We start from the raw sequence: 68,374 nt of genomic DNA, 5'->3' as shown, positions 1-68,374 counted from the left end.
GGTGCCAGGTATATGTTGACTTTCATTGACGATTATTCCAGAAAAGTTTGGGTTTATTTTCTGAAGCATAAAAATGATGTTTTTCTAACATTTAAACAATGGAAGGCTTTGATTGAGAAGCAAACAGGTAAACAGATTAAGCGGCTTCGAACAGATAATGGCATGGAATTTTGTGAAGGTGATTTTGAAGAATTCTGCAAAACTGAAGGAATCGTTCGGCATCGCACTGTTAGGATGACGCCTCAGCAAAATGGTGTGGCCGAACGTATGAACAGAACACTCTTGGAGAGAGCAAGGTGTATGATCTCAAATGCAGGGTTGACAAAGGACTTTTTGGGCAGAGGCGATTAATATGGCCTGTTACGTTGTCAACCGCGCTCCTTCTGCAGCACTTAACTTTAAAACTCCAGAGGAAGTTTGGTCAGGTACTCCTGCTGATTATTCTGATTTAAAAATTTTTGGGTGTCCAGCATACATGCATGTAAATGAAGGAAAATTAGAGCCTCGGGCTAAAAAGTGCATTTTCCTTGGGTATGCTTCTGGGGTGAAAGGATACAGATTATGGTGTTCTGATCCCAAATCCCCAAAATTATGTTACTTTTGATGAATTGTTTATGTTATCTTCCAAAGAGGATTCTACTAGTTGTACAAATGATAATGCGCAGAAGCAGGTGGAGCTTGAGATTGGTAGTTCAGATTCTTTTAAGTCGAACTCTTCTACTCAAAGAATGTCAGTAGATGGTCTCGAGTCTACTGACGCAAATGATCCAGAGGAAGAGCAATATTCCATAGCCAAGGATAGACCACAGAGATATTCGACCACCACAAATATATGTAAATTTGGTTGCATATGCTTTGTCTCTTGCAAAAGAGACGAGTGAAGTTGGTGAGCCTACTTCCTACTCAGATGCAGTTTCTTGTGATAATTCCGCTAAGTGGTTGATTGCAATGAATGAAGAAATTAAGTCTCTCCATCGGAATAGAACTTTGGATCTTGTGAAGCCGCCTTCGGGTAAGAAAATTATTGGATGCAAATGAGATACCATTGCTGAGGGAAAAGTCCTTGTTCAGAAAATTCATACGAAGGACAATCCAGTTGATATGCTTACGAAGCCTGTTTCAGTTTACAAGTTCAAGAAGTGCTTGGACTTGGTTGGTGTTCATTGTTGGTGATTGCCCGTTGGGGCTTTTATGAAGAAAGTGGAGCAAGTTTTGTTGGGACATGCCAAGGTGGAGATTTGTTAGTTTGGCAAGTCCCATAGTCCCACATCGGAAAAATTAGACTTGTTGTCTCGTCTTGGAACTATAAATAAGGGCCTGGGCTTTGAAGTCAGATGTACCACAGGCAACACAAGAGGCACCACAAGAAAACCTGCTTACGGTTTGGGTTTTTTCTTGTTTAGTAAGCTGAATGTGTTTTATGGCCTAGGAACATCTTCCTAAGGCATTTGTAAGTGTCCCTTTTTTATAGTAGTAATTTGCTCCTTTCGTTTGTGGATGTAGGTCAATTGACCGAACCACGTATATCTGGTGTTTTGGTGTTCTTGTCGCTTTTATTCTTTCAGCTTTATTGTCTTTGTTGTGTTGCCAAAATTATCCTTTGGTAAATTTCCCGAGGCTAGCTCTAACACTTACATTCGATGATGTATGCTTCATAGGTTCAGCTTACTTTCTCTCCACCTACTTTGGCCGTAAAGTCAAAAGGGATCCAACATCCAACAAAGGCTCCATAAGTAGGTTCTTTTTTGTGTCTTCGAGGAATGAGTTATCAATTAACCTGAATTGATCCACCTAAAAGTTTTCCAATGCCTCTCTAAGGTTGCACAGGTCGAAGAAGGAGCAATTCCTCCAAATTGCTCACGTCTAATTCAAGTCCACCACCATCCTTCAAACTAGCAAGTAGTGGCTTGTCGAAGGTTGTCATTTTCTTTTTCATTTGCATGTCTTGGTATTAACCTTTCTTTTCTTCTTTACAAATATAGATCTTCATGATAACATCATACGAGTCAATGAGAGGCTTGGAATCCAAGTGAAGCATGTTTTGTCATGTCCTTCGACAAGCGCTCATCGGGACTAAGTCAACTGTTCATTAGGGTTCGAGATTCCTCTGGCCTTAGAATCAGGAATCTCAAGATGTCTAAAAAGGAGAGGAGGACTTTGACGAGCAAATATCAATTGGGCCCTTGGCATCACCTTCGCCTTCGAGTCAATGTTGGTAGGTTACTACCACTATTAGGGGATAGCTCTCTAGAATTGTCAAGTCCTCTTATTTTGAGAAAAATTAGCAGAAAGAACATTAGACATAGTAGCAACTACAACAATCCTCACCTCCGAAGGACTAAGGCCCTCGACGTCCTCGGCCAACCTAAGAGACTTGTCATCTGTCGGTATGTTTAGGGTCTTACCTCATTCAAGACAAAGAAAGGGATAAAAACATGATCGACACCTCAATGCCACATGCTTGACACCTCAGGACGAAACCAAATTCATTAAATGTTATCGTATCCCAGATTCAATGTACCCCAATTACAGTTAAGTCTAGATGATGCACGCCACTTTCTTAGTACGATATCTAATAGAAGCTTACTATAAAAGAGTTCCACACGTATGCTCAAATACATCTCGATCTCTCTCACTATGACACAAAAACATAAATTAAGTGACTAGAAATAATCTTGACGTAGTTTTACAGGCACACTATCAGAATTGGATAAATTTGTTGTCAAGTGAAATAAACTTAAGATTAATGAAAAAATAATTTAATTCTGAATCAGCATCGACAATCAAAAATTAATTTAACAACGACAATTGTTACATATACAGGGGAGGGAAAAATGAGAAAGATCGAGACAGGGGAACCCTTCTTCCACATGCCGCCCATCCCGCTCATGAGTGCAGGATTTGGAGAGAGCTTACTCTGCTGGTGATATTTCACTGTCATTGGGGATCTAAATGCGAGTACGGAGCAGGGGGCGGGGGGGCGTTTGTCCTCCGTGATGGAGATGTGGACAGTTGATGGGTAATTAGTTAGGTCACAGAGGGATCGGAGATGCAATGCAACAACGAGGCGAGGACTGTTGGAAAGGAGGAAAGCGCCAAAGCGAGCAGGTCGCGCCATGTCGCCAGAGATTATGTGCTCTGCAAACAGTGCCGGCCGTCACTCTGTCTGCGTTTGCATGTACCGAGGAGTGACAGCTAGCCGACACGACACCCTGTTCTACGCCGACGCTCAACGCTCTGTTTTGACCTCGTCATCTCGTCATGTCCTGCATATTTTGGTGGATGATTTGGTGGTGCTGCTTCTTCAGCTGCTTTGAAGCAGAGAATAAGAACAAAGATCCTTTGAAACAGAGGAGAGAGGAGACATAGATGAACAATTTGTGTTGAAGAAGATGGATGGGAGTATAATACAGAAGTACGTACACCAAAGCCATTTGGAGATGTAAATGAAACGAAGAAGAAGAAGGCCTGAGAAGGTGACGTATGAAGGTTATTTCCAGGCAAAGTTAGCGGTGATGGCGCTGGCGGTGACATGTTAGGCCCAAGCTCGCAAGGGCTGTGTGGTTAACCTGTATGATGCCGAGGGTGTGTGAAAATAATGCTTCTAACAGGAGGCGGGGTCGGTGTGGATGGCGGCGGACGGCTGCGGCAGCGGTCGGAAGAGGATGGGCGCGCCGTACTGGGGGTAGAGGAGCATCAGGACGGTAGGGGCATGGACGTAGGAAGGGGAGAGGCGGAAGGCGAAGCGCTGGAGGAGGATGGCGACAGTGAGCTTGCCCTCGAGGAGGGCCAGGTTCTGGCCGATGCACATCCGGGCGCCGAGGCCGAAGGGGATGAAGGCGGTGGAGTGGCGGGCGGCTCGTCCCGCCCCGTCGGCGAACCGGGCCGGATTGAACCGTGCGACGTCCGGGCCCCACAGCCCGGCGTCGTGGTGGACGGCCATGATCGGGATTAGCAGCTCGGTGCCGCAGGGGATGTGCAGCCCGCCCAGCGCCACGTCCGCCTTCGCCCGCCGTATCGTCGCCACCGCCGGCGGGTACAGCCGCAGCGTCTCGTTCAGGATCATCCCGAGCTGGAGAAGAGAAGGCAAAGAAAACCCTATAGAATCATGGACCGAGGGTGGCGGGAGAAGGTGGCGGCTAAGCCAGAAGCGTACCGTCTTGAGCTTGGCAAGGTGGTCGCGGGAGGGAACGTCGTGGGGGCCGCACACGCGGAGGACCTCCGCCCGCGCGCGCTCCTGCCACTCCGGGTGCATGGCCAGGAGTACTGTGGTCCATGTCAGCAGGTTGGAGGTGGTCTGCTTCCCCGCGAAGAAGAACGTCTTGCACTCCTCCACGATGTCCCTCACGGTGATCCTCGTCGTCGTGGACGACGACGGCGGAGGAGGAGGCTTCCGCAGCACCCCCTGGCGACCAGCCGCCGCAGACCCTATCCCCTGTTTCGACGCGCTCGCGTCGATCATCAGGCCCAGCAAGTCCTTGATGTCCCCGCCGGGCTTCTCCTCCTCACCCAGCCGCTCCTTTCGCCGTCCGATCAGCCTGACCAGGCTCCTCTTAATTTCCTTCTCCAATTTCCATGAGTTCGCATTCTTCTTCGTCGGCAGAAACCTACAAAATTACGCACTCGAATAGCTTATTAGATGGCAACTCAGCGTGCTCGGCGACAGATAGTAACGTGATACCTGTAGCCAGGGATGAAGACCTTGCGGAAGGCCTCGGCCGCGAAGACCATCTGCTGGGTCTGCAACTGGAAGACGGCCTTGCCGTCCTCGTAGCTTCTTCCGAAGGCGGTCTGGGTGATGGCCTCCTCCGTCACGGCCTGAAACCACTCGGACACATCGATCTCCACCTCCTCGCCGGAGGTGGGCAACCTCCCCACCATGTCCAGCACCGTGTTCCCGATGAAAGGTATCAACAACTGATCGACCCGTAGCAAGCTTAATCAGCCGGTGCTCTCCGATAGGAGAATTGCCATCAACTAGTACAGATTCAAAAGCCGAGGTAGGAGACAAGACTTACTTTGAGATTCTCCATGTGGAAGGTGGGCGTGAGGACCTTCCTGTGGTGAGCCCACTTCTCGCCTCTGAGGCTCACTAGCCCCTCGCCCTCGAGTTGCCGGACCAGCGGGTGGGATTCGTACCGCTCGAAGACATCGGACCGCGACAGGAGGATCTCGCGGATGAGGTTGGGGTCGGCGACGGCCAGGCGCGCGGTAGGCCCGAACCACAGCAGGAACGTGGAGCCTGCAAAAGGAGCACTAAATGAGCACCACCACCCTCTGGTTGGTATGAACCAAGAAGAACAGTCATCGAGCAGAGCAGCTTAGCAGGGCAACAGAAGTGGAGCAGAGAGAAAGATAGCAAACAACGACTACTACTACTACAAGAACGTTAACACTCGAGGATCTACAGGACCAGTAACTGTGGAGGAGCTGAAGTGGAATCAGAGTCTACCAAAGTGGATAAAGGCAACACCAGAAGGTGATCAAGAACCCCACCACCACAAGAACCAAAAAGCCTGAGAGCAGAAGAGGACATGCTAAACCATACATGAGATAGGAGCCTACTCGCCACCCTCAAGAACAGAAATGATGGACCACACCAGAGCCCAAAACTCGGAAGCACACCTCCACGAAGAAGAAGAAGAAGAAGAAGAAGAAATGGAAAGCAACCCCGAGAAGAAAACAAAACTACAAGGAAATCAAGCTTCCTAACCACCGCCAACCTCAAAAATCAAAGTACACCAAAAGTGGAGATTCAAGGGAAGCCAAGGCAAAAGGAGACAAAGGAAGGATGAGTGGGAGTGATGTGGATGGAGTCATGTACCATAGATCTTCTTCCAGTGGTGATAGAAGGAGAGGACTCTTGGGAGGATGTTGTGGGAGGTCTGAGGCATCATTGGCTTGGAGGAGGCCTCCAGCATCAGGCCAACCATCTCTTTGACACAGCCAACGAAGAAGCGGTAGGGGGGTCCCCTGATCCCCTGCTTCGCAAAGTGCTCCTCCACCCTCTTCGGCCTCCACCACAAGAAGTCCAACACCTTGAGTGCCATGAACATGCAAGCCCCAATGGCACTCAGGGACAAGCACCACTTCCATGACCACCCCACCGTCTCCCCCATTCTCTCTTTTTCTCCTCTTGACGACTCTGGTGGCCGCTGTAGCTAGCGGATACAACAACTGCAGCAGCAGAAACTGCTTCTGTCAACTGTGGCTGGGTCTTCTCTTATAGCAACATCTATGGGTAGGTTGAGTGCACAAAGAGTTAAGGGATGAGGAGGCGAACAGGTCTGGATTTGGTGGGTGAAAAGGAGAGAAAGGGAGAGAGATGGAGAGAGAGGGATAGGGGTGTGGGGTTATATAGGCATAGCAGGGCCGGCGCCGTTGAGGCCGCCTCGGGGTTTTAAGGGTCAACGAGGAAGAGCAAAGTCTTGATGGGTCCAATGACCAAAGTGGCCTTTGTTAACTGTCTATGAACCTAAGTGTTCTCTTCGTTCGGTTCCTTGTTGCTATCCAATATTACTCTGTACACAAGAAAGATAGAGATGGAGATAGAGATGGACAGAGCAAATGTGGGGGTAGAGAGAGAGAGAGAGAGAGAGAGAGAGAGAGATCCAATATATTTTGTTTCCGGTTCCTTCTTGCAGGAAAGGGAGAGGGAGGAGGAGAGGGCCATATCACCACAAGAGACAAGGCATTCAAAAGGCAAAATTACAAGTAGTGTAACAGAAGAAGAATAAGACTGCCACTTGTTATGATTGCCTTCAGAAGGCTCAGCTCCATTATGAGATGCGTCGCTCTCCAGCAAGAATGCTTGCATTCATTTGTTTGCTTCAGAGAAAATAAAGGTAAAAGAAGAAGAAGAAGAAGAAGAAGAAGAAGAGGTGCGTAGGCTCTGCAGATTAAGTGCAGCAGCATTAAAGGAGCTTTATACAAGGTGTTCGAAACTGGCATCTCTGTTCGCTGACTACTTTCTCCCAAGTACTTGTTCTTGGCCGCAGGCAGATGTGCCTATCTCCGTTGTACTCTCCTCTCTTTTACGATCCATGTAGAGCTTGTGAGGTTAGTGACTGATGTTTAGCAGTAAACATGAGATTGAAAGAAGTCTTCTCATGGAGACTTCACTCTGCTATAAAGCCAGAGTGAACAAGGATCATGAGTCCTAGAACTTGCTAGAATTGCTCACTGTTGAGGTGTGGTTTTGGGTAGTGCAGCAGCCTTTCTGACAACAGTAATCGATTTATGGGTCTTGAGAAGACCTCACCCTGGTGATTTCAGATGTACAAGTGCAGAAATGAGGACTTGATGTGTGTGCTAAGCTCTTTACAGGCTTGAATTCTCCTTTCTTTTTTCCTCAATATCCACCTAAAATTCAGGCCTTGGAAAAGTGTGTTGGCTTTTTGGGAGTTGATACTGCAAGTGGATACTGGACCTGCACAAAGCTGCCATGCATCGATCTTATCTGTAATTCTTCTGACACTAATAGTAGGTTTATGCTCGTCTAATCACCCTACATAATGTTGCTTACATTTACATTGCATGGGAAGCTTCTCAGGAATCAGGCACTTCATATCTTGGTGTGAGTCGAGATGAATCCGAATGAAGGAGAGAGTTTTAGAGGTCGAAGCAAACTGGAAGGATGCACTTAAATTGAGGCACATGGCAAGAAGTGAACAATGCCTACCTGGGAGGGGCGTCGTCCTCCGCCAGCAGCGCGTGTCCCAACACGGAGTGTGACCCCATCCTTGGAGGGAGGGGACGGGGAAGGGGAAGGGGTCACCCTGCACTCTTTAGCCTTTTTTCCCTTCGCCATGGTGTCCTAATGAGACCACGACATCTTTGGGGCTTTGTGGTCGGATGGGGCACAACCCCTATGCTCGGGTTTGGCGTCCGGACTCATGCACCCCACCCACCTTGGCCTCAGCCGATGCCCAACACCCTCTCTCTCTCTCTCTCTCTCTCTCTCTCTCTCTCTCTCTGCAAGACAAAGAATACCAGAAGAAGAACAGTTACTAACTCGTAAGTCTTTGTGATGAAAACTTGATGAATGAGATCAATGATCAACCAAGACGAAGAAGAACAGTAGCAGTGTGGATTGGTTGTCAGCCGTAAAGCTCTCGATCCTTTCTGGCTTACTGACGTTAATTGTCTTGGTTCTTCTCATACTCATAGAGTACTTGTAAGTTGGCTTACATCGTTGTCGAGACGGATCATAACTCGTTCTTTATATTAGAAATCAGATAGAAGTTGCTGACAATGGAAAGCCATGCATGCCCACAAGAAACCCTGGAATTAAAGACTTTGATCAGACCATAGAGCACGAAGGAGTCTCCAACCTCTGCATCACATCAGGACATGATATGAGATCTGTGTCTTTGTCAACAAGCCAAGCAACTCATCAAGAAAACCAGTCCAATCCATGAACACAAGTATGTATCAGTTGCAGGGCCATTGATATGGAGAAGAGAGCTAAATTGGATTGTCCACACACATCCAGAGCGTGTAATAGCGGTAGCTCAACGCACTCTGTTGGGTATCACATACCCTGATGTGCAAAATGTGCGATCATACATAAAGCAGAGGGCAGTATTGGGCACCTTCCTGCTGCTCGCTGGTCCATAAATAGTTGGTCTCCATGTACATCCAATGCAGAGCAGAGCAGCCTCATCTAATGCAGTAATGATTGTACCGTTTGATCTCTTGTGTTAATCAAAAGAATTGATTCAGTGAAACTGATGAGAAGAAGACAAAGATGAACTCTACTGAATGCAAGGTTGTAAAGCTACTATCATAATAATCCTGCAATCTGCAGCATTGGGTGGTTCGTACTCCAAAGGATGGCAGCTGTACCGTTTGAGGTATATGTGAGCTTTAAGGGTTATCTTTTTATTTCGTGATGACGCCATGGCTCACATCACGCAGCCATTCACGGAACTTTGCGTTCCAAGTAAATGCTTGTAGTTGCTGCTGAGGATAAAAGACACAGAATTGGCAGCATCTTCCTCTGAGGTTGAGGTCGCTATCACAAGGCAGGGGAGTAAGAAACAAGTTTGTAGAAGAAGGAGATGGGTGGGTTTCGGAAGAGGAGATTCTAATGGGTGGTGACAAGGAGGGAGGGGAAGACGAATGCTTCCTTTTTGGCTGCGAGAGGACAAGCGGTGATCGAGGCGCAGTCGGGCTGTGCTCGCATTGGAGGAAGAACTCCAAGAGAATGAGCACAACAAGTCTCCAACCGGGAAGGTTGGCCGAGACTGCGCTCGTCGTTGTCGTTGTGATGTCAGTAAAGCTGCCGAGAAAGCAGCGGCAGCTGTGGCGGGGAGCGAAGGAGTTGCTTTCAAGAAGATGGAGGTGGGATGGGGAGATACGATGCTTGTGTGCACTCTGCAGCTCACACAACTCGACAGGAAGCTGCTGCACTTTGTGATAGACAAAAAAATATAAAAATGTCTTTCCTTATATATATATATATATATATATATATATATATAATTTACAGTGACATAATACATACTTTAGAAAGAAACTATTTATAATAAATGGATGTAATAAAGTGAATTATTCTAATAATTAATAATTATCCAATCATTTTTAACATAATAATTTGGATAAATTCCTTTATAATTTATAACTATACGATTCTACTTTTATAAGAATTGAATTCTCTTATTATATATAATATATATATTAAAAATATTGTATACATATATATATATATATGAGCACCTGAATACAAACTTATATTGCTCACTTGGATTATATATGCCCCATCTCACAGTGAGTTCTTTTCCATTGTTCCACTTGGATATGGTTTCAATTGCCACAACGAGTGAAAAGGAGAGACACATTCCGGTCCCCCATGTCAAATCTCTCGAACACATCCATCGTTCCGTTCCCTTTCCCTATATTAGGTTGTCCCGTCCATCACTAGCCCTTTTGTCCTCTTTTCTTCGCACCCCATCATAGTCCGCAAAGATTGATCATCTTCTTAGTACATTTTCTTAGATAATTTACAACCTTTTGTGTCGTCTTTTGTCCATAAAAATGATAAAAATGTGCCAATTACATTTGAATTGAATCGATCTTGTGAGCTAATGGAACAGTGATGGCTCTCATTTTGTGAGCTAATGGAAGAGTGACAACATCATCGAGTCGATAATAAAAGAATGATCTAAGTGAAGTTGGAAGTTGCACCACCAAACATTTCCTTCACATTCCCCAACTTCTCTCTCTCTCTCTCTCTCTCTGCGGAAGAGCTAACTCGAAGGTTAGCATACCAACACTGTTATCTTCTGCATGCTGGCGTGAAGACATGACATTGAACCTCTCACTCTCTTTCCTGGTTCTATTCAAGTGTTCCACACCAATCGAGAGAAGATGTTGTTCTTAATGGCAGATCAAACTCTTCTACCTAGAGAAAGAACAAGTGAAAGTAGAAGAAGAGTAGCAGTAATATGGAGGGAAGGGACACATCTCATGGTGATGTCTTCGGGGTGTCCCTCTTGGAACATACCGCTGTGTCTTGTAAACTGCAACAATAAAAGATGTAACCTTGCATGTGCTCCATCTTTTCACAACAGGGAGACTACTGGATTCTTGTGCCCTAAACATAGGGCTCCGGAGCTTGTTCACTAGCCTTCGCATAACAAGATGCAAGTTGAGCTTCGATAGGGTTTGTCATGATCATGCTTGCACCGACGATTGAGAGCTTGCGTTACGTGTTTCAAACCGATGCGCGTGAATGGTCTACGATCATGGTGACATCGACCATACCCATTGTTTGGGATGTCATTGTGGGCTTTTTCATGGGAGAGAATATTAAAGTGTATATATATATAAGGAGATTTCCTAATAATTTAATCTTTTATTATCACTCATCACCCAATTAAATCTTTAAGGAAATCAATCAAATTACTTCCTATCGAATGATTATTTACTTTTCAAAGTGAAGAACAATGTCTATCCATCCATCCATCCTCACCATCCCCTTCTTCCAGTTGCATCCCTCTCATCTTTCCGAAGCTTCGTATCAAGAAGATGTTGGACCAGGTAATTTTTGAGTCATGAACAGTCATTAATGTCAAGATCATATGCGTTGTTGTGAGGAGATAGATATGGCCTACTATTTTAGAGAGAGAGGCGACTCATATAGTAATCGAAGAAGCGATGTCTCACATCAAATATGACACACACTTATTCATCTACCATCGCTAGGGTTCTCAAGCACCATGTTAGCTTGTTTGCTATGATGGGAGATGAGCCAACTGAGTGCCATTTCGAGAGGTTCTGCGAGTGAATACCAGAAGAGGCAGTCCCCCACCATCATCTCCGGTCCCCGTCCTTGTAGCTTTGTTGTCCCTTCTCGTAGATTCTGTGGTCTACACCAACACTACCGTGGGGGAGAGCCTCTCCTTGTGCATGTCCATGTCGTCCTCTCATGGATGGGAGGGGAGAGGAGGGACATGCACGCTGGCCTCGTCTGCTCCAACATCATGTCTTCACAGCATGCATGTTGTGACTCGGATTCGACTACGCTGTTCTGCTCACATGCCGGTGATTACCAACACCCACAGCTTGCTAGCAATCATGCAGAAGAAGTGCTTGGGAGCATGAAGAACAAATACTTGAACCGATGTGAGAGAACGAAGACGAGAGACGACAAGGTTTACTTGGATGATGTGATAACAAAAACCCTAGTGTTCGATGAACGATTTCGTAGCGTGCATATGAAAAACCCTGATGTTTTGGATGAATCACATCGAGCTCAGGCAATCGAATCTACCAACTCAACATGAACCGAAGTAAAGAATATTGAATATTTCTTTCACTACTCTATGAATGGAGCCTCCCATGTATAGTTCAAGATCCATAAATTTTACTTCCAACTCTTATGTTGAACCTATCATTGACTTCATAGTGTCATACTTAAGCATTTTAATAGTAATTTCTGATAATCGATTAGAGTAAGTGATTGTTTAAATTGTACGATAACTATATAATCATCGAACGTCGAATCATCGAGAGTCATTGTTACGCGTCCCATTAATATCGTAAAACATTATGTGTTGGATCGACGATGCGTCAAAGTTAGTGTTGTACTAAAGATGATATGAAACTCAATAGTAAGAATAATCTTCCACTAATCAAAATTTGTAAGAATAATATTCTCTTGATGACTAGAAACTATATGAAAACATCAAGAACAGGTCTAAACTTATAAAAATTATTTTGTTTATCGCTAAGATGAACATTAACAATAAAAATATTAACACCAACATCATTCGCATCATAAAACTTGTTATCTCGAAGACTTGTGAACACTAAATTCGAATCGATCATCAACTTTCATGACACAACATTTTATTATTATTCTTAAACCCTCTCTAGGCTTTGATGATTCTTTTTTTGTCACTCATTTATTCTTTTCTTGCACGACAAATTGCCAACTTATTTATTGATATCGATCACCCAACATAAGTCCTTCAGCCTAAGCTTGATGGAGACATGCATTACTTGTACTTCATGTCACATGATATAGAAATTAACTTGGTTGCATTTAGTACGTTTCGGATTCCAAGTACGAGTTGTAGGGCACTGTGACAAGCATAGGAATTGTCCACCATGAACACGTCGCGGAAGAGAGAGATTAAAAGGTGAAAATTGATGATGAACTGCCAAAGCCAATTGAATGAACTCCTCGACGTGGAAAAGTGGAGAGAAATTTGGATATTGTCTAAGGGTTTATATTTATAGCTTGAGATTCTTAATTCCTTGTCAACATGTTAAATCCCTATTGCGGGTGGAATTGGTGTCTTGAGTTATACTGATGCAGAAATAGGAGATGTTATTGTGTTGGGATTGTAGAATGCCTCGAACACTTGAACGTTTCTACGGTTGTGTGGAAATTGCTATTTAGGTTCTTTGAATTCCGTCGGCAAAATGCTATTTCGATGCCTCAATTAATACAATATATTTACACTCGACAATGCACCAAATGACATACAACAAATGTTGGAAAGTTACAAATAAGATTGAGCGGTTTCCATAGAAAATACTTATATTTTATATTTTTTCAAATAATATCCTTAATTAAAAAATATCTAAAATACTCTCTTAAAAATTTTCTCATCAAAATATTTTTGTTCGGTTTTTTTCTAGTTTAAACTGTTATGTTAATTTCATTTGACTCATTTATAGTATTTCTAATAAAATTTCTAATATTTTTATTAAATTATCATAAATATTATAAAAAATATTAAAAAAAATACTATAAGTGAGATCATATTGTGCCTCTTTGATTGTCATTACCCATATACTATTATGATATAATATTTTAAGCTTGTAGTTGGTTTAGTTAAGTTTAAATGTCTATTTAAATTGTTTATAATATTTTCGATTACGTCTTACCATGTTTTTATTGTGGTGACAAAAAAAAACCATAACAAGCCCATTTTTTATTTTTATTTGGGTGATATTGTTCTTAAACTATTATAAATAATTATTTAAATCATAGCATGATTAAAATATTTTTTAGTGTATTTTGATTTCATTTGGCTTATTTATAGTATTTGTGTTATGGTATGCAACATATTGTAAAAAGCTAAAAATACTATAAAATAATAAAAATATAAAAAAATATTTTAATGAATAACTTAGATATTTTTTAAAATTAGTTATCTTGTTTGAAAAAATATAAAATTGGGTAATGATAGAAAAATACCCAAGATGGAAAAATTTTCTAAAAAGATTACAACATATATATATATATATATATATATATATATATATTGAATTCTTGAAAAAAAAATTACTTTTCAAAATTTTGAAATAGTACCCTTGTCTGTTGAAAAAACTATTTTGCTTTTTTCTTTTCATTGAATCTACAATTGCTCATAGGTCTTGCATAAGGGTTTGTTGTCACCGGCACTTTTCCTTTATCTTATAAAATATCTCCCTTTTGTCTAATGTGAGATTCTCTCTCCACCTATAGCTCTCATGTAAGGGTTAACCCCCCTTAGCCACGCATGGGGCCACCCCCTTCTATTACGCATGGGGTTGCTTACCATTAGCTCTAAACAAATATCATTATCATACGCTATTAGATTTTGATGAGGGCTCCAATAAAGAGGATGGCCGATGGGTTGGGTTAGTCGGAAGAGGTAACGAACGAAAAGATAAAATGATCATTTTAAAAAAAATTATTTTAAATGTAAATTTAAAATATTACCATTAAACACATGTTCTGTTTTACTTTGATTTATCACTAATAATATATAATATTATCATAGTATATATTTTTAAAAATTAAAAATCAAAATATTATGATAATAATTATAGGGATAATATATAATTAACCCTAAAAAAATAATCTTCTTCCAAGAACTCATTTACAGGATTGCCGCCCAAAATTATAATGTTACAATGACATATTATGCGGACATGAACGAGAACATCATCGCTTTTGGATAACAACGAAAACGTCATCGCTTTTGGATAACATTAACATATCGTAGTAACAGTAATAGCCTAATCGATCACTTTGATGTACATATCAGATCCGGAACAAAGTTTAGACGACGCTCTCTCGCACGTGTTTGCTGTTCGAGAGTAAATAGCTTACCGTCGTAGATCTGCACTCCTGACGGTCCGATCCTCATCAGACGATTGTCAGACCAAAGAAATCAAATGTTTTTGGGGGGATAAATAACCCCGAATGAAAACATTATTTTTGTTCATTCGGTCGCTGATATGATACAATGATTGATGTCCATATACGAAAACAAGGGGGCCGAAATATTAGAGACAGATTGAAATCAACGGATTGGGGCTCAGAGCCTGGTGGCGGGGGGTCGGCGAGGGAGGTCGGAGGCGAGGCGGGAGGCGATGGCGGAGTGGTACATGACGTCGTGGAACGCCTCCGTCTCCATGGTCCGCATCCGCAGCTCCCTCGCCTTCTCCTCCGTGAACGCCACGAACCTCCGCCCCGCCGGCCGCCTGCTCTTCCCCTCCGTCTCCGCCGCGGCCCGTTTCCCGGAAGCCTCCAGCGTCGCGGGGCCGTCGATGTAGTCGGGCTCCGACGACCACCCGAACAGCGGGACCCACCAGCTGTTGCCCCCTCCGCCGGCGGCCTTCGCGGGGGCCAACCGCCCCCCGCGGCCGTCGCCCGTGCTCGCCCGGATCACTGCCGGCCGGATCGAGGTGAGGACCAAACCAGAAGCCATTTCTCGCTCTCTCACGATCCCGCTTTCTTGCTTTGTTGAAGGTTTCCGGTGAAATGAGGAGGGAAGGAAGGGAGGTGTGCTTTAAAGGAAGGGGGAAAGGGATGGATAAGGCCAGGTGAGGAGGAAGAGAAAGAAGTTGCAGATTACACGTGGCACTGATCGAGCGGTTGGTGAACGGACCTTTTCGAACGACGTCCTTTTCTTTTCCTTGCCCTTTTCGCCTTTATTCTTCCTTCTTCGCGCTCTTTTCCACAACTAGAAAGACCATTATACCCACCGGCATGCCCACCGCATCGCTGGAACTGCCTTGCAAAGATACTTTTGCCAGAACCCTACCTGCCGCGTTACTGGACGTAACATTTGGCCCCACAATCTAGACACATGGATCCCACCGGTGTCTCCATTCACACGCCGGTGAATGACGCGCGTACCGTCGTGAGAAACACATTATTGCCCCAAGTCCTTTCGAGAGAAGAGCCTCGACCAATCTATTATTTACAATGGTGGATTGTGATCATGATAATATCAAGCCTCGCCACGTCATCGTGCATAGGATAAGAAAGTCAAGCAGGCCGTGTCAACAAGTCAATGCTCAAACCATCCCAAATTATTCAACGCATCGCAATTAGATCCATCAGGATCATGCGTAAATCTCAATACATTTATACGAGATGTAACTTTGGTCATCATGGAATAATCAGTAAGATCTTGAATCAATCTTTGGTGATGCCTGCCAATGTCAACGGCGGAAATTTGAAACCACAAGCAGGGGCAGTTTCGTCTTTCAAGAGTCGTATTTCCATCACATTTGTTCTTCTTCGTCTTCTCTACTACACGTCGACGGACGGCGATATTTTTGGCCGTCTGTATACAAACACGTTTTCCAGGCTGCTGCCCGTCAAGCGTTTGTATCGGGGCGTTCTTCTACGCGACTCTGCGTCTGTGCTCTGTCTCTACGCTGGCCACTGTTTTGTACGCAAGTGGGCGTTCTTCCTCTCTACACCGACCTGTGATGTGCTCTCGCCCGGACCCCGAAGCTTCCTTCCATAGGCAGCATGCAGGAGCCGTAAGGCCGACGTCCGCCTGCATTAGACCGGTTCGGTCAAATCAAGGACGAGATCGGATTGTATCGAATCGAGTCCAAACCGGACACCCAGGTTTAATTTGGATCGAATCCTGAAACCCATTCCATAGAAACAACACTGTGATGATACAAGACGAGAGGTTAATTCCTCACTCGATCGAATCCCTCAATTAGCCTTTGTAATGCTATCGATGACGCGATCTACAAAGTTGAAATAGGCAATGCTCCACGGTCTCCTGATCGATATCACTGCAAATAATCCCAACAGACCGACCGCAAATCCCAAGCCGACGCTCAAGTAGAACCAGCCGTCTACGAGTGCACCCTCCTCAACCTCATCATCGTCATCATCATGAACGCCAGTTCGTACATCACACGGACTCAGCGGTCTTCCGCAAAGATACGGATTTCCCCAGTACGCCGATGCACCAAAAGTTCCAAGCTGCCCTCCCTGGGGTATACTGCCGGAGAAGTTGTTGTTGGACAAGTTGAGAGAGCTCAAGAAGCTCATGGATGCCAAACTAGAAGAAATGCTCCCGTAGAAGTGATTGTTCGACAAGTCCAGGGACAACAGATCATGGAGGTCGGCCATCCGCTCCAAGACCTTTCCTGTGAATTGGTTTCTTGAGAGGTTCAGAACCAGCAAACCTGAGAGTGTCATCAGCTCTTGGGGAACTTCGTCTGATAGATTATTATCTGACAGATCGATGCTCGTAACCAGTGTGAGAGTCTTTGTGAACATTATTGGTCTGTTGTTCATCACCATGGACAAGCTTTCTTCGTAATAACTTCCTCTATAGAATCCGTAGAACAAGTATAGAGAGGCCTTTGGTCGAGCCATGGCTCTGAGGCCTCCAATGCTGCGAGGAATTGATCCTTTCAGCTCATTTCCTGCAAGATCCAACACTTGCAAGGAGCTCAAGTTTGAGAACTGGTCTGGGATTCGTCCTGAGAGCTTGTTCCCTCTCAATCGAAGAATCCGTAGAGCCGGGAAGCTTTCTCCGATCCATGCTGGTATAGCACCTTGCAACCTATTATTCCCAAGGTCAAGAGTTTGGAGACTGGACATGGTCTTCATGGATGAAGGGATGACTCCATGTAACATGTTGTCGTTGAGGTGCACCGACTGAAGCTGCTGCAGGCTTCCCAAAGCTGCTGGAATGGTTCCAGTAAGAGAATTGTGCTCGAGGACAAGAGCCTTGAGGTTAGAGCAATTCGCCAAGCTTGTTGGGATGTCACCAGTAAGATTGTTCCCGGAAAGGTCGACGACCAGTAGGCCCTGAATCCGACCGATCGAAGCAGGAATCTCTCCTGACAGATTGTTCCCGGATAGAGACAAATAGATCAGTGAAGGTTGCAGCTGGGCAAAGTCGTGTAGGATTGGACCGAAGAATCGATTTTGGGAAAGGTCAAGTAGCTCGACGAAGTTAGATAGAACTGGTAAGGGGCCACTCAGCAGGTTCGATCTCATATCAACATCAGCATAAGCATCGATGTTTAGTGGACTCGGCAGGCGCCCTTCGATCTGATTGAAGGAGATGTTCAGCAGAGAGAGGTTGGAACTCAAGTCCCAGAACCAGTTGGGTATCCGACCAGAGATGCCAGAGTTGGAGAGATCCAAGTACATGAGTTCTCTCTGGTTTTTGAGCCAAGAGGGGAACTGGGGACCCAACTGACATGAACCCAAGACTAGTTTACGAAGCTGAAATGGAGGATTCCAACTAGAGCTCATGTTGATGACCAGAGAGTTGAATCCCATCGCCAGGAGCTTCAGATCTCTCAACTTTGAGAGATGCATGCGTGTTACAGTCCCCGTGAGGAGGTTTGAGGAGATATCCAAGTTAGCCAATTTGGTAAGCTGTCCTATGGAAGGTGGAAGACTTCCATTCAATCGATTCCCCGCAAGACTTAGATCTGTAAGAAGTGGGAGTTTCCCTAGAGAGGAAGGAATTGGACCTCGAATCAGGTTGGAACTAAGATCCAGGGATTCTAGATTTCGAAGTTGACCCAACCATTCAGGTAAAACGCCTGATAGCTGATTGACTGCTAAGTTCAAGTACCTTAATTTAGGCAGAGGGTATCGAGAGATGCAACCATCAGACTTCTCGAGATGCTCCGGCAATCCCAAGGTCAGATTGTTGCCGGCTAAGAACAACACTTGCAAGTTGCAGAGCTTGCCAATGGAGCTTGGGATGCCTCCTTCCATGTTATTGGAGAAGAGGTTGAGCTCCACGAGAGAGGAGATGTTCCCAACGGAATCGGGAAGTCTTCCATAGACCTGATTGGATGCCAAGTCAAGAACTTCGATCCGTCTCCAACTCCCAGCTAGCAGTTTGGAACAATCGACAGTAAGATTACCGTTCATGGATAGGTCCAAGTATCTCAAGCTTGGAATCTCAGAGAGCTCAATAGGAATCAAGCCATGCAATCTGGCACTACTGACGTCCAGGTGAACCAGACTGCTTAGATTCCTGAACCAGTTGGGAACCTTAGAATTGAAGGTGTTTAATGAAAGATCAACGAAAGAAAGTGATGCAAAGTCGACAGAAGGAAGAGAGTAGGCAATCCCTGAAAGACCACATGATCGCAAATCCAAGTGAGAGAGAAAAGAGAGTCCGCTGAGCACCTCAACCCATTCTGATCCTACCCGTGAAAGGTCAACGCCGGGCATTGCGAGGTGCCGAAGCGAAGTAAGAGCAGTTGCCCACTGCAAACTATGAGCAAACAATGGTTGGAAAGGTGAAGAAAGATCAAGGTGCTGCAGCTCCGATAGATTCCCCAAGCTTGATGGAACAGCACCTGCAAAGCCTGCGTTTGACAGGTTAAGGTATCTCAGTTTCTTCAAGGATCCCAAGAAGTCCGGTATCCGAAGGCCGTCGAAGTTGTTGTAGCTCAAATCCAAGCGACTCAAGAACTCGAGCCGGAGCAAGGAGGCATCCAATCTCCCACTCAAGTTCCAGACCTCATCTCTTGGAGGATCAACAACATCTGGGTATGGATTGTGGAGATCGATGCTAGTAACAGAGTCAGTAAGGTTGTCGCAGCTCAAGCCTCTCCACTGGCAGCAGTGACGACCTCGCCATGTCGAGAGAAGGTTGTCGGGGTCGATGAGACCTGATTTGAACTGGAGAAGGGCTCGAAGCTCTTCAGCTGAACACTCCCCGTCAGAAGCACATCTGCCGACCCAGAAATCTGCATGAAGCAAGCAAACCATGAGCAAGCAGTAGCCAAAAGAGCCACCTGAAACACGCATCGCACTAGCGGCAGCCATGAAAACTGGATGTTTCAAGTGATAAGCCTGATCAAAGCATTTAAAGGCTTCCTCCTCCTTGCATCCCAAGGCAAGCGTTTTGGCTTCCGTTGAGATCTATTTCTATGACGTCAAAGCAGGAGAGTTGCTTCCAGCTTGCATTATCATCTAAAAGGAATAGAGAACAAGTGTGAAGAGGATCAGCTTCAGATAGCCTTCTTTACTAGCAAGTAATTAAAGATATGTGAACTCTGATAAGCCACAATTTGTGAAGAACCTAAGAACAGGAAAGATTCATTTGCAGGTAACCTGCAACAGCAGCTTGCTTCATGCTTCCCAGAAAGGAACCTTAAGAGTGTTCTCAAAGGCTTTGAAACTTCTTCCGGTCTCTGTATTATGATTCTAAGCAATCTTTGACGATTCTTCGATTCATATATTGCTTGTACTCATGTAGTCCAGACTATATGGGATTAACCCCATAAGATTCCAGCATTTTACTCTCTTTTCTCTTCTCTTCAGCGTACCATTCGAATGGTGCTTCTGCAAAAACATTACTTATGGGACCTCGAGGTGACATAGCTTTGGTTTGTGTCCCATCCAACAGACGTGAAAAGGAATGTCTCTTCAGGATACCATTAAAATTGATTGTGGATTGAACGAATCTGTTACATCACAGATGTTATATCATAGAACACCAATTTAATGGTGTGTTATATAAATACATACCATACGCATCGATTGGTGTTTACCAATCTAACTAAGGATGATATATCAATTTATAATTATTAATTTTTTAAAATTTTGGATTGATATTGATGCGTATATCATTTAATGTACTCATATAGCATTGATCTCAAGCCAAACCAATACGTATCGAATTATACTGATGTATCGACACACGACACATTGATATATATCGACGCACAATATACCGAATAGCTTCGACTATGATTCTGTTCGAATCGTAATCGATACTAATCAATGTATCGAGATAAACAAGAAGAGATTGCGAAGTCATAGGTGGAGGAAGAGGAAGATGCAAAGAAAGAAGAAGGATTTGTACTATATATTTTATACTAGTGTGTATAAAATATTAAGTAATAATGTATCGACATACAGTATATTAGTATATTGATTGATACGTGTTGATGTCAAACATTGATACTGATACTTACAAGACAAGCCAATGGAAGAGGGCATCAAGAGAAGTAGGCAATCACTAATGGATGATCATAACCAACAAAAAGAAAGGCACCAATCAACAAGACGCATTAGCTACTTAACGAGGAAACTGATAAGAAAACCCAAAGGATTGCATTAATAACGAAATCAATAGGAAAAAGCAGTGCTACTGACCCTCCTACTAGTCTGACATTTTTTTGGGTGCATGTCTTCTCTCAACTCTAGTGACCAAATCCTTCGCTTACACAGAAGATGATGCACCACCTTCTCTCAACTCTGAATCGGACACACTACTACCTCGCGAACAAAGATCGTGTATCATTCAGAGTGCTGACACCTTGGGAACCACAACCGGGAAGTCATTAATCTCATCCATCCATGGGTTCTTCTCCTTGGCAGGATTGATAGTCTTGAGAGCCTTCCACACAGCACTGTTGCATTTGAACCCCGACCCGAATGCTATTTGCCAGATCCTGTCCTTCTTCTTTATCCTTCCCTTCCCCTCCGAGTACGCCAATTCATACCACAGAGAGCTGCTCGAGGTGTTCCCGAACCTGTAGAGTGTCATCCTCGATGGCTCCATGTGCCACTCCGAGAGCTGCAGGTTCTTCTCTATCTCGTCCAACACCGCCCTTCCTCCCGCATGGATGCAGAAGTGCTCGAATGCCAACTTGAAATCCGGAATGTAAGGCCTGACCTTCATCTTGAACAACTTCTTGGCCACCAACGTCGCGAAGAAGATGAGTTGCTCGGACATGGGCAGGACTAGCGGGCCGAGAGTGGTGATGTTGGTCTTCAGGGCATCACCTGCGACTGCCATGAGATCTTTCGAGAGGGAGACGCCGATCTTGCCAATCTCGTCCTCTTCTTGGGTGACACAACTGAAGCACTTGTCGTCGGCTCCCTTGTGGGTTCGAACACTATGCACCAGTTGGTACTTTGATCGCCTGCGGTCGGATCTCTTGTTGGAGAGGAGGATTGCGGCGCCCCCCATGCGGAACAAGCAGTTGGAGACGAGCATGGATCGGTTGTTGCCGAAGTACCAGTTCAAGGTGATGTTCTCCATGCTGATGACCAATGCATATGAGTTGGGATAGACTTGGAGGAGATCCTTGGCGAGATTAATGGAGAGAAGGCCTGCGCTGCACCCCATTCCGCCGAGATTGTAGCTGACGATGTTTCCACGAAGCTTGTAGTGATTGACAACCATGGCGGAAAGAGAAGGCGTGGGATTGAACAGGCTGCAGTTCACGATGAGTATGCCGATGTCCTTGGGCTTCACATTCGTCTTCGCCAAAAGCTCATCGATGGCTCCAAACATGACGGTTCTGGCTTCCTTCCGGGCCTCGGCCATGCAGGGGTTGGGAGGGATGTTGATGACAGCCTCAGGGAGGTAGGTGGATTCGCCAAGACCAGACCTCTCGAGGATCTTACGCTGGAACGCGAGGTTCTCTTCCGTGAACGAGCCTGTAAGCGTGGACCTGTTCATGAAGACTTGCCTCGTGCATTTCCGGGCTTCTTCGGGCTTATAGCATGCGAAGTTGACCAGATAAACCGGGCGGGGGCGCCTGAGGAAGTAGACGGTGAAGAGGAAGACGAGAAGCGCGGAGCACAAGATCACGGAGATGAGATTGAAGCGTAGATGGTCCCAGAGGTCGTGGAGGTCCTTGACGGACAAGGTGGAGAGCTGGGCGACGACGACGGCGATGAGGGGCGAGAAGAACAGGAACATCCCATGGCTGATCAGGTAGTGATAACCGAGCTTGACATACTTAAGCTTCACGGATTGCTTGAAATCAGGGAGACGGGAGGACGATGATTGGAGCAAAGGGGCATTGGGTCTTTGTTCGGCCTCGGCCATGATCGAGATCGAAATAAGAGTAAACTGCCGCTTGGAGGTAGAAAGGCGGGATCTTTCGGCCTGAGATCAACAGGGGAAACAGGAATGAGGGATTCGATCAAGAAATTGATGATTGAAATCGAAAAGCGGAGACCTGCACAATGCAGAAGAGAAACAAGATTAGAACATTCATATATCACAAGAAGAAGAACAAAAGCGACGATTCCTTTCTCTTCGTCTCCTCTCCAACACGAAGTTGATGAAGGTAAAACATTAAGCATAGAATGGTATTCCAAACCTCGTGTTTCTTTCTTTTGTTCTTCTGGCAAACCGAATCATCCACTATCAGGAAAAAGAAACGATTTTGAACAAAACAATCAACACCACCAAGAACACCTGAGTGAAAGATCGGATCTTGACCAAAAAAAATTGCTCGTCTTGCAGAATAATTAGGGGAAAGAATGGATCTTGAACAAGGATAAAATGGGGGCACCAAGGAAACATGCGCGGAAAGGTGATATTTTGCCCATAAAATCGAAAAGAACACAGCTCGAGACACAGAATCCACAATAGCGTCGCAGCAAATCATGTGACAATAGATCTGGACTCGGCGACGAAGCATCCAGGAAATCAAAGTCACGTTTCTTGGAAAGGCCAAGAACAAGCGAACGACCCCAATGCAGCCAGCACCCAAGCATCAAACAGAGATCAAACACCAAGTGAATCAAGAAGCGATTTCGCAAACAAAGAGATCTTCGAAGGAGGGACCTGGAATGCGGGCTCCGCTGGCGAATGGGGAGAGAAGAAGCCGATCCCGTCTCCGACCCAAGCGCTCGCTTGGTTTTTCGGGAAGAGGGAGGAAGGGGACGCGGGCGATGGGACGAGGAGCGGAAAAGGTCAGGAAGAGGGGGGCCATATAAAGACTTCTCCTTGACGAGCGTCGACGGGATGAATTGAATGGCGAGGGGAGCGTCAACGTGTGTGTTGAGGAACGACGCTTCGGGTCCAGCAGTCCCCATGCTCAAAGCACGTGGCATCTGTGTGGTCGGCGACTTCCCTTGTTCGAAACCCCCTAAATTAATTTCTTGTAATCATAATATAATTAAATGAATAAATCTTTTCAACATAATTTATTATTAGTCTATATTTAGTTGCATGCAGCTCAAACTAGCATAAATCAAAACATCATTTAGTCTATGATAATTCTCCATAAATCAAAATAAGAATAATAATAAGTCAACGTCATGGGTTTCATCATTTGAATGAAATGACAACGACCGGAAATTTAACGAACTAAGTCAACGTCATCTCATTTTAGGTCTAATCATTTGAATGCAATGACAATGACTGCAAATTTAAGATGGCATTAAAGCGCGTTCTCTCTCTCTCTCTCTCTCTCTCTCTCTCTCTCTCTAATCTCCGTTTGATTCCATGCTTTCCATGGCGTGGCGCGTGTAGTGTTCGATCAAATGTGTCATATTGGCACGAGATGAACCCCCTTCTTCCATTGCCTCGTTAGCCTTCTCCCCGAGCTCCTTCGCCCTCAGCCTCCTCTCCCTGCCTTCCTCGCCCTCATCCATCAGACTCCTCACGGCCCTCTCGACGTCATCCCTGGACACGGCCGAGTGGCCGGCCTCCGTTCCCCAGTACGTCGGTTCCTTGACCCCAAGCGACACCCCGATCCTGAGGACGTCGACGACCATCCTCTCGTTGAGGAACTGGTCGGCGAAGTGCGGCCACGTAATCATCGGCACGCCCGCCGTGATGCTCTCCAGCGTCGAGTTCCAGCCGCAGTGCGTCATGAACCCCCCGACCGATGGGTGCGATAAGATCATCACCTGCGGTGACCACCCTCTGATCACCAGAGCCCTCGAGCCGATCCTCTCCTCGAATCCTGCCGCCATCCACTCCTCCACCTTCTCACTCGTCTCGCTCTTCTTGATCACCAGAACGAACGGGTGGTTCGATGCCTCCAGTCCCAGGCTGATCTCCATCAGCTGGGATGAGTTCATCTTCGTGAGGCTGCCGAAACTGACGTAAACCACCGACATCGGCTTCTTCGAGTCAAGCCAGCTCAGGCATTGTTCGGTGTCAATGGAGGCTCTGTTCCCCCTGGCAGCCATGGCGGCGACAGATTTGTTGCGGAGAGAGAATGGTCCTACGGTCCACACCTTCTTCTGCATGGCCTTTTGGTAGCTCTCGATATAGATCGGCTCCAGATCGCGGAAGCTGTTCACCACTATGCCGTCTGCTGCGAACTCGGCCTCGCGAACCTCTTCCGCCATCTTTTCCCAGCCAGGCATGTCGAAGAACCCCGGCGCTTGGGCCTTGGTCACCTCGATCCTCTCTGCCAAGCCCGGCACCACGAATGACTCGTGCTCGTCGGGCATATCGTCGTAAACCTTGTAGTACCAGATGTTGTGGATGCAAAGCAGGGTGAAGCAGCAGATGCTGAAGAAGGTGAGGCGCGGAACTTGGAGATTACGGGCGACCTCCAGCGTCCATGGGTGGCAGAGGTCAGATATGATGCAGCTCGGATAGGGCGACTGCTCTCGGAGATACTGCTCCAGTGGCCGCCGAAGGAGACTGGTCGCTCTGAAGAAGGCTGACATGGGCTCCATGCTTGTCGCAGCGTCGATGTTCTCGAGCCCCTCAGGCAAGCCAACCTCCGCAAAGGGGAACGGAAGCTCGACGAATCGGATCGGAAGGCCGGCCTCCCGAGCTTGGTCGATGGTGGTTATGATCCGCGACGCATTGAAGGGCGTGGTGATGAGGCTGACCGTGACTCCACGATCGGCGAGCAGCAGGCCGAGGTCGACCATTGGGATCATGTGGCCTTGCGCCATCAGCGGAACCAGTACAAAGTGCGGCTTCCCATCACCAAAGCCATTAAAATCGAGTTGGCCTGTCATCTTCCAACGATGAAGAACTGTGTCAGGTCAGGTCTGTGTACGAGATGATCATCCATCGGTGGCCTCTATATCGAGGGAGCAGCCGGTTCATCTGCCTAGTTATCATCGGGCCACACCGGAAGAAGACGAGACCGAAGACAAACACGGCATTCATCTTGTTGGCGACCTCTTCGAGGCATGTGATATCATTCATGCGGTAACGCCGCCGTCAAAATCATCATCTGTTCTTGGGAATTGGGTGAGCGTGGCTTCCTCTACCTTTCACCTTCAGTTGATTCAGTTCATCATTCTTCTAGAATTTAACATGCTGGATCGAACATCTCCCAATAAATTCACGTCATAGTTGCTTACATCTTTCCATTTCCATCTTTATCTTACTTAAGACAAGCTGTCAACTGTAGTGTTACACTCACTAGTGAAGATTAATATACATCGAATTCAATCTTAATTTAACCTAAAAATAAATTTATTAAAAAAAATTTCTATTTATAATCCTTTTTTTACTATTTAAAATAATATCTTAAGAATTTTTAATTTCTCTAATTTCCTTCCTGACGAGTGACAAACGAGGTCAGAGCGTGAGCGACGATAAGAACGCCTCTTCTTCTACTCCTTCACTCATATTGTGAGAGCCAAACCAAGAACACTTAGGTTCCATCATTGCATCAAATCATCTCTAAAATTAGATAACTTTTTACTCTCCCACCAAATTTATTTTTATTTTTTTTCAATTACTTCGGTTCTACTCGGATTTTCAAGAACTTTTTAGGTTATTATTTTCCTTCAAATAATAAAAGAATCAGTGCTAGGCAAATACCATCATTTGTTATATTTTTTACTTTTATGCTCTTCGAGAGTTCATTTCTATCATTAATCGATCAAGCGATGAAGCGACAACAAGCGATGTTAAAGGATTATGGGAAACAAAAGAGTAAGATTGACGATCGATGAGATGTAAATAGTAAAATTATATTTTTATGATATTTCTAGAAAATTATTAATAGTAAGCTTCTTATTAAATAATGGGCCGAATTCAATACATCTTTTCAATTATCTATGAGACCGTTTATTAGTCCTATTTTTAATCTCGATTTCTCTCACATATGAATATCTTCTACGCTCGTTTATGATTTTTATCTTTAGCTTCAATCAACATCTAAGTTTCTTTTTTAATCTCGATTTCTTACCTTTTCAAAATCAAACCGACTAAAATCAATATATATTATTTTGGACACCAATTCAATCTAATAATTAAAGTTTATTAAATTACGGTGGTATATATCATACAAAAATTTCAATTCTTATTAATGTAAAAAAATAAATTTTCTCTCAATCTCGGGCAGATAAGGAATCCATTAGGAAAAGTTCTGCTTAATCCAAAGGGAGTTATGGTTCCCAAATGGATGGACGTGTTCTTGGTAGGTTGCAGCGTTGCGGAAGCAGCTCCCAACTGCGACCTCCATTTGCTTTTGCTTCTGTAGACTAAGCCCGATCGTCTCATAATGGAAAACGAATGCCGACAACCACAAATCTCCAAAGAGAAGCCATCCAAATTGGATTCTCATTACTCTATTATTATCCGGATGAAGGTGTTTCTAAAGAATAACATAACATGCAATCCATGAGACAATGTAGTATGGCATACTAAGTCATATCTAGCGAAGTCATGTTTTCCAATGATTGAAGATTTTTCTTGTTTTTATTCTTTATCATGCTTCTGTTCTATTCAACAAAAGAAGATAAATAAGGACAAGAGGAACCTTTATTACTCAAAAAAATATATACTTTCGACAATTCCTCCATCTGATATAGGGAATTCACAGTCATCTTAATTTCTCTTATATATATATATATATATATATATATATATATATATATAGAAGAAAAATTTTGTTGATAAATTAATTATAATATTCTCTTTCTCTAATATTACTGACCATCTTTACCTTTTCTCTTTTGAAAGGGTCATTAGATGGCACCTCATCTATAACAATTATATAATCTTTCAAGATTAATTATCTTAAATCGTTTGGTCTATAACAATAGCAAAGGCATAAATTTTAATTATTTAAGATGAATCTTTTGTCGCCATTAAGATATGTAAAAAATTATAAGTTTAGTTAAGTTAAGAGTACTTAGATCTTTAGTTACGTTATCTCAAGTCCTCTAATTTAAAATATAATTCGTAAAGGCATATCAAAAACACATAGGTGTTTTTTAATTAAATATAGATATAACTACTAATTTTTTAATTAAATATAGATATTAAAGGCATATCAAAAACACATAGGTGTTAAAGTATATTCGTGTTGAAGTATTTAGAGCTAACCTTGGCCTAACGTTCGAACTTATCACTAATCTTGATGTCAAAATTCAATCATCACATCAAAATGTTCTACAAAAAAAAGTCAGGAGTGTGTAATTCTTAATCTAGGATAAGGAGATTTGAAAGTTTGAGGATACTATTAACCATCAAAGAGAGAGAGAGAGATAATGCACCTGAAATCTTTTATAATGGTTTCCTATAATGACTTGGAGAAAGGGAGTGTTTAATCCCTACGGTAGCAGTATAGGATCATCAAGCATTACCTGTAGAGGGTTAATCAAAGTATTGGAGTTACGAGTGGAGTCACATGTCTTATTAATTTAACAGACCATTTGGTGGACATGTGGAGCTAATGAGATGTGGAAGTTGGTGCGATGATAGGGCTTTTTGGAGTTCACATATTTTAAAAAGATAAAACTGTGCGGGTATGTCCATCGTCCAAAGTGAACAATTTCTTACGAGCCTATGAGCCGCACCAATAGAGGGCTTGATGCCTGCACCTCGACTTGCTCACGTGCTCCGAAAGGATAAATCTGTGCACCCTTCTTACCATCTACACGTACAATATATTTTTATAAAGGAGAATCAATTTTGTAATTTTTCATTAAATACTAATATTTTCTATCGATCGTTTTATTTAAAGCGGTAGCTTGTTGTTGTTGTTGTTGTTGTTGTTGTTGAGATTAAATCTATTCTTCACTAGCATATTCAATCGTCATCCAATTATTAAGAAGGAAAAACACCACTGAAAACTAAAAATTATTATTAGTTGCACTCACTTCCAATTTCTCAATCTCACTTAATTTGATGAAATTTGATGTTTGGAGAACTCGTCAAACACGTGATTTGCAAGCTACCGAAACTTATGGTGGTGTCTATATCTAATAAGGCTCTTGTCGTCCTTAGCTTTTGCTCATCGAAGTAACTCTCCTTCTCATAATGGTTGACCCATTCTCGGAAGAACACCAAATTTGACATGTTCCAATCTCATCTTGTCATCATGCTAATCCCAGTGGATGATGACAATGCCTGTCCGTAGACTAATCTCCTTGATATATATGTATGTATATGTGACATGCAATTATATAAGCTACGTGACATGGTCAACATTTCATGAGTGTCTAATATATTCTTCAGTTCACAGCATCATCACATCGAAAAGAAAGAAACAGATCTTGTCGGATCCTGCCGACGGTCGTCTCGTCTGAAACCCTTATCGTTCCACGAGAAGACACTTCCCGTTCGTGTTATCGTTGTAACCCTAATTTATTGGCCATGGTGTTGCTCGGTCCTCGCACGAAATTAAAGCACGTCATTTATCATTCGTTCCTGAAAAAAGAACAAAATTTAAATTGGCTACAGACAATTAATAGTATCTTTCTAAAACAATAAAATGAAAGTTTAATAAAATAAAATAATAACACTAAAATATAATGTGATAAATCATCATTTTATTGAAGAAAATATCGGGCAAACTAGAACAACATGAAAGATGAAAATAAAAAATTATACGATGTGTTGAGAGAAGAAGTCGTTACTGTCCTCGTTAGCCCGATGTAGTCTAGATTTATATGCACAGGGTTATCCGAGATATCTTTAAGGTAAAAACGTTGAGCTCTAAATGTGTCACTTACACAAAAAAAGCGAGATCGAGAGAAATTTCCTTACATATTATTTCTTATGCTCAAGTTAGTAACCCGATGTGTATAAGTACAAATACGAATGGTAGAAAAAGCTAAGTCCTCTTATATTATGTTGAAAATAAATTTTTATATACGATCGTAAAAAGATAAAATATTTCTTAGAATCGTCTGATTCTTGCTCATATGGATAGACGGATAGAGACTGATTCTTCTTTCATTCGAGACATAACGTAAGTATCGGATGATGATTTACCGAAGGTGTACTCTCTGTCGTGAAAAAAATAATTTATTAGTTAGACTATCTCATACTTTGCCGGTGGTTTCAACCGTTTGCACCTTCTTTTTTGGTGGTTGTTTGAACATTTCACTGGCAAATAGAAGAAGAGGCCTCCATGGATGAAGTCATCCACAGTCGGAAAGAAACATTCTAAGAGTTGAGAGTGAGACTATATAGAAAGATCGAGTTCGAGCCGTGTGTTATCCTTCGTTTCTTCTCTGTTTTCTTTGAAGCGGAACCATTCCTTTGCATGCAAAGATGACGAACCAAACAGCCGTGAACGGTGGAAATGGTGCGAAGCCACACTTCGTCCTGGTGCCGTTCCTGGAACAGGGACACATCATCCCCATGGTCGACATGGCGCATGTGCTCGCGGGCCGCGGCGCCCATGTCAGCTTCCTCACCACCCGGCTCAACGCTCTGCGGATCAAGCTCATCATCGAACGCGCCGAGGAGTCCCGGCTGCCCATCGAGTTCGTGGCGCTCTGCTTTCCGTGCGCGGAAGTCGGCCTGCCCGAAGGGACGGAGAACGCCGACGCCCTGCCGTCGCACGACCACCTCGATACCTTCTTGCGCGCTTGCGCTATGCTCCGGGAGCCGCTGACGTCGCACCTACGCCGGCACCATCTGCCTCCGAGCTGCGTCATCTCCGACGCCTTCTACACGTGGACGGGGGAGATGGCGCGGGAGCTGGGCGTCCCGCGGCTGGTCTTTAATGGCTACGGGTGCTTCACCCTCCTCGCTCGCTACATCTTGCATCGGGAGAACGTCTACGAGCAGGGAATTGATGAGTCGCAGATGCTGGACTTGCCCGGGTTTCCCCATCGGCTCCAGATCAGTAAGGCCCAAGCGCCGGGGAACTTCATGGGGCCGAGGCTGCAGAGGTTCCGCTGCGAGGTGATGGAGGAGGAGTCGAGGGCCGACGGCGTCGTGGTCAACACCTTCGACGACATAGAGGCTCCGTACGTGGAATCCTATCAGAAGGCCATGGGAAAGAGAGTCTGGACCATCGGCCCCCTGTTGCGCCTCTGCGGCGGCGACGCCACCCACATGGCTGCAAGAGGAAACAAGGCCGCCATCGATGGGAACGAGTGCATACGCTGGCTTGACTCGATGAAGCCGAGCTCTGTGATCTATGTGAGCTTTGGCAGCCTCGTTAGCTCCACGCTGCAGCAAATCATCGAGATAGGAATGGGCCTGGAGACTTGGGGCAGGCCCTTCATATGGGTGATCAGACCCGGGAAGCAGGCGGCGGAGGTGGAGCGGTGGCTGTCGGAGGAGTTCGAGGAGATGGTGAGGTCAAGGGGACTGGTGATCAGGGGGTGGGCGCCGCAGATGGTGATCTTGTCGCACCCTGCCGTCGGCGGGTTCGTCACCCACTGCGGGTGGAACTCGATACTGGAAGGCATGTCCGCCGGCCTGCCCATGGTAACATGGCCTAACTTCGGAGACCAGTTCCTCAACCAGAAACTGGTGGTCCAAGTGCTAAGAGTCGGGGTGGCTGTGGGAGTAGAGAACAGTGACGTGCTGGTGAAAAGGGAGGAGGTAGAGAAGGCTGTGTCGGAGCTGATGGGAGGAGGGGAGGAGGGGGAAGCGAGGAGGAAGAGATCGAGGGAGTTGAAGGACAGCGCCAAGCGGGCGGCGGAACGAGGCGGTTCTTCTCACGACAACATCGGCATGTTGATTCAGCAAATCCAGGGAAGTAGTATTGATGGGTGTGCGATGTGATGTGGCTCATAAGATGTATTAAAGATGATGATTGTATTTTAATATTTAAATACTGATATATATATATATATATATATATATATATATATATATTCAAATCTTAGATGTATTAAAGATAATGATTGGATTCTAAATTTAAATATTATTTTAAATCTTGAATATTAATTTTAATAAAATAAAAAAAAAATCTTGATGCATTCATACAGAATAACTATCAACTTCCACAGACCCCTGACAGCCCCTTTGATATTGTTAATCAAATTACAGAGCTGAGATGTATGCAGCTTTAGTTTGAGAAAAAAATAAATTTTTTTAAGGAAAGGTCAACGATGCAAATTCAAAAAACTGTTCAGACAGCATTCACCACCTCTCAAAAAAAAAAAAAAAAAAAAAAAAGAAATTCTGTTTGAGCAAAATTTGATAAGCTGTGAGCAGTAGAGTTGAGATTTCTGACTGATATGTATCCACTGTGTAACTGAGCTATTGGAAGTGTGTAATTCATATTGGAGATGCAACACTGACAAATGCAAACCTGTTGCTCTACTTGGATTTGAGGTGATTCCTGAAGTATATCCTCTCCTTGAGCTGGCTCTGAAAGAAGGTTTACTTTGTTTAGATATAAGTAGCTAAAGGACATAACATGGTAAAGACAGTTGTTAATATCAGAGAAGGAATTAATGTGACCAAGAACCTCATGTAGCAGTTTCTGAGTTAGGAGGTATTTATCCTGCAACAAAAACCACTCCAACGCCAAGTCATACTCCATTGTGTTTGGTTGAGAACCATGTGATGTAGATACAGCACATTTCTGGAGATTTAGACTACATAAATACAGAGTAGAATTGAAGAAGCAATAAATAGAAACAAGGAAAAGGCATCATATTCACCATTTCCTCCCGCTGAACTTGAAATCTTCCTCTGTATGTTGGCAAATGACCAACCAAAGTAGATGCTTTTGCTGGAATCTTCAGCATTCCAATACTGCTAACAAGGGGTCTGCAACAAAACAAAGAACACTCGGATTACTTCAAGGATTTTTTTTTTCATCTTTTTAATGAGATATCTTAAGGGATCTCTGCTCATTATCAGTTTGGCAAGACCAAGGACTATCGTACCATCCGAAACAGTATGAAACGGTGGTACTTACCAGTCCGCCAGCTGGATGGTACATGGACCAGCTTGTTTCGGACCGATACAGGCGATGTATAGGTCGATACGGACAAAACTCATTGTATCGATCAATATTGAACGATACAAATCGGGTCAAATTTGACTTGTACCACCAACCCAAATCGGGTCAAATTTGAACCCAACAATTAAATTGGCTGTTAGGACCCCTTTTGGGCTTTAAATCGCCCCTCTCTCGCTCCCCTCTTTTTCACTCATTCAATCTCTCATTTTCACTCTTTCTTCTACTCTCATTTGTGATTAAAGTTCCTGATCGATATTAGTAGTAATCAAGCTATTGATTTGGATATAATAGAAGGATTGGAAAACCTAATTAGAGTTAATTAGTGTTATTTTGATTGGTTTGGGCACAATTAGGGGTCATCAGGTATAATTTAGGCCCAACTAGGGGTTATTAGAAAGGTAAATTTATTTGCTCATCCTTGTGACCAAAAATTTCTATTCATACTCTCTTCTTATTTAAATACAATAAAAATATAATTAAATTAGTAAAAAAAATCCTAAAAGAGGTATTTTTTTATTTTGACCATTTTCAGGCTTTTTTTTTTCCTGAAAATGATATGTACTAGCATACCGACATATGGTATGCCGGTACTGACCAAGACTTACTTGACGGCACAAGACGGCAGTCCTTGGGTTAGACATGCTGTGATAAAGAGATGGAAATATCTAAATTGGAAGTCCAAATACAGAAAATCCATAAGCTGAAAGAGGCTAGAGGCATGCTTAAATGAATGCAAATGTGCTTCATATTTCCTACCAATAAGAATGCTTTAAAAAAAGACAAATGACCTTAAGTTTAACTAACAGTCCAGAAAATATAACAGCCAAAGATGAGCATAAATTGAAAAAACAATGGAGCAAGAATGTGCCCCTACAATAAAGATGGCACATAGTTACCCCAAGTCCCCAACAAAGAAATTTTGTTTCAAAAGACAAATAAGCAACCATAACCCACTAGTGTTACAATATTTAATGAAGCAAAAAACAATTGTTATTGTCTCGAGAGATAACCAATGCTTTGATCTCAGTTTCAGGACCAACTGGTCAAGCATTTCTTCTATATTAGTTTTATATTTTGCATCTGTCAATAGAAAACAGGTGCAACATAGACAGCAGTATTTTCCACCATAAAAACAATATGTAGACATATTCTGAAGATGTAGACACTAAATATTCTGAAGATGGATTAAGCAACTCTGCTTCCCAACTGTTTATTATTATAGCCTGTGTACAACACATACAAGTAATGCATACATGCAATCAAATACTTGTCCTCAAAATGTAGGATAGTAATTATTATGCAATTAAAAAATTATATACCTTAAACATTAGTCTGGTGGTAGTGTACCAAACCCTCTTACCAAAGGTTATGGGTTTGAAATCTCAATTGACACATTTTGCTCGAAACCTCAATTGCACATTTTTTAATATGTCAGCTAACTTAGCTAGTAAAGACTTTTACAGTATACCAAAGGATTCTGGGCTCGAATCCCGCCTTCGCCACTTAACCTTTGCACAAAAAAATAAGAAAATTTTGGTACCTTTCTTGGGATAGCATTAGACATCCACCATTGATAGCTTTAACTGCTTGCTCTGCTCTATCTTTTGCTTTAAAAATCACATAAGCTTGACCTAAGATGCAAGGATAGTTCATAAGATCATGCAAAAATACAAATGATATTTCCAACAAGCAAAAACAAGATAATTTGACAAGAGTTACAACATGTTATACCATAGTTGTGGATTTGAAATGTAGCTTGTTGTATGACCTTAACACGACATTGTTGCTGAAACACTTTATACATGATATCCTAATAAAAAAACAAAAGCAATCACAAAGAATGATTATCAATACCACAACAACAGTAAACCATAATGATGTAAAATGAGTAACCGAGTAATTCTTTTTTGATAACATATAAATAAAAAGAGAGGAAGAGAAAGACAATAACAGAAAGATAATATAAAAAATGACAACTAATAATAGACTTTCTCTTATGTAAGATCACTCCCAGGATGAAAGCCTCGTAATTCCACACGTCTTGCACATGAATGATATATCATTAAAAATATAACTGTAGTCTCACACCACTCACACAAAATGTGAGAGCTAATAATCTCCACTATAATATTTTATTCCTTTTAAAGCCCAAATAAAAGAAAAAACACAAATTAGTAAAAATATAATTACATCAAATCAAATAAAGAATTCCTTTTTTTCCCTTCTTTGAAGAAGATAACATTACATAATTCACTTGAAAATACTCTTCCTCTTTTGACAATAAACTCCCATCATTATAGTTATCAATTTTTATAATATCTTCCATTAGAATTGGTAATCTTCAATCACAATCATGAATTAATTCTTCTAAATTTTCGCATTTACTTCTTTTTTTCAAATTCTTGAGGAATCAAAAAAATATATATTAAAATTATTCCAGATACCATGTGACGACCTATGTCATATGTGAAGTCGCCCCTAAATAAATCAAATTTATTCAAATAAGTGACAAATCAAATTGATCCCGCATAACATAACATCTTGATAACATCTTGATGGGGTTGGTTACTTAAATTGTGGAAGGCAAGATCTCTTGCTAAATCAAGAGCATAAAAAAATTTAAAATCTTTATACATGAAATCTGATGAATTTTTATGCTAGTTGTTAGTACATTGACACAACCCTCCACTTTCTTTTATCAAGGCTTGAGGCCCATATAGACAGTGTCAATGGTCACCCTCAATATTCAAAGAAGAATTACAAATCCAATAAGAAGCACTTGGCAAGAAAATTGACACGACGGGAAATATTCACCAATAAAAGAATAGAACTTTTGAAATAACTGATGTAGATTAAATCATATGATACATTGTAATATAAAATGTTACTAAATTTTATAAAAATACAGAAACCATCATGTATGCTTGACAGAGTTGAGGTGAACAAAATACTGTTCAGCGGTATCTTGTGAGGGCTAATTCCCCTATCATGCATGCTTGAGCATAAAACAATGTATAGAATGAAATCATGGAGCATAATTATATCAGTTGATCCATAGACATGCTATTATTGAGACTCCATTAATGTAAATTTTCTAAAAGTAGACCAAACTTAAGGGAGCAAAAAGGTATCCACTAATTGGTAACTAATATACTACAATAGACATGCTATTATTGAGACTTCATTAATGTCAGTCTTTTCAAAAGTGGACCAAACTAATTGGTGACTAATATAACACAAGTTCAAAGATATTATTGATACTTTAGAAAAAGGGTAAAAACAAAGAAAACTGAATATGATGATCTCTTTCAACAAGAACGAATGCAAACATTATCAACAATCCTCGTTGAATTAACATAATATCCCACTATTCATGTAATATGTTAATAAACCAGACTTCGACAATCATAGGAAGAAAACATTCATAACTAGCCTTGGCATACTTTTAACAACAAAAGTTGTTATTGGATAAATAACTAAATATTTCACAAAATCCATTAAGGGTTAACTACCATGCAGACACTGAAATTCCATTTTTTTTCTTCATGTTTGAAGCAAACAAAGAAATACAAATGATTGCACACAAAAAGAGCATCACTGAGTGTAGTCATAGTGAATACTAAATTCACAAACAAAGCAAGGCACCTCTATTTCTTGCGAAGTGATGGATGGGTCCAAATTTCCAAGCAGCACAAGTCTTCCTCCCTGATTAGCAGCTTCCAGTTGTGCTTCCCATGACTGAATATTGCATTCACAAGAAAAAATTAATCATCTAAGCAAAAAGTGATCTTTCTATGAATCCTGAATAGTATGTTACCCCTTAAATTGTCTATGTATTTCTAGTACAAATCAAATTAGATACTGCAGCAAAAGCATTACAAACAAAAATATCAAGCTGCAATAAACAAAATTCTTCGTTTCTGTATTGAAATATTAAGAATTATTAAACTATTGAATTTAATAGTTTTACAACTATCAGGGCATATAGGACAAGATTTCAAAACTAGAAATAAATAGCCATCTTAATTAGCTAAAACAACATGATCTTAGAAGTGTTTCCCTTGGGTGTTCAGAGATCTAGGATACAACAAATGCAGATTATCAAAAAGAAAAAAATGATTAGCAGTTAAAATCTGGTATTGAAAAAGCAGTGATTATAATATATTAACATGCAGAAGCCTTAAAATTTTGCATGGTCTGCCTCATAAGGCCATGACAATGTTGTTTGTGCTGTGAGCCAGAAAAGCCATCAGCTTTATTTATGCATATTAACTTAGGTCCAAGTTTACCAATTATGACCTTTACATGTCATAGCAACAGTTTGACTCATATAATGAAATCTAAAGGGTACATGCAACTAGGAAGTAAGAAAAAATTCTATATTGCCAGACTAAAACAACAATCATATTCACAGCTATGTAGTTCTCAGAGATTTTAAAAGATAGCTTTCTCAAAAAATTCTAGGACATGGTACATTTAACCTTAAATGTGACAGGTTCATGGAACTCCATGATATAGAAACAATCTCTGGTAGCAGTTTTCTATCAATACATAGAGATTATGCTGGATTTTCTGACCCATATCCAATTCAAGCAGTTGCAAAAAGTAAATTAATGACAAGGTAAATTGAAGATTCAAAATAAAGCCACAATGTGTAAATTACTTGACAAGGAGATAGATAGCTAAAAGCAGTGATTAAATCAGTAATAACAGAAACCAATATTATTTTATGAAATGCATAAGTTAAAATATGTATCTGATTTACCAAGAAATTGAAAAAAAAAATTAAATAAATGCTAGTTATGGAAGCCTGGTTGAATTTGAAATTATGTATAGCTATTTTGTCTAAAGGTTCATATGATATAAACAAGAAAAAGAGTTTTTACTAAAGAGTTACTTACATGTCGAAACCATTTGCTTCTGTCCTGCAAACATGACAAAATAAGAACATTGAATAAACTAAATGTTCATGATAAGGAGCCAGACAAAAAAGATCTTGAAGAGTAACCTGACAAAAAATCCACACAATTCATTACTTATATATATTTGAACTTGTAAATACCAAACAAGTCTAAACTTACCAGAAACTGGCTTCTGCTAGCATCTGATGTGTGGTCAATCACTGTATCCTTCCTGACTGGATTCGGATCTTTTTTTAACTGGAGTTCATCATACTTGGCCCACTTACCAAGCTCTAACTTTTTAAGAGCAACATCACTTTCTTCACCACATTCAATTCTCAATTCCTTTAAACCAGTAACCATTTTGTTTGTCAGTAAATTAATTGATGGGTCTGTTGATTTATCAGTCAGTCTTAGCTTCTTCTGAGGTCGATCTTCTGCCACACTTGTAGAAGTTTTACTTTTAGTAAGAAAAGCTTTCTGGTCCTTCTTTTGATTTAAAAGATACTTTACTGGCAACAAAAGGGCACATGGTGATTACAAAAACAGAAATTCTAGTAACTAAAGAACACATACAAAGTAACACTTGCCATTGACTCCAGATATTTTATCAGGCATTACATCAGATATTGTGAAGTTAATAACATCAAAAGTGCGGAAGAAAATGAATTCAGCATTTTCCAATTCTTGAGTAGAAGGTTGTTGATTCCTTTGGTCTTTTGATGTGCAGATTACACGGCATTTGCCAGCTATTGCTTCCTGCTTCAAGGACAACTGTTTGAACAATGGTGTTGTATCTAATAAAGAAAAACCCAAAAATAGGAAATAGAAACAAATCTTTCTCTATAAGATATTAATACAGTTGCAGAGTGGCAGAGAACAAATAATAAAATAGTATTGTAAGAGGGAAATAAACAATATTCTTAAGGGACGTAATAAGTACCATAGATAAGGCTTGCCTGGATTCAACCCAAGTTCAATAGTCATTTCAAAGGCAAACCATTATGTGCAGATCACTGATTAAAAATTGTTGCTATTTTGGTATTATGAAACACTTGCTCCCAGATAACATGACTCCATCAGTCCTAGGAACAATGGTATACTTGTCCCATGAATTTTACTTCCTCAAAACTCAAATGTACAATAGTTTCTTACGAGACTCAATTCCAGCAGGCACATTGTGCCAGTCCTGTTAATGCATGATCTAAGCAAAAAAAATTGTAATAGAAAACAGAAAAAGATGAACATGTTTCATTCAGAAAGATACCAGCAAACCATAATAATGATGCTACTCCAGAACATGAATGTTTCTCTTTGTCATTTGTATTCCACATAAGTTGAATGGGACAACAATTCCCAAAGAGCTTTTACTGTATAAACTAGTCTCAAATAACTACATTGTTATTTTGTTAATGCATAAGTGAATACAGATATGAATGAGTGAGCATGTATTCACAAGCATACAGAGACAAGAGGTTGCACACACATATATACAGAAAGCAAGGAGAAAGAGCTGGGTTACCTTCATACTAATATGGTTTAACCAGAATGCATGACAAAAGTGTAAATTATACTGCTACTTATCTAATTTTAGGACTGCATAATATTATCAATGGACAGCAAGCTGAAATCCTCATGCACTTATCCTGTACATTTAGATCAGTGATGTGAGTTCATAGTTTCACCTCAGGCAAGAATACTATCATGCAGCACATACTATTCAAACAACCTGAAACATTTGGCAGTAGTGGTACCAGAACAGTTTTTTGTTTCCTTTTTTGTCTGATATGTCATTGGATACTTAAACAATCCAAGCCCAACCAAACCGATCAAAATGAGTTGTACATGACCAATCTGAACCATCAAACGTGAAGAGGCTTGGTCTAAGGTTACTTTGCCACTTCTGTTATTTCTCTTCATGCAACTTTTTTAAGTTGTGGCCTTGTTGCTCATGCCAAATAACAACCACTAGCTGATGGACCACACCACACCAATCCGAGGAGAGGAGCATCCGTCTATGCTATTCCAAGTGTATTCTATTTTTAACTCAAGAAAATACATGTAACACCCTGTTTAGTCCTATATCAGAAGTGAGGTTGTTTAGTCTCACATCAGAAGTTAGCACACAAGCAAGGATTTAGAATGACTTATAAGAGCCTCATGGGAGGACTATTATTAACTTAGGCCTTAGCATTTCAGATTGATAGTTCAGATTTAACAAAGTAAAATGATTAGTTATCCCTAATGGGTTGTGACAATTAGTATTAGAGCCGACCTAACACTGAGACATTATAAGAGGCTCGAGTAGAAAAAGATTACTCGTTGATGGGCCAGAAGACACATCAAGTGGAGCCACCACTAGCATAAGCCTCACATGCATGATTGTGGGCTATGCGAGTCCTTAATGAGGACATCAAGTCTTTCATAAGGATATGACACCCCATATTTAATCTCATATCGGAAGTGGACAAGGATTTATAATGACTTACAAGATTTGATGAGTGTACTATTGTCAATTCAGGCTTAAGCATTTTAGGCTAGTGGGTCAGTTATTCAGACTCAATAAAGTTAATTATCATGGCAGGCCAGATTGTGATAACACCCTTCTTTTGGGGTTTTCCTATTTTTCTTACTTCATTAACCATTAAAATGATCATGAGCACAGCATTGCCATGGTATGCAGCCATGACAGTATCTATCATCACCATGGTTATGAGCATACCATGTCAATCTGTGCCAGACATTTATGCATATATGCATACATGGGTCCAAATATATTCAGATGCATAACGTATAAGCATATATCTATTGTTCCACATATTTATTTAGTGGCATAAAGCACACATTTTATTGTCATACTGGCAAGAAGAACTCTAACATGAATAGAGATTTCAACATAAAATTTGAGATAAACTGGAAATAAAAACTTACCAGTGGGTTAACATTAAAAAGTCCAAGACCGTTGCCAGATGCCAGGAATATCTCTCTCTCCAAGGGTACCTGATCTCCCAAATAATTCACAATTTCATTAGGGCGGAAGAACCACAAAATCTTAACTTTCCTGCCATGACTTTGTTGCTCCCATATTTCCAAAATTTTTCCAATAAAAGGTATGTCCTGATACGTCTCATATAGGTAGAGAGAATCATATAGAAAATACTCCTCATCATAGTAAGTGAAGGACTTGTAAAACTGGACATATTTGTCCTCAAGAAATTCACCCTTTTCACCCCAGTGAAATGGAAAATCAGGATTATCAGGATTCTCTAAATGAGACATAGATGTTTGGTATCATAAGGATTTATCAAATTACGTCTCAGATCTTAATGTCTTGAAGACCTACATAAGAGGCAATCACCATGAAGACCTACATAAGAGGCAATCACCAACAATAATCAGCAAGAATGAGCAGTGGCAAAATGTGAGAGGCTACTATCAAAAGCTGCAGCAGATCAGTTTTATATAAAATTTCTACAAAAAAATTTCCAATTGGACGACAAAGGACAAGAAAATGGAGCACAAAGCCGATCCCAAAAAGTCATCAAATTGTAGAAAGAAGAATTACACTAGCATGTCACTTACTTAAGAAGGACATACGTACATTTGCAATAGAAAACAACAATTTTAAACTCATCTGGCCAATGATAACAAAGAAGTGTAGTAATCAATTATCTGCAATTTTTAAAAATAACATGGAGCTAATCGATAGTAGCTATTACAGTATGAAATTTAATCTCGATGTATCTCAAAATTCTAAGATTTTGTAATGCCTGGATGGTGGATTTCTTGAACATTTACCAAAATTTGCCAGTTATAAAGGGCATACCAACATGATTAGAAGATGATACTCCATAAGTGACGATTATGAGAGACATTATCCCAGGGAAAAGACGCCACCAACCTACATCACCGATAACAAAAAAGATTATCGTGGACATATTTTCCATATAAATTTACCTCACAGTCAAACCCTATAAATCACAAACATTTATATGGGGCAGAAGAGCCATTAATCCTGTGAAGATGAACCCGTCCAGTTCCAAATTATAAGTAAATGAAATATCATGAAAAGAAAACGAACGGAGGTATCCTTTTTCGATTCAAAAGAAAGTGCAAAATTTTACTAAAAAGAAGCCCATATTTTCAACAATATTTTAAGGGAAATGAATGAAGCTACAAGCCCACACCAAAGTAGATGAAACTAACCAAAACTTTGACTTAAAAGAATAGGACAAAGGAACGAACCCATTTCAAGAAAACAAATTCCAAGAGCCAGCCAAAACCCTCGCCCATCTTCGAGCGCCAAGAATGGCGCGACCTGCACGGAGAAGGGTTTGATATCTTCCCAGGAACAAGATCGAGACGAAACCTCGACGAAATCAAGAATGGCTGGGGGCGAAGGGAGAGAGGACGAGGGAGATGGAAAGCGAAGAGTTTCCTATCGTAAGAACGGAGCGATAGCGGCGGAGCTCACGTGGGCCCATGAGAGGCGTCACAGGTGACCTTGAATCGCGAGGACAGGTTTGGGGACCGGGAGGAAGAAGCAGCGGCAGAAGAAGAAAAGAAGAGGTAGCGCCACGAACAGCTGGTTTCCCAGGCGAATAGAAGCGCGTCGTACGTTCACCGCGGAGAAGCGGGAGTTTGAAGAGCCAGAGGGTGGGGCCCACGAGCGACGCGTCCCCAAATTTTGTCTGTATGGTGTCTCTCATACAAATGGCTCATCCCAAAGACGAGAAAAGTTGCCTTGAACTTGACACTCGGCGTGGATCGTAAACCACGATAGGACACTGTGAAGTTGCCCGCTGTCGGCATGTCTGGCCTTCTTTTACGCACCCACCAAACTAGTGTACAATTAATTAATTCGTAATTGAAAATAAAAATAGCACTTGGGTTGTCGGTCAGCATCTGGTCAACAAACTTGCCACTAAATCATAACTTTGTGTCGAGTTCGTCAATAATCCTTCACATGTGGCAGTCCTGTAACAATTCCGGCATGTGGAGCCCATGGATGAGGTGGCTCGTAAATCCAAGGAAGAGCCCATGCTTTTAGCTGAATCCATCACCAATAATCCTTACAAGAACATGAACCACTTCTGAAGTGGTGGAAACGCCTTCTATCCCTGACAACAATTTCTCTTCGGTAAATCTTAGAGGCAAACTTCATTGCATTGTGACAATCGATGCAAATTCTCAGGTTCTTCACTACCCTTATTGCGACACCATATCTTGAACTGATCAATCCAAAAGCAACCGCCAGCTTCTCACTGTGCTGGTAAATGGCAGCATTTGCTGCCTCTTCCTCCCCCGCACCGTGAAGGATCTCTGAAGTGTCAGGCACATAGCCAGCTCGCTTCAGCTCCTTGATCATTTCTTCCAGCTTGGTATAGATTTCACCAGTCCTGGGATGAGACCTGTCCCCAGCCACAAACTCATGGACTTCTCCGTTCATCTCTACCAAACTGCAGCCAGGTTCTTTCTTGATCCCCTTCACCATTATCATCTCTCTCATCTTGTGTGCTTCCTCCAATTTGTTGCGGTTGGCATACAAGCTGCACAGGAGCAGATAAGCAGCGCTATCATGAGGCTGCAACTCGACGAGATGCTTAGCAGCCAACTCTGCCATTTCCAGATTCCCGTGAACTCTGCAAGCTCCAAGAAGAGCCCCCCACACTGCAGAATTTGGTTTCATGGGCATGTTGTTTATGGTCTCCAATGCCTCTTCTAGTCGCCCAGCTCGACCGAGGAGATCGACCAAGCACCCGTAGTGTGTCACGTTGGGCATAATCCCGTGAACCGCGATCATGCTTGAGAAGATCTTTCTTCCCTCGTCGACCAATCCAGCATGTCCGCAGGCCGTAAGAACGCCAATGTAGGTCACCTCATCTGGTCTTACAGAGGTTTCGACCATTTGGGAGAACAGATCAATGGCGTCCTCTCCATGCCCATTCACGGCCAAGCCGGAGATCATGGCGGTCCATGTGAACTTGTCCTTCCTGTGCATCCTGCGGAAGATCTCGACCGCGTTGTCCACTTGACCACACTTCGAGTACATGTCTATAAGGGCATTGCCCACGGCGATGTCCATCTTGATCCCGTTGCGCTCTATGTAAGCCCTTGCCCATTCTCCTATCTCAAGGGCTCCTAACTGTGCACAGGCAGTGAGCAAGCTGACCATGGTGAACTCATCGGGCCAAACAGCGGCAGCTTGCATCTCGCGGAATACGTGCAAAGCCTCTTTGAAGCGGCCTGCACGCACGTAGCCATCAATCATGGCAGTCCATGATATTCGATCCCTTTCAGGCATTCGATCAAACAGCGCTCTGGCTCGATCGATCTCCCCGGACTTTGCAAATCCAACGACCACCGCCGTCCATGATATCACATCTCTAGTTTGCATGTCTTGGAACAATCTCCAAGCAGAGTCCAAATCGCCGCACTGGCCGTACATTTCGATCAATGCGTTCTCGAGTCTCAAATCAGGCAGCAGATTGCCATTCATGAGACGCCCATGGATTTGCCTCCCACACTCTAAACCTTTCATTTTCGCACAAGCCGACAGCACCAAGACGTAAGTGGTGGCGGTGGGCATGACGCTCTCCCCGGCCATGGCGGTGAACAGCCCACACGATTCCTCGAACATGTTGCTCCTGTTATAACCAGAAATCATCGCGTTCCACGAGACGACATCTCTCTCGGGACTCTTCTCGAACAGCTCCCTTGCGGTATCGACCGCGCCGCTGACGGCATACATACGAAGCAATGCACTGCGCACGTGCGCGTTGGAGGAGAGTCCGAACTTGAGCACGTGCGCGTGGAGCTCGTCCCCGTACGCGACGGCGTCGTCGCGAGTGAAGCCCTTGAGCAGGAAAGGGAAGGTGTGGCTGTTCGGCCCGACGCCGCTCGCGAGCATCTCCGCGTAGACCGCCACCGCGGCCCACGGCTCGCCGCGGACGGAGTGGCCTCTTATCAGGCAGTTCCAGTGGGAGGTTTCGGGAGTGGGGATCAAGTCGAGCAGGAGGCGGGCGTAGGACATGTCGCCGAAGCCAGAGGCGCAGCAGCAGGAGAGCAGCCGCCTCTTCACGAGCGGGGAGCGGGCGAGTCCGCTGCGGATCATGAGGGAGTGGATATGCTTGAATTCTTTCATGGTCCTGCAGGCGTCCAACAGAGAGTTTAATGCAAATCGTGTCGAAGTGAGGGAGGTGGGTGGCGGCGGAGCGCGAGGGAGAGGAGAAGACATATTGGAGATCAGCCTGTGGATGTCTGAAGGCGTGAAGTGGAAGGCGGAGGTGAAGAGGGAGATGTGGCTTTTCTCGGAAGGGAAAGGACATGGCATGAGCGCATTACAGAGGAGGCAGGAGACGCAGGTCACTGTGGAGTTTCACTTGTCAATTTATCTATTCCATCATGGTTTGAGATTCGTGCAAAATTCGATCGGCAGGGATATACCTGAAGATAAGTACTATTTCTACAAGGAATTCTCACCCGCTACTCTTACGCGCACGGGGATATCCCCTCGTGTCGACTCCTTCAGTGCGCATCGACCGGCACGCTTGGACGTACGCGTAAGAGTTGCACGTGGACAGCCATTATTCGAACTGGAGGTGCTAATTGAGAGGGGTATTATGGTCATTGTAACACTAACAAATGTTATATATAAAAGCCGACCATGCATCTCAAACCCAGAAATCGTACCAAATTTCTGTCCAGAAAAGCCTTCTCATCTTATGTGGCTCTCTCTCGGCCTACATACGGACCCCACTTCAGGTTTACGAGGGAGTTAACGTATGTCTGGTGAAAGGGAATGGGAATAATAATTAAAGTGTCATTACTGGATGTCCGCATCTATAATACGTGTTGCATAATTATGAATCAGCCACGCGTCAATACAAGCAGATACTTCGCATCTCCTATTCCAAAAAAATCTACCCTCCACAACAGTTATACCTTTCCCCAAACCTAAGAGAACTGGTGTCGATTGGCATTATATAGCCTCCTTGCCGTTTTACTCAAAATCCTCCTTTCGGATAGTCTCTCTCCATATCTCCTCCGCTCGGCTCCTCTTGCCATTCTTCTTGCAGAGCCTGCCCAGGGGACATGGAGAGAGTTATCTCGACAAGGGGCCTCCTTTCCCTCCCTCCCAAGCCTCAAGTTCGCCCCTACTTGCCTCTCCACACCCTCCGTATTCGTTTCCCCTCCGCCGCGGCGCCCGCCCTCTGCGCCCGGGCTCCCGCTTCCGCCCTCCATGGCCTCAGCTGCAGGGAGAGAACCCCGTCAATTGCGAGACCGACGGCCTCCAGGGACCCCGAAAGGTCGCTCCTTTACCCCGGAATTTCGGGGAAACAGAGGAAAGTTCCGATTTTTAGAGCCAGCGCCGCGATTCCGGCCGACGGAGCCGGCTCTGCGGAGCTTGGGGAGAAGAAGCCCAAATTCTTGGGTGTCGAGATAACGACGCTTAAGAAGATAGTTCCGCTGGGGATTATGTTCTTCTGCATTCTTTTCAATTATACCATTCTCAGGGATACCAAGGATGTGCTGGTGGTGACCGCCAAGGGGAGCAGCGCCGAGATTATACCGTTCTTGAAGACGTGGGTGAACCTGCCGATGGCGGTGGGGTTCATGCTGTTGTACACCAAGCTGTCGAATGTGCTGTCGAAGGAGGCTCTTTTCTACACCGTGATTCTGCCTTTCATAGCCTTTTTCGGGGCCTTTGCATTCGTGATGTATCCGCTTCGCGATGCCATCCATCCCACCGCTCTTTCGGACAAGCTTCTGGCGGCGCTGGGTCCGAGCTTCCTTGGCCCAGTCGCAATTTTGAGGATTTGGAGTTTCTGCCTCTTCTATGTCATGGCAGAGCTGTGGGGAAGTGTGGTGATCTCGGTCCTGTTCTGGGGGTTTGCCAATCAGGTGATATATGCTTTGTGATATGGAATAGGATTTAATTGTTCTCTTTCAATTCTCGAATTGATCTGCTCGTTGATTTTACTACTTATAATCACATCTGAAATTTGTTGATTATCAAATCTTGCCATGCCTTCTTTATGTTCAGACCCCATTGTGGTTAGTTTTCAATACATGTTGATCAATGTCTTTTTATCTTTTTCTGTTACGGTGGCAAGCAAGATTTGCATGTTCAGTTTCTGTTTTGTACATTTGATTACATATATCTTGCTTTACCCTCATTCTGAAAAGGTTTGTTGGTGGTGCTGGTTAAATGATGCTGTGATTGTTCTGTTGTTGATTTTGTACTATGCTCTTTTGTTTTTTTGTTCTTTTTCTAGGTGCATCTTTTTGAACATAGATGATGCTATTAGATGACATGTTGAGAGTGCAAGTTACTTGTGAATGAGTGTTTTACTAAAGCTGACGAAACTATTTTGACAATCATATTAGTTAAGAATCTGTGATGCTGCCTTTCAAACATTGACTATGAGTTGTTGCCTAAGGGTGCTACTTTCTTCTTTCGCTGTGAGTTGCTCAGCTCAAGTTTTCTATGGACAGGAATGGATTGGAGTAGTCCGAGTCAAGTTTAGGATAGAATCTAGACATGTTGACTCTAGGTCTAGTTCTTTTGTATCTATGTTATTTAAGCATTTTATTGTTTAAAGAGGTCTTATTGTGTTTTTGTTTGCAATTTCAGTCTAACAAAGTTAAATTGAGATTTTAACTAAGAAATGAAGAGGCTAATTATTGGCTTTTGTATATTTTGTGTGGGAGGTCCCAACTAAAAGATCTTAAAGTGATTCAGATCCTTGAAGGTAATGCACAAGTAACAACAAATGAACAAAATAGCAATCATTGCCAACTATTTGATGGTAACCATTCTCTCCTTTCGAAAATGTTCCCTAATAACAATGTTAATCATAATTTAAGTGGCAGCATATCCCTTTTTATTTTCTCTGACCAAGTGTTCTTTGATCTTCCTCTATCTTTCCCTTTTGTATTAACTAACTCATCTTGACTGGATGTCATCAGTTCTTTCGTTGGTCATCGTGGAATATGTCCAAATCAATTTAGATGATCTTCTCTCATTTCATCCATGATTAGTTGTACCCCAGTTTTCATGAATGTATCATTCTTATTTCTATCCATTTTGGCAATTCTATGCTTCTAACTTGATGGTTTTGCTTTGTTGCATCAAGTAAACTTACTTTTTGGTTATGAAGTTGCCTATATTCTGTAAGTGCTTCTGTATCCCACATAGAAAATATAATAAATACTATGATAATGGAAAAACTTCTATACTTGCATGAATTCAACTCTTTGTTACCTCTACAACATATTCTTTTCCACATTTCTTATGTACAACGACAAATGCCTCAGTCATATGTTTATTTTTTCATGTATACCAAAGTTATATCCAATACTATCAATTTTCTTATTTTTTCAAATACCCACTTACTTATTCAAATGTTGTAAGGTCTCCTTATCCATCAGTTCTACTTCTACCCCCTTCTCTGTAGTATATTTGTCAATTGATTGCATTATGACAATAACTTACCAAGTGAATAGTCTTCATTACCAGACATGAATTTTTGATGTTGAGATTATGATCGAGATATCCCACAAACTCAAGATGAGCTCTTAAGTGCCAATTACTGCCATAGGTTTGTCTTTCAAGTCTGTTAGAATTGTTTGTATGTGCATAAGAGGAGAGACTGCCAAATCTTTTTGATATCAGATTAACATGTAGCAAATGAGGAAGTTGATCAGTGCTTTCTTCACTGACCAGTTGGCCTGTAACACAACAAAACAGCAATCACTGCTTGCTTGCATGGGAAATAGCTATAAAATTACCTGGACCTTCAAGTGTGAAGATTGCCCCATTTATGTTTTCTTCTATAGTTTATAGTAGATCTTGTTCATCTGATTTAAGCTGTCCTCTTTGTTAACTTAACCTTTTTCATTGAGACTGCACTGGTTCGTTATTATGATGGTTGTTTATTCTGTTCTTTTCTCAATGGTGGTACTCTGATTATGCCAGTTTATGCCTTTCATGTGACATATGCCAAATGAATGCATGTCTGCATGTTGAAACTTGATTAATGATGCAAGTGATGATTTCAGCTTCAAAAGATGCTTAGACATACTGATCCCTTGCCTTTTGCAGATTACTACAGTTGAAGAAGCCAAGGAATTCTACCCATTGTTCGGACTTGGAGCTAATATTGCACTCATCTTCTCGGGACGAACGGTCAAATACTTCTCTAACCTGCGTAAGAATTTGGGACCAGGGGTTGATGGTTGGGCAATTTCACTAAAAGGAATGATGAGCATTGTTGTGCTTCTTGGCTTCGGGATATGTGCAATCTATTGGGGGGTGAATACATTTGTTGTGAATGATCCATCTCTTCCAAGATCAGATCGCAAAAAGAAGGTAAGCAATTGGTTTGTTTTGGCTAATTTCGTTTTAGCACTAACTATCGAAGATTATTCATTGTGCAGGAGAAGCCAAAGCTAGGTATGAATGAGAGCCTAAAAGTTTTGCTGTCATCTAGATACGTCAGAGACCTAGCCACCTTGGTGGTTGCTTATGGTATAAGCATTAACCTGGTAGAAGTCACATGGAAGTCAAAGCTCAAGGCACAGGTAAACTTTCTTCCTTGATGGTCGCATTTTGCCCTTCAGCACCCACATAATTCAAACTTACGTCTGCGCATTTATTTGGCAGTTCCCCAGTCCAAACGAATATTCATCCTTCATGGGTGATTTCTCAACTGCTACTGGGATTGCAACATTCACAATGATGTTGCTAGGCAGACTGATACTCCGAAAATTCGGTTGGGGGGTGGCAGCTATGATTACACCCACAGTTTTGCTCCTGACAGGAGTTGGGTTCTTCTCATTGTTATTGTTTGGTGAGCCTTTGGCTCCTCTTCTGGGAAGTCTTGGTATGACTCCTCTGCTTGCTGCTGTTTACGTGGGGGCATTACAAAACATTTTCAGCAAGAGTGCAAAGTACAGCTTGTTTGATCCTTGCAAAGAAATGGCTTATATTCCTTTAGACGAAGAGATGAAGGTCAGTGTTTTGTCTCCTATTATATTTTGATATGAGCAGCTGCATGTTTCATCTCCTTTTATATCTTTGTATGGCTTATATCATTAGTGTATGTCTCCAATTATATCTTAGTATAAGTTGGTTCAAGGTTCCTTCTTTCACGAATGTTTTTACCTGATAGAATATGCATCTGACTTCTTGACTTGTTTATCTACAACGAAACACCATTTTTCTCTGGTCTTCGCTCTTTTGTGAAACTAATCCATATGACCAAAGTACCCCATATGCTGTCATTGTGAGATATTCAGTGCTTGTTTTTGATAAATTACAGGTTAAAGGGAAGGCCGCGATTGACGTCGTCTGCAACCCCTTGGGAAAATCAGGAGGTGCACTGATCCAGCAGTTTATGATTTTGACATTTGGGTCTCTGGCGAACTCGACCCCATACCTGGGAGGCATACTGCTGGTGATTGTTCTTGCATGGTTGGGTGCTGCAAGATCCTTGGATTCTCAATTCTCTCCTTTGGCTAAGAAGGAGCTCGAGAAGGAGAAAATGCGGAAAGAAAAGGCGAACGAGTCTTTGATTGCGGCAGCGAGGGAGGACACCGATGGGTTAGTTGCCGAGGTAAAACTGAGAGAGAATGATTCTCTTCATGAATCTATAGCAAGTGAGGATTCAACAAATGGGTCGCCTTTGAAGGAAAAATTAGCTTCCGAGTCTGAGAGTTCATCGGAAACCTCCACTGGCCGAAGTCAATGAAGCTGCCCTTTCTGGTACGATTAGAAAGACAGATGTTAGGGATGATGAGAAACTTTTGTTAATTTAGGGTTCCATCAGATAGGAATAATATGAGAAGAGCTGATGAGAAGCCAGAAATCTGATCTGTTTTGGCATAAGACGCAATCAACTATTTTATTGTGTTGTACTGTTGTTTAAGTATCTGCTATCAAAATAAACTTGTGAGGAAAGACAAGTGTTTGGATAATTTTGATCAGAAAGATCTAAAAGTACATTCATCAAAGTCTCAGGCACATTACATTTGGCATTAGCGAATCCCCTATATTCTACAGACAGATATCCCAAACGTAGAAGGAATCTTTGTTGGATACACGACTCAGCCTTTACGGGTTACTCAACCGAATCAACACTCTAAATCGAACGACTAGAATCAATATTAATTGTTATGATCACCAGAAATCTTTGCAAGAACAACATCCATCTCTGAAGTGATGGAAACGGCACCGGTCGCGCACGATGATCTCCCTCCCGTAGACCTTCGATGTGAGTTTGGTTGCAGCATGGCAGTCACCGCAAACACGAAGGTTCTTCATGATCCGGATCGGCGTCCCCGGGGCCGTCCTCATGAGCCCGAAGGCAATGGCCAGCTTCTCACTGTGCCGGCACAACGCGTTCTCCTTCTCCTCCTCGTCCATGTCCAATAGCACCTCGGACTTGTTGGGCACGTATCCCGCTTCCTTCAGCCTGGAAATCATGTCCTCCACCATGGCGTAAATCTCAGCGGACTGCGGGTGTGATTCGTCCCCCATGACGAACTCATGAACCTCCCCGTCCATCTCTATCAGACTGCATCCGGGTGGCTTCTTCACGTCCCTCTCTGACATGAGCTCTCTTATTCTGCCAACCTCATCCCATTTCTGCAACGAGCCATAGATGTTGGATAACAGCACGTAGGTCCCTCCATGCCTCTGGTCCAGCTCCATGAGCTTCTGCGCAGTCCTCTCGGCCACCTCAAGGTTGCCATGGATTCTGCAAGCGCCCAAGAGGCCTCCGAGCACAAAGCGATCCGGCGCCATGGGCATGCTTCTTATCAGTTCTTCTGCCCTCCCTATCTGACCGGCTCGACCCAGCAGATCGACCATGCAACCGTAGTGTTCGACGCTGGGCTGGATGTTGTAGATGCTCGCCATCGAGTCGAAATGGGAGCAGCCTTCGTCTACGAGGCCTGCGTGGCTGCAAGCTGTCAACACGCCGACGAAGGTGACTGCGTCGGGCTTCACTCCGATCCTCTGCATCTCGTGGAAGGTCTGCAGCGCTCTCTCCGCGTGCCCGCACACTGCAAGTCCTCCGATGAGGGCTGTCCATGTCATGACATCTCTGCGAGGCATATCACCGAAGACCTTGAATGCGCTTTCTATGCACCCACACCTCGCGTACATGTCCACCAGAGCAGTCCCCAGAACAACGTCCACCTCGACTTTCTCCCGCACTATGTACACATGAAACCATTTCCCGAGCTCGAGCGCACCGAGCTGAGAGCATGCCTGAACCAAGCTCGCCATGGTCACCTTATCTGCCTTGATGCCCATGAATTGCATCTCGCGGAACAATCGCAATGCTTCTTTGTAATCGCTATCCTCCACATGCCCTTTGATCATGATGTTCCAACAAAACAAGTTCCTCTCCGGCATCTCACCGAAAAGCTGTCGAGCACGCGAAACGCAACCACATTTGCAGTAAACATCCAAAAGCGCCGCCCAGAGGACCAAATCGAACCCGATTCGATGCTCTTCGATGTACTTATGAACCCGTTTCCCGGTCTCTAGATCTCTTGCTCTCGCACAAGCCGTGAGAACATTCACCAGCGCGATCTCATTCGGTGTTACGTTCTTCGACTCCATCTGCCGATAAAGATCCAGTGCCTCGGACAAGTGGTCCGACCTCGTGTAAGCAGCAACCATGGTGGCCCAAGAAACAACCGTCTTCTCACCCATTTTTTCAAACACCTGGCAGGCGGAGGTCAAGCAGCCACGAGCCGCGTACATGTTCATCAACGTGTTCTGGATATAAATGTCCGAGGAGAACCCAAACTTGACCACATGGCAATGGAGCTGCTTCCCTTCGGCCAGAAACCCACAAGACTTGAAGAGCGAGGGGAACGTGAAGCTATCAGGAACCAGGCCGCCTTCGATCAGCTCGACATAGAAGCGGAGGGCCTCCAATGGGAAGTTCTTGTTGGTGTAGCCACGGATTATGGAATTGAAGGTGAAGGCGGTGGGACTGGGGATCTGTCGGAACACGAGGCGGGCATAGTCGAGGGAACCGAAGTCTTCGGCGGCACAACGGGAGACGAGATGGCTGGCGGGGAGGGGGGCGAAGGCGACGCCGGAACGGATCATTCGGGCGTGCACCCGCTTGAGCTCGGCCATGGTGGTGCATCTCTCTAGGAGATGGTGGGGTGGGCGGTCCTTTGGCGGTGGAGGTTGAAGAGGGACAGTGGAAGTGAAGGGGAGAGGAGTAGCCATGGCTGACGAGGCAGTTATTTCAGTTGAAGAGGGACAGTGGAAGTGAAGGGGAGAGGAGTCGCCATGGCTGACGAGGCAGTTATTTCAGTTGAAGAGGGACGGTGGAAGTGAAGGGGAGAGGAGTCGCCATGGCCGACGAGGCAGTTATTTCAGTTGAAATGGGCTGATGAGGACTATAAAGGGGAATGGTGTATTGCTTTGGTGATGGACTTGTAAGAGACAAGTCTTGGGCTGAGCCCGTAACTCCATCAGGCCCAAGATAAGGTATGAAATGGCCGATCTAAAAGAAGTTCTTCGGCCGTTCTCTTGCCCCAGCTCACCGTCTCCTCCTCAGAGAAGCGAGGGGAGCACGCGAGAGGGGAAAGAGGAGGTATCTGCTTCGGCGGGGGCAGCGATGACGTTGGACGACGAGAAGTCAATTTACGTTGGTGGGCTCCCCTACGATTGCACTCAGGAGGACCTCCGCCGTGCTTTCGACCTCTACGGCGCCATCGTCGACGTCAAGGTCCGTCACCTAACCCTCCTCCTCCTCCCCGGCTCCCTCCTATTTTCTCATTCCTCAAGTTGCTTCTTTTGGGAGCCGAATGGCACGTTGTCGTGTTAGGGTTTTGAGGGAGCTTGGAGTCGGATTTCTCCAAAACCCTAGACTCTCACTTGTTTGAGCACCTGGAGTCACCTGAGGGTGGCAAATGATTGCGGAGGATATGGGGTTGAAAAATAGAGGATTCGAGTTCTTTGCTGGATGAATTGAAGAGATCCAGAGTGTCATTTTGTTCTTGATTTAGGTTACCTGTCAAAACTCGAAATGCTACAAGAAGACACCTTTTTTTCTAAATAAAAAAGAATATTGAATGAAAATTAACTAATTTGCACACTGCGAAGAGCCTCCCTGAGATGAGGATCTGGACATGATGAGGTTACTGGTAGTGAATTCGAGTTGCTGTATGGAGGTGTCTTTTGAATGTGTAATGTGTTGCACATCAAAACTTGGAATTGAGAAGAGATGTCTTCTTTTTCAAACAGCAAAGAAGTTTGCAAAAAAAAAAGCTATTTTTTCAAATGGTAGAGTATCTTGCTGAGGCATCTAGAGAAGAAAAGTTTGGCAGTAAGTTCGAGTTCCTGTTCTGAACTGAGAAATCTCAGAATGTCATACTGATCGTAATAGTGTTACCTATCAAGATTCAGAATTAGGTCAAGAAGATACCTTTTTTCCTAAATATACAGGTATTTCTTTAATAAAAAATTACCATATTGCAGTAAGAGCTGTTGATGGAGTGGAGAAAAGTATCTGTTTCGTGATAGTACAGATATTATCAACAATTATGCTATCAGTCGACTGGCATGTGTTTTTTTTTTTTTTTTCGTGGGAAGTCATCTCTGGCATTGGATGAGGTTATGAAGCAGCCTTAGACATATTGCATCTTTAGAGTGGATATTTTTGAGATAAACAACACAAAGCTTAACAAAACTATGGCATTAGTCTGATGACTGGCTGTCTATTTTATTGCTACTTGAAGAGCTCTGCTAGATCAGAAAATTCTTCTGGCTTTGGGAACATTTTTTTTGTTTATAAATTCTAAGTTTCCTGTTCTTTGTTATGCAACAACTGTTTTGGTTTCCCCCACCAGCCTGTAATTCTTGGTTTGAGATTTTCTTCATATTAAACCTGTCTGAGAGGTGATTTCAGCTGTCACTGCTGAAAACCACTCTTGTAGGATCTTTGGTAGCCATGTTGGCTTTGTACTCCATCGCTTCATCTCTTTCTCCAATCTTTAGGGCTACATTTGTTTTTCTAAATAGTGAATATGCATGAAGGTGTTGACAAACATTATACCAGTTGCAGAATGGTTTGTCATAAGCTGGTCAAATTTGCTATATGCTCTTAATCTTCCTCTTTCTTGTAAATAAATATGAGGGAGTGTAATTATTATACATCAACTTTTTGTATGTAACTTCATCATTGCCATAATCTTTTCCATGAAATCTTCTTTTAAACAGTAAAAAACTCTTATTTCACAGACAGCTGTTATTCTTATCATGCAATTCTTCGACTGCAGATAATAAATGATCGACAAGTTGGAGGAAAATGCTATGGGTTTGTTACATTTAGAAACCCTAGGTCAGCTGTTGATGCTATTATGGACATGAATGGCAGGGTATGTTTCTTGCTCTCTATCCAAATAGGGCATTTAAATAATGTGTTTCCGGTACTGTCTTGTTAGTCTGATGTGAACATAAAAACAAATGTTGCTACCTTTTATAGTTGAGCTATTGATGTTTAAATTTCTTAACCAGAAAATTGGAGGAAGAGTTGTAAGAGTAAATGAAGTTCATTCAAGGGGTGGAAGGCCAAACTTTCATCGTGAAAATTTCCATCGAGATTCTGATAGGGATGATGATTGGGAGAGGGGCAGGGAAAGAGAGAGGGATCATATGCGGGACAGATTTCGGTACCTAGATAGAAATGATGAGCGGTCCCGAGATCATGATAGACAAAGGGAAAGAGAAATAGATATTGAGCGTGGACGTAACTTTGATCGAGCAAGATCACACCCTTTGGATCAAGATCGAGATAGAGAAGGCGATGACCATGAGCATCCAGGAGGCCATGATCGAGATTGGGAAGGGGATCGTGACATGGACTGGGACCATGATAGAGATGTGGACAAAACTAAAGATCATGATGGAGGCAAAGACATGGATAAGGAGCAACAACTGAGACAAAAAAATGGGTAATCTCTGAGATTATTTTGTCATTAATATTGTTAGGTTTACATACCGTCTTACCTGCTATGAGTCGGTGTGTATATTTCAAAGATTGTTAGAAAGACAGATACACTGTGACTGCAGCGGTTCTCACCTGTCAAAAGATATTCAATCTTCTGTTTTTAGTCAATTTTCATATTATTCTCGCCAAGCAAATGTAGTTTTCTCATTTTGTTGACATGAATTTCCTTGTACATAGAAATAAAGTTAATTGGGAAAGAAAGTTAAAAGATACTTTTTTCCTTGGAGTAATTAATGAAAAAAATATAAATTTAATGGTTGCGTTTGACAGCCCTTGGTCTTATCCAAGTTATATACTTAGTATAGTCTAAATTTAATAGTGAAAAATTTTCCTGGAAACTTGACATCAAAAATAAAAAGACCTTGAGCTTGGACACCTGAGTATGTAGCTTGCACAAGACTGACACTCCTTAAATTTTTGGTTTGCAAGAATTTGCACTGGGAGAGACACATGACAAGAGGACCAGTGTTCCTAAGGCCCTTAGACCCTAGGTTATATGAGTGGACTGTAGAGCATCATTTCAACCTAAGCCACATTAAAGTTTAGGTCTCGTTTTGTGTTTAGTTTTTTACCCAGACCAGGTTCAGTATATTCATAAGGTAAAGTTGTTATATTTTTAGCCTTTACCTTTTTCTAATAGGCTTCCATGATTGTTGATAGTTCTTGTTTTAAAATTAATGCTTGTGTTGGTGAAAATAGTTTATTTGCTTGAAGTGGTAAGGTTTCATACATTGACTCGCCTCACATGCTGGTTTGGCGAGAGCCTTATGCATTGGGTCACTCTTTTTATGATTATATTGGGATTTTTATTTTGTATTTAGTTTGTTTTTTGTTCTTATTGGTGTTCATTCTTTTTCTTGCTTACCACAATATTATTTTCTTTTGTTGTCCTAAAAATTAGGTGATTGATCTTTATGTGAACATGGTGTAACTGTGAGATATAAATCATGGTTTCCCATCCATTGCCCTTTCAGGTGTGCTTGGACCTCCCCTGACAATAGGTCAACTCCAGTTAGACTGGAAACACTCTTGAGTAGTTTGCTTCATCTTGCCATTTTTTTAATATCTTGTCGCTGTTTGATTTTGGTTCTTTCGGATCCAAATGTACTGCAAGTTCACTTTTTGGTGTATATTGTCTCTGTTTGACAATATGGTGAATTCTGAAACATTTGTTGACTTCGGTTTGCTAATCTCAACAGTGCTGATTTCAATGAGCATCCAAGCAGAGATTTATCATCAAATTCTAGTGATGATTATTACGGCCAGGTGAAAGACCATTAACTTAATGTTTGTTTATTTAGATTCATTCTCATGAGCGACATCGAGTTCTGCTGTATTACTTCATTCTTTCTTGTCCATTTTGTAATGTTTGACCAGGTGAAAGAGAAGCTGGAGTTATCCATTCAAAGACGGGAGGATCTTCAAAAGGAGGTGCTTCATTGTCTGGCTTATTTTAGAGTTAATAATGCATGATTTTAACGTATATATTAAGTTGCTTCATTCCTGGAATGGGTTATAATGGATTGTTTTCACTTTGTATCTTTATGGTCATCATCATAATATATTTGTCTGCATAGTTATTATTAAGTGATGTAAGACGAGTGCCTTTATATCAAATCTGATGAAGGATGAAAGCATGGAAAATATTTTGTTTTTCTAAAATATGATTATTGTAAGATATAACTCTTTTGCCTTTTTATAGTTCCTAAGAGAAAAAAATACAAATAGAGAAATTTTAGTTTCTTACATCAAGGAATCAATCATCCCATCTACCAAATTTAGAGAATCTTCACTTGTATCTTTTGCTTAAAAAGATCTTTCATATTTGTGAGATCTTCCATTGAGAATCTTCAATCGATCATTTCCAATCATGTCTCATATTAGTTTGATTCCCTTTTTCTTCTTGACTAAATTTGACAATTTGTATAGAAACAAAGAGATTGCTCTCATATGACAACTTATTACATTTGCAAAAACGTCCTAAATAAGTAATTTTACTCCAAAGACAAAATAAAACTAAATTGCCCCTGTATCGAAAAGAAAGAATATTCCACGAATGTGAAGTTATCTGTTCTACTGCTCTGACTTTGTAAAGTACTATCTCGCAGACCTATTTCCGGGTTACAGAACGGCCCAACCATCAGCTAAGATCTTTGGCCAACCCTGAGGAAATGTTCATACTGGCACATATAACTTTATTAGAAGAAACTTGAATTGCTCATATTCCTCATATATTAAATATGTTCTTAAGATAATAACCATATATTACATGAACTGTGCCCTAGTTCCATTACATGTTAATTTGAGCTTCATAGTTTATTTGCCAAATATTTTATCCTTTTCATTGAGAACATCTTATTTTTTAGTAAACAAGCCATGTGGATAGCTATCAAGATATGCTTGTTCATGGCCCTATTTTTCCAAAAATTGCTGCACAATATTATTTGTTTCTGATTGTTAATTTAGTATTTTCTCCTGAAAAATGTGTTAATCTTGTGTTCAATCAGCTTACTATTGTTGGGGAGAAGATCGATGAGAAACAGCATCTTATTTCAGATTTACAAATGAAATATCAGGTAATTACAATTTTGCTCGCTAGTGCTGTCATCAGCTGCAATTGCATCCTATCTAAACTTTGTTTGTTATTTGTGTCCCTTTCCATTTAAACAGTCAAATCAATTTTCGTTTATTTGCATTATCAATTCTTTGCCTGATTGATACACTTCACAAGTACAGAAACTAGAGGATGCATTGGCGGCTGCGAAGAAGCTTACCTATCAAAGGCAGTCGATGCTGATGAAGGTACATAAGTTTATCCAAACAGCACGTTTTTTATTTTTCCTGTCCAGTACTCAAATCGAAAAATTGACATGAATATTCTTTTCTAAAAACCTTTGTTCAGCTGCATTCTTGCTTTGCTCGAGCTCAGGACTATACTGAAAGGCTCAAAAGCTCTGAGCACGAACTCCAGGTTAGTTTGTAGTGGATACCTATTCCTTTTTAAGTTATTCAAAAGCAGTATAAGGAAAGTAATGTACTGTATTCCTGATAGAAAGCAGTTTCGTTTCTTCTGTTAGGGAAAATAAGTATAAACATTGAGATGAGAGATTACTGGCTATGGCCAGGGCAATCTCAGTCTGTAAGAGGCAGAAGTGTTGCTACAGTAGCAAACACTTGTATATTGCAGAAGAAGCAATTGAAATCAGAGATTTTCTAGTTTGACAGGTGAAAGGAAGAGAAATAGTGCATGCTAAGTGGTATTTTTTGGTGTTGGTCATGATATTGTGTATTCACATGTACTGCTAGAGGGTATTGATGATGATGGAAGCAAAAGTAATATTGGATATTTACATATTCTAAAATTACCATTCTTGATGAACCCCACTCCTTTTTCCGGTGGTGAGGAATCATTTTCCATTCGAGTGCAGATCCACATAGGAGAAGCTTTAATCCCAGGCTATTCAGCTGGCCGCCCTACATAGACCCTGCATCTTTTGTTGGCCTTTGCTGGTTTCTAGCCTTCAAATGACACAGGGAATTCACCATCTATGCAAGATACCGGAAATTATATTTGAACCATAATATGTCCAAAATGTTGTATTTTCAACCTCAAGTCTCATTCTCCTTTAGGTTGACCTCGAGTTTTAGGTGTGAATTCATTGGTGATCTGCCAGGAAGGCTGAGGATTTCTTGTCCAAATTGGATCATGACCATCTAACCTTGTTCCATGAAGCTAATATAATAAATCATATTGCGGCATTCTGCATTTGCCTGTTGATTGGTCAGAGGCAAAGGTGTGCCTAATTTGGCATCTTTTTTTCTCATTCAAAGCCTTAATTCTAATAGCTCATGTTGCCCTCGCCTGCTATTTTCACCTCTTCTCTTCTCACTGTAAGAAATCCAGAGATTCAATCCGTCGTTGAAAATGTTCTCCCAATCCACCATCATCAGAGCCCCTTTGTGTCCACCTACAATTATCAAGGGTGAACTCAAAGTCGGACCTCCATGGCCCCCTGGTTGATCACAAAGTGGGTTCTTTTCCACCAAATACCGATGATTTTCCTCTTTTTCATATCTTCAGTCTCTGCCTGTCTGTTATTTTGTAATGGAGAGATAGGAATGTGACCTTAAAGGAGTTGTGATGATGGTGGCTGTTTTAGTGTTCATGGGGGATATGACAATGATGTGAAGCATTCAATGTGGTGGTGGATGAGATGATCCAGGGTTGTGATACTAGCTTAATCATCAGAATGATAAAGATGGTAGAATACGGAATGTGATGGTGGTAAAGAACGTGGTGAATCATAATGGCGGTGGAGGTATCGATGACGTGGCAAAGATGGTGGTGGATGTGGATTTGGTGGGATTATGCTTTGGGAAAGAAGATGTGGCAGCAGAATCAACAAGGGATGAAGCAGATATGAAGAGAACTGAACGAGGTTGATCTAGTTTCTACAATGTAAATTTTAATTAAAACATAAAAATATGAAGAAAACCGAACAAGGTTGCTGTATTCATGGATATGTCGCATCTTATATAAGTTTGCACATATATTAAAATGCACTGATGGCACCGAACAAAGACATTGTTTTGCTTGACTTGCCCAGCCAGACTTACATCATGTGTTGTGCACTTATATATTGAATAATTAGTCGGTGTTTATGCATCACCAGCACTTAGAATTTCAAATTACATGCACCCTTGTGCCGAAAATCTTGACTTATATTATGCTCTTAACATGCTGCAGTCTCTCGTTGATGTGGCAATGTCCGATGTTGGTATGGGTGAGGATGCTGGTGGAAGAGATGGATCACTTTATGCCAATGGGCAGGTATGACAAATCCTGGGCATCTGTATCATTGTTGTCCATTTAGAGGAGTAACTTCTTCATGAACTGGCGCATAATACGCAGTCCGTTAGATCTTTAGACCAATCTTTTTCCTGGCAGTCTATTGCAACCAGATATCAACTTTTTTTCTTGAAACTTTCACAAAAAGATGGCCTGTTATTCTCTTGTTACATCAAAACTCAGATGCATGAAATCGCCTACACGGTGTTTGTCGTTAGTTCTCATTAAAGCAGCTGATAACACCATTATGTTCTTGAGTTGGCATCGTCCGAAAGATTTGCTGAGTTCAAATATATTCGCCTGTATTATAACTAGAAAAGTGACCTTTGGAAATCTAGGGTTAGGGTGTGTGTTCATTTTGCTCGTCAAAAGAAAAGGAAGCCAGACTGTTCTTTATCGAAATCCACTTTCATTAAATTTAGAGCTTTCCGAGATGTTATTTTTGAGATTCACATCAAATGGAAAGCCACTTCAATGATTCACTTCTTGATGAAACAAAACATGCTAAAGCCTGATTTATTATGTGCTCATGTTCAACTTGCATGGAGTAAAAGCATCCGTCAGCTGCTCTTTTGTTATGTATGATGGCCGCTCATGAAGCATCAATTGGTCAGAGTTGGGAGTCTTTTCCTCCGACGAATCATTCCATGATTCATGAATCACTATCATCCCTAGTGTTACCCATTCTCGTTTTGTCAAAATAACCGGTGAAAAGACGTCGTCTTATGCAATGGCCGTCCAACTATTGTTAATAAAAACCAATGACGATTACTATACAACAATATTGGATAATATAAAAGTCAAACTAATTAAGTTACGATATATGACTTAATCTCTTCATCCCTATGTAAAATGCAACATCCTTATATTTTTATTAAAGAAAATAATATAAAAATATTTATACCAATTAATCTTTTTTAATGGTCTAATTATAGATTATCCTGTGTGTTTAGTATCTCGATCTTTAAACTTATAAAATTTATATTGAAATCTTTATAGTTACATCTAAATCCATTTACTCTAATATCGTTGATTTTATCGATACAAAAATAATAAACAAAACATTAATTTTAATGTTTCAGTTAGTGTCGGCAAACACTGTCGGTGGTGGTGGACGACGATATCGCTGGAGGTCGCAGGTGGTTGTGGATGAGGAGGGATAGCGGCAACGAGAGATGAGAGTCGTTTTACATATGTGTCGATGCCAACACAATTACCGAGCGATGTGTTGACGCAATTATCGAGCGACGAAAGAATCACGCGGCATCTGCATCTACATCGACGCAATTATCAAGAGACATCAAGTGTTGATCTATATCTACATTGACATTGATGTAGATGTCAAGTGATCCTTTTGTCGCTCAACAACTATGTCAACGCCGACGTAAATGCAAATATCAATAGCTACATTAATATGTCACTATGCAATTACGTTGACGTCGATACAAATGCAGAGTGATCGTCACCTCTCGTCGTCGCTCTTCCTCCTCATCCACAACAAACACCTGCAACCCCTAGCAACATCGTTATTTGTCATCATTCATATCATTCACCACCATCAATTGGAATATTAAAATTATTTTTTTGTTTATTATTTTCATATTTCCGTTGATAATATTAGAGTAAATAAGGTTAGATGTTTCACTTTCATAAAAAATTTTAAAATCTAACAATCATAATACTAAAGAGATCTAACTGTATGTAATTAGCTCCCTTTTAATACATACAGACCTTAGTAAATCAAAATGATATGTCTGATGCAAATCATGTATAAAACAATACCATCCAATATATAACTTATATTATAAAATTTTTTTAATCTTTTTAAGAAACTAATACACCACCACACCCACCAAAATTTTCAGCACAAGTCTTAAATTGTGACCGTCGATGGAATTAACAATGAACCTAAAGATAATAAATGCTTATGCCAATACCATATGCCTACTACAGTTGAGGGCTAAAAGAAACTCACTGCAGATGACAGACAATGAGCCACCGCATATGCTACAGTTGAACCAACCAATAACAAATCTCACCAAAGGAAGGCAAAAAACATGAGCTCATCTAAAATCCACCCTATGGGTAGGGTTTGGATCACAAGGTTGTCGACACTGAATCCTTACTACGCTCCATCAGCCAGTCTATCTAGAAAGCTCTGCAACTCCCTAAGCCCCTCTCCTGATATACTCCTCCGAACTCGAGGCCGCGGAGCAGTCATGACCGGCGGCGGCTTGGTTTGGAAGCACACCAAAACCACAGCGAGATTGTCGCTGCTCTCCCTCTTCAGCGCTTCGTCGACGAGCTCCTTACAGCATGTGGTCGGATCGTTGTGCTCTTGGAGCTTTCGGCGCGCCAAGTCCACGGCGTTCTGGCTACGGAAGACATCCCAGAAGCCATCACATCCCAGGATCAGAAACTCGTCCTCCTCCGTTAGCCTCCTTGTCATCACCTCAGGTTCGGCGCTGAGAGGCCCCAAGCCGTCCCGATCCTTCATCCCGTCGACGTGCCAGTCCCCGATGGCACGGGCCACGTTAAGCAGACCGTTGAGATAGTCATCACAGACGAATCCCCCCAAAGCTTCAATCCGTTCCCTCTCTTCACTGCGATCCGGTTTGTGGTCGTGCGACATGTCGATGGCCTTTCCACGGCGGCAAAGAACGGCACGGCAATCTCCGGCATTAGCGACCACCAGTGACCTGTACAACAAAGACGACAACATCTAAGAGAAGTGGATTTCTTGACAACATGAACTGAATTGAATTGAAAGCACGAAGCAAACATATATAATGTTTTGTGTATGAAGAAAACTTGGATTTAGTAGATTTCAAAAATCTTCTGCATGGTTTACAGCCACCTGTAACAATCACAATGAACCAAAAAATGCATGTATGACAATTAAGTTTTGTGTATGAAGAAATATAATTAAAACATATTAATGATGACAAAGATACGTGCTCGACATTGACAAACAATTATTTCTTAGCACATATCCCATCCAAGACAACAGATCGAATGGACTACCTCCATGATTTTATAGTAGTTAGTATAAAGAAAAATTAAATGACCACAAAGAAGTGGTGAGAATGGAAACAAGAGCAAACAGTATTCACAAGCAGAACTAGCTGATGATAATGATCTTAGTCTGACGATTCTAAGCAGACACCTTTTTAAGGAATGAGTCAGGTGTCAACTTGAATGACACTTTTCAAAAGGGAAAAAGCATAAAATTAATCTGAAAGAAACCACAAACGTAGAATGAAAACATTACTTGTCTGGCCAAGTTTGCATTTTGAGGAAAAATAAAGAGAAATTTCAGGATGATCAGGGATGGGAATTCAAACTTTATGAACCACCAGGGGAGATCTTCCAGAGCAGTCAGTTCAAAGGGTAGCAAAACCCACTTTTGATACAAATAAGCACGAGAAAACATTATGTATTGATAAACTTGATGCCATTGCCACGAGAAATCCCCAAAATGAGTCTTAAGAAAGAGGAAGATATCAAGAAAAAAAGACTCTAAAAAGAAAAAAGTAAACAAGACCTGACCTTCCAACAACTAGTGCAGCCAGTGCGGTTGTACCAGAAGCAAGAGAAGAGTTGACAGAGCAGGCCTCTGCAAAAGCAGTATCTGTCTGCAAGAATGCAGAAGCAACCGCTCTTTCAATCTCTCCTGGAAAATCCTCATCCTCTAAGAGAAATCTAGGCAAATTGCTGCAAGCAAAATCTGCAGCATGCTTTCCACCATGCCCATCAAAAACCTATTAAGAGCGAGTGCTTACATAATCAAAGTTAGCAACAGGTAACAATCCAGGAACATATTGGTGTAGATTAAGAAAATGACAAAAAAGAAAGTAGACCTAGTGATCTATGTCACAGTATCAATATTTGCAAGCGAGGACTAAATTAAACATAATGCTGTCCCAGCTTGGCGCCATGCTAATAACTACGCATGCATTTTCTTTGGTAAGTGGTCAACACCAAGCTGTAGAAAGTTTGGTATACTTGTGGGAAAAACCCTACATAAAATTAAAAATGTATATATACATACCCCATAGAATGCATTAGGCCCTCCAGAATTCTTGAGCCCATACTCTTGTATGAAATTATCACAGCAAACATAGGCATCCTCCATTGTCGGCCGGATTCCTATATCAGCCCAAGCCCCAGATCGCACAATCGGGAGAAAGTCAGTTTCAAAATCTTCATTGCTTTTCTCATCCTCCACAGGAACATCCAGTCCCTCTGTCTTTGTCTGCAGCACTAACTTTTGTTATGACACAAGGACAAGGGGAAACTGAGGCAATCTATTTAATCACAGAATCACTGTGGCAATATTGAAGCTAAATGGAAATTTATCGAGATAATTAAAAAAAATCTATTTAAGCAAATTCTCTATTATGTTGTAACATCATCATTTGCGATAATACTTTGTTGATAACATGAGACCTGACAGCAGCATGTCTACCACAATATAGTCCATTGATGAGCTGTTATTCATCTATCAAATTCTCAACATAGATTCAGCTGCATGCATCAAGTAAACTGACAGGTCAGAGAACTCTCACACTAACAATGAAATATCAGCCAAAAAGAAAAGAAAGGAACCAATTAATTCACAAAAATGCCCAAGACAAGATGACACGTCTACAGAACCCCATGAAAATGTATTATCCTAGTGCACAAATTTCTGTCGTCATCAGCTTGTATATTCATCTTGCATAACTCTTTTCCTTGTGAGAGCTATATGTTATTTTTTCTTTCTTGCAAAATAAAATCCCAAATACCACTAGTTTCAATATGTTATCTATCATCTAAAAACAGTCCAAGAAGCAGTATCAAATTGAAATCGATGGGATGCACCACTTGAATGTTAACTCTAAATAACATGGCCTTTGAGAAAGATCTTTTCCAGAACTTTCTTATGTGGCAATCCTATAACAACAGAAAACTTCTGCCACTTGAATGTTAACATTCTGCCTACTAACTGCATGTGGTTTACAAATGTTCCAAAAATGCAGTGTTCATAGCCTCGAATGTGTATACAATCATGTACTGTTTCACATAGGACTTAAATGCTTCATAACTATGGATCCACTATGCAGCTGCATATATGGACACACAGGCCTGTGACTACTAAAAGTAATCAATCATCCACCTTTCTTCTTTTGGAAACAATATGCTTACAGATTCATTTCACGTGTAATGCCTATTTACAAAAATCTTAACTTCATTCATTGGACAGAATCTTCAATAAAGTTCAATTTTCGTTATTTCCTGTCTAGTAATATCATCAACCATAACAAATTATTTGTATTCTATTTTCAACCAGTTTCGTCTTCAACAAAATATGTAGGCAATGGAGAGATAGAATCCTGCGATACTGTCATGCAGTAACTTATCATATTGGCAAAAAAAATCCGAACAAACAAAATTCTTCTGAAGTCGAGGAAAAAAGACAACCTAACACCTGCAACCCTATGTGATTGCGATATGGGGTCTACGTTTACTTCCTCCCTAATGTGATTATATCATTTTAGTAGTATAAAACATGGCGTAGAAAGTGATTTCATGATGCTCAACTTTCCATGTATCTTATGGCTCAAAATGATTCCATTTTGTTAAACCTTTTAACATCTATCACATATGCACTTGAATATAGCATATGCCCCATACAGAATCTTGACCACTTACATCAAGGCAGCTTTTCAAACCATTGTGGCTTGGCCTTCATAGCATTTTACTGAGCTAAGTTTATCCATCTTTTAGGTGTGTCACCATCTAACCAGCACCATGTTAATGAAATAACTAAATCCTTTAGTATATTCCATCTAGCCATCATATTTTCAATTATCATGAACCAATATGTTCTCGCTGGATGTCGGCATAACACACAATTTATGATACAATCTCATAAAGTCCATATGAATTACACATACATTATACCACCTAGCTATCTATACAGCTAGGTGGTGTAATGTATGTGAAATTTATATCTCATTAACGAAATTAATCCTAATTGATCCAAAGCGAAGAGCACTACTTTCCTCATTCACAAGCATTTAGCTTCATTTCACTCCATTCTTTAACGTTATCCAAATCAGCATATCACGGGCTTTTTCTATACAGTCTGACCACCAAAAAGGAAAAAAAAGGAAGATTTTGGAGGAAATCATCTAACTAAAAAAAAACTAAATTCACAAAAAATTGATCACAAACCCCAGATCTATTACACAATGACGTAAGTCGGGAACAATTTCAAGCATGGTGGACATTCCATGTAGGGCAAATCTTCAGAATCCTGAAATAAAGAAAAACCGAGGAACAGAAACAAAAGACGCAAAAATAAGAATACAACGGAGAGAAACCTAAAGCTTAGATCTTTAACACCCATTTTAATCTAAAACGAGAAAAGGTAGACATAAGAACCGCAAGAACACACTTCTCAGTTGCTTATTAAAAGATCTGATACTATCAACGTAAAATAACATAAGATAGCAAGACCGAAAACTAAATCTCGACGGGCACGACATCATTCAGGCCAAAATATAGCGACCTAAGATATAAAGAGAGAAGAGAAGGAATGAGACGTACAAGAGAGCCATGGCGAATGAGAGTTGCCCCGCCAGGGGATCCGCCAAGGGCCACGTCGTAGCTCTGCCGATACGCACCAGCGAAAGGGTTCGGCGGCCGTCCGTCGCTTCGTTCCCCATTCTTTCCTACAGCGCCACCACCTCCATCTCCGAGGCTCCCTTCCATCTCTTCACATCCCACCTTCTCCCTCTCGATCAGCTCCACAAGGCCGACCCCGAAAAGAAACGCCCGCCCGAAGCGACGAAGACAAAAAGAAGAACGGAACAGAGAGAAAACCACCGATCGCAACGAGCCAAAGAACGAAAGCGTTAGGGCACGCCTCCTCCCTCGATCCTCACGCAAAAGGCTAAACGAAAGGCCCCTCCGCCCTTTTTAGGGCTCGCTTGCTGGCACACGACAGCGGCACAGCGCAAACGCAGAACGTAGGTACGCTTTGGTACTCGAGAAGGGCCAGTCGTCCGGATCCCGTGCAACGAACTCGTTGGAAACCGTGTTTGCAATTGGCCCTTTCGGAGCGAAACCACTCGCATCCGACGGTTCATGGACGTCGCCGGCCTGCGGTGCCTTCCTGGTCCGACACGCGTCCACATTGTAAGAAACGTGTAATGATCGGTCGCATATAAATATTATAGGAATGAATACACACCGTTGGATTCATCAGGCAACGGATGGGATGTTGTCTCGTGTATATGTTGGCACGAGCTTGAAAGATGAGATCGCCGATGCGGCTTCCCCGACGTGACAAATGTACCCATCTCGTTGGTATGAATGCGAGTAGCTTTTGCTTTTGACTAGCTTTTATGTATGCGTACGTAGAGGACGGTGATGAGGTGTCGGGATTTGATTCGTCATGCAATTCCTGTTCATATGGATGATGTACGATACGGTCACGAAACGGTCCGAGGGATGTTCACCCGGACCGGACCGGACCGGACGTCTCACGGTCAAATTTGGTTTTTTCTCTTCTCTCTCTGTCACATTATATTGTGGTGTGTATATGCCACACTATATTGGTGAGAGTGCAATGAAAGGATAAGTATTTATTTCAAGTATATTTGCTGAACATAGATTAAGATTTGACAGCATATCTATCTACTACCAACCCAAGTTCATCTCCCATAGCATTTATTTATTTCAATTATATTGCACAGCAATTTCACCATCCAAATAGGGACTAAAAATTAATTTGTTATAGTGTTTTAATTACAGTAATAAAAATACTATTAAACCTATGTGAAATACTATAAATGATCATTTATAATAATTTTTTTAATAACTCTGTACCTAAAAAATAATACTATAGTGCTTTTTTTAAATAATGTAAGTGAGCCAAA

At 42.1% G+C, this 68,374-nt stretch overlaps 12 protein-coding genes across 16 annotated transcripts; 3 read left to right on the top strand and 9 right to left on the bottom strand.

Moving 5' to 3' along the window:
- Positions 1–2,780: 2,780 nt before the first annotated feature.
- LOC103969461 (cytochrome P450 734A6-like) lies at positions 2,781–6,313 on the bottom strand. Of its 2 annotated transcripts, XR_001975822.2 has the most exons (6): positions 5,825–6,313; positions 5,019–5,242; positions 4,682–4,917; positions 4,157–4,607; positions 3,424–4,072; positions 2,781–3,308 (listed from the first exon to the last, which is right to left on the bottom strand). XR_001975822.2 is itself a non-coding variant. In XM_009382989.3 (5 exons), exons 1-5 carry the CDS (start codon positions 6,117–6,119, stop codon positions 3,605–3,607), a joined length of 1,674 nt encoding a protein of 557 aa, XP_009381264.2. In that variant the 5' UTR covers positions 6,120–6,313; the 3' UTR covers positions 3,367–3,604. The 2 variants fall into 2 exon arrangements, 1 of the variants encoding a protein (XP_009381264.2); XM_009382989.3 differs by lacking the exon at positions 2,781–3,308 and having other exon boundaries at positions 3,367–4,072.
- Positions 6,314–14,680: 8,367 nt separating this feature from the next.
- On the bottom strand, positions 14,681–15,490 carry LOC135625444 (uncharacterized). Its single transcript, XM_065130266.1, has one exon. It carries the CDS (start codon positions 15,213–15,215, stop codon positions 14,823–14,825), a length of 393 nt encoding a protein of 130 aa, XP_064986338.1. The 5' UTR covers positions 15,216–15,490; the 3' UTR covers positions 14,681–14,822.
- Positions 15,491–16,465: 975 nt separating this feature from the next.
- LOC135625813 (receptor-like protein EIX1) lies at positions 16,466–19,552 on the bottom strand. The gene has a single exon (XM_065130899.1). The coding sequence runs from the start codon at positions 19,550–19,552 to the stop codon at positions 16,466–16,468; it is 3,087 nt and encodes a 1,028-aa protein (XP_064986971.1).
- Positions 19,553–20,841: 1,289 nt separating this feature from the next.
- LOC135625442 (3-ketoacyl-CoA synthase 11-like) lies at positions 20,842–23,506 on the bottom strand. Of its 3 annotated transcripts, none has more exons than XM_065130263.1 (2): positions 23,340–23,506; positions 20,842–22,725 (listed from the first exon to the last, which is right to left on the bottom strand). In XM_065130263.1, the coding sequence occupies exon 2, from the start codon at positions 22,590–22,592 to the stop codon at positions 21,054–21,056; it is 1,539 nt and encodes a 512-aa protein (XP_064986335.1). In that variant the 5' UTR covers positions 22,593–22,725; positions 23,340–23,506; the 3' UTR covers positions 20,842–21,053. The 3 variants fall into 3 exon arrangements, with proteins under 3 accessions (XP_064986335.1, XP_064986336.1, XP_064986337.1); XM_065130264.1 differs by having other exon boundaries at positions 20,842–22,652; positions 23,340–23,497; XM_065130265.1 differs by lacking the exon at positions 23,340–23,506 and adding an exon at positions 22,870–23,332.
- A 477-nt stretch (positions 23,507–23,983) lies between these two features.
- Positions 23,984–25,483, bottom strand: LOC103969971 (UDP-glycosyltransferase 73C6-like). The gene has a single exon (XM_009383603.3). It carries the CDS (start codon positions 25,481–25,483, stop codon positions 23,984–23,986), a length of 1,500 nt encoding a protein of 499 aa, XP_009381878.2.
- A 4,324-nt stretch (positions 25,484–29,807) lies between these two features.
- Positions 29,808–31,490, top strand: LOC103969970 (UDP-glycosyltransferase 73C4). Its single transcript, XM_009383602.3, has one exon. It carries the CDS (start codon positions 29,988–29,990, stop codon positions 31,455–31,457), a length of 1,470 nt encoding a protein of 489 aa, XP_009381877.2. The 5' UTR covers positions 29,808–29,987; the 3' UTR covers positions 31,458–31,490.
- A 120-nt stretch (positions 31,491–31,610) lies between these two features.
- On the bottom strand, positions 31,611–42,226 carry LOC103969969 (protein ANTI-SILENCING 1-like). 2 transcript variants are annotated; one of them, XM_065130262.1, is made up of 12 exons: positions 41,796–42,226; positions 41,377–41,451; positions 40,482–40,917; positions 38,141–38,309; positions 37,731–38,062; positions 37,551–37,574; positions 36,295–36,387; positions 34,381–34,459; positions 34,190–34,280; positions 32,345–32,453; positions 32,149–32,265; positions 31,611–32,048 (listed from the first exon to the last, which is right to left on the bottom strand). In XM_065130262.1, the coding sequence occupies exons 3-12, from the start codon at positions 40,827–40,829 to the stop codon at positions 31,998–32,000; spliced, it is 1,413 nt and encodes a 470-aa protein (XP_064986334.1). In that variant the 5' UTR covers positions 40,830–40,917; positions 41,377–41,451; positions 41,796–42,226; the 3' UTR covers positions 31,611–31,997. The 2 variants fall into 2 exon arrangements, with proteins under 2 accessions (XP_064986334.1, XP_009381876.2); XM_009383601.3 differs by lacking the exon at positions 41,377–41,451.
- Positions 42,227–42,571: 345 nt separating this feature from the next.
- On the bottom strand, positions 42,572–44,900 carry LOC135625441 (putative pentatricopeptide repeat-containing protein At3g15930). The gene has a single exon (XM_065130261.1). The coding sequence runs from the start codon at positions 44,881–44,883 to the stop codon at positions 42,610–42,612; it is 2,274 nt and encodes a 757-aa protein (XP_064986333.1). The 5' UTR covers positions 44,884–44,900; the 3' UTR covers positions 42,572–42,609.
- A 646-nt stretch (positions 44,901–45,546) lies between these two features.
- On the top strand, positions 45,547–50,531 carry LOC103969457 (ADP,ATP carrier protein 1, chloroplastic). The gene is made up of 5 exons (XM_009382985.3): positions 45,547–46,454; positions 48,658–48,924; positions 48,993–49,136; positions 49,219–49,566; positions 49,877–50,531. The coding sequence occupies exons 1-5, from the start codon at positions 45,645–45,647 to the stop codon at positions 50,303–50,305; spliced, it is 1,998 nt and encodes a 665-aa protein (XP_009381260.2). The 5' UTR covers positions 45,547–45,644; the 3' UTR covers positions 50,306–50,531.
- A 27-nt stretch (positions 50,532–50,558) lies between these two features.
- Positions 50,559–52,961, bottom strand: LOC108951553 (pentatricopeptide repeat-containing protein At1g08070, chloroplastic-like). Its single transcript, XM_018819679.2, has one exon. It carries the CDS (start codon positions 52,807–52,809, stop codon positions 50,734–50,736), a length of 2,076 nt encoding a protein of 691 aa, XP_018675224.2. The 5' UTR covers positions 52,810–52,961; the 3' UTR covers positions 50,559–50,733.
- Positions 52,962–53,099: 138 nt separating this feature from the next.
- On the top strand, positions 53,100–60,663 carry LOC103969456 (glycine-rich RNA-binding protein RZ1B). Its single transcript, XM_009382983.3, has 9 exons — positions 53,100–53,314; positions 54,867–54,965; positions 55,105–55,541; positions 56,797–56,863; positions 56,975–57,028; positions 58,105–58,173; positions 58,334–58,399; positions 58,500–58,568; positions 60,345–60,663. The coding sequence occupies exons 1-9, from the start codon at positions 53,204–53,206 to the stop codon at positions 60,432–60,434; spliced, it is 1,062 nt and encodes a 353-aa protein (XP_009381258.2). The 5' UTR covers positions 53,100–53,203; the 3' UTR covers positions 60,435–60,663.
- A 1,641-nt stretch (positions 60,664–62,304) lies between these two features.
- Positions 62,305–67,446, bottom strand: LOC103969455 (probable protein phosphatase 2C 57). Its single transcript, XM_009382982.3, has 4 exons — positions 67,041–67,446; positions 64,498–64,701; positions 63,996–64,207; positions 62,305–63,145 (listed from the first exon to the last, which is right to left on the bottom strand). Exons 1-4 carry the CDS (start codon positions 67,203–67,205, stop codon positions 62,572–62,574), a joined length of 1,155 nt encoding a protein of 384 aa, XP_009381257.2. The 5' UTR covers positions 67,206–67,446; the 3' UTR covers positions 62,305–62,571.
- Positions 67,447–68,374: the final 928 nt, after the last annotated feature.

Source organism: Musa acuminata, chromosome BXJ2-10, assembly GCF_036884655.1.
Source record: "Musa acuminata AAA Group cultivar baxijiao chromosome BXJ2-10, Cavendish_Baxijiao_AAA, whole genome shotgun sequence".
Classification (NCBI taxonomy): domain Eukaryota; kingdom Viridiplantae; phylum Streptophyta; class Magnoliopsida; order Zingiberales; family Musaceae; genus Musa; species Musa acuminata.
Note: the sequence above shows the minus strand (reverse complement) of the source record. Positions and strands in the feature narration are given on the sequence as shown.

Coding starts and splice junctions, on each gene's coding strand:
- LOC103969461 (XM_009382989.3), bottom strand. CDS start 6,119: ATGGGGGAGACGGTGGGGTGGTCATGGAAGTGGTGCTTGTCCCTGAGT. Junction 4,918..5,018: donor TCCACATGGAGAATCTCAAA/GTAAGTCTTGTC, acceptor CGGGTCGATCAG/TTGTTGATACCTTTCATCGG. Junction 4,073..4,156: donor ACCTTGCCAAGCTCAAGACG/GTACGCTTCTGG, acceptor TCTCTTCTCCAG/CTCGGGATGATCCTGAACGA.
- LOC135625444 (XM_065130266.1), bottom strand. CDS start 15,215: ATGGCTTCTGGTTTGGTCCTCACCTCGATCCGGCCGGCAGTGATCCGG.
- LOC135625813 (XM_065130899.1), bottom strand. CDS start 19,552: ATGCGTGTTTCAGGTGGCTCTTTTGGCTACTGCTTGCTCATGGTTTGC.
- LOC135625442 (XM_065130263.1), bottom strand. CDS start 22,592: ATGGCCGAGGCCGAACAAAGACCCAATGCCCCTTTGCTCCAATCATCG.
- LOC103969971 (XM_009383603.3), bottom strand. CDS start 25,483: ATGACAGGCCAACTCGATTTTAATGGCTTTGGTGATGGGAAGCCGCAC.
- LOC103969970 (XM_009383602.3), top strand. CDS start 29,988: ATGACGAACCAAACAGCCGTGAACGGTGGAAATGGTGCGAAGCCACAC.
- LOC103969969 (XM_065130262.1), bottom strand. CDS start 40,829: ATGTCTCATTTAGAGAATCCTGATAATCCTGATTTTCCATTTCACTGG. Junction 34,281..34,380: donor ATTTCAAATCCACAACTATG/GTATAACATGTT, acceptor CTTGCATCTTAG/GTCAAGCTTATGTGATTTTT. Junction 32,266..32,344: donor AAGTTCAGCGGGAGGAAATG/GTGAATATGATG, acceptor CTAAATCTCCAG/AAATGTGCTGTATCTACATC.
- LOC135625441 (XM_065130261.1), bottom strand. CDS start 44,883: ATGCCATGTCCTTTCCCTTCCGAGAAAAGCCACATCTCCCTCTTCACC.
- LOC103969457 (XM_009382985.3), top strand. CDS start 45,645: ATGGAGAGAGTTATCTCGACAAGGGGCCTCCTTTCCCTCCCTCCCAAG. Junction 48,925..48,992: donor GATCAGATCGCAAAAAGAAG/GTAAGCAATTGG, acceptor TTCATTGTGCAG/GAGAAGCCAAAGCTAGGTAT. Junction 49,567..49,876: donor CTTTAGACGAAGAGATGAAG/GTCAGTGTTTTG, acceptor GATAAATTACAG/GTTAAAGGGAAGGCCGCGAT.
- LOC108951553 (XM_018819679.2), bottom strand. CDS start 52,809: ATGGCTACTCCTCTCCCCTTCACTTCCACTGTCCCTCTTCAACCTCCA.
- LOC103969456 (XM_009382983.3), top strand. CDS start 53,204: ATGACGTTGGACGACGAGAAGTCAATTTACGTTGGTGGGCTCCCCTAC. Junction 54,966..55,104: donor TTATGGACATGAATGGCAGG/GTATGTTTCTTG, acceptor TTTCTTAACCAG/AAAATTGGAGGAAGAGTTGT. Junction 58,569..60,344: donor GCTCTGAGCACGAACTCCAG/GTTAGTTTGTAG, acceptor AACATGCTGCAG/TCTCTCGTTGATGTGGCAAT.
- LOC103969455 (XM_009382982.3), bottom strand. CDS start 67,205: ATGGAAGGGAGCCTCGGAGATGGAGGTGGTGGCGCTGTAGGAAAGAAT. Junction 64,702..67,040: donor TCATTCGCCATGGCTCTCTT/GTACGTCTCATT, acceptor TTAGTGCTGCAG/ACAAAGACAGAGGGACTGGA. Junction 63,146..63,995: donor GCTGCACTAGTTGTTGGAAG/GTCAGGTCTTGT, acceptor TTTGTTGTACAG/GTCACTGGTGGTCGCTAATG.